The 72,089-nt window shown below is 38.1% G+C and overlaps 4 protein-coding genes and 1 long non-coding RNA gene across 6 annotated transcripts; 4 read left to right on the top strand and 1 right to left on the bottom strand.

The window, feature by feature from the left end:
* Window positions 1-212: 212 nt before the first annotated feature.
* Window positions 213-6,893, top strand: LOC108666559. The gene is made up of 3 exons (XM_018153463.2): window positions 213-1,212; window positions 3,922-4,111; window positions 4,379-6,893. The coding sequence occupies exons 1-3, from the start codon at window positions 911-913 to the stop codon at window positions 6,143-6,145; spliced, it is 2,259 nt and encodes a 752-aa protein (XP_018008952.1). The 5' UTR covers window positions 213-910; the 3' UTR covers window positions 6,146-6,893.
* A 4,716-nt stretch (window positions 6,894-11,609) lies between these two features.
* On the top strand, window positions 11,610-24,247 carry LOC108666553 (protein no-on-transient A). The gene is made up of 9 exons (XM_018153451.2): window positions 11,610-12,068; window positions 18,398-18,616; window positions 18,945-19,103; window positions 19,354-19,496; window positions 20,941-21,090; window positions 21,546-21,691; window positions 22,320-22,510; window positions 23,471-23,546; window positions 24,228-24,247. Exons 1-9 carry the CDS (start codon window positions 11,742-11,744, stop codon window positions 24,245-24,247), a joined length of 1,431 nt encoding a protein of 476 aa, XP_018008940.1. The 5' UTR covers window positions 11,610-11,741.
* A 199-nt stretch (window positions 24,248-24,446) lies between these two features.
* Window positions 24,447-49,320, top strand: LOC108666556. 2 transcript variants are annotated; one of them, XR_001930500.2, is made up of 4 exons: window positions 24,447-24,491; window positions 28,175-36,667; window positions 40,046-40,172; window positions 41,658-49,320. It is a non-coding gene; the product is annotated as an uncharacterized LOC108666556 (long non-coding RNA). The 2 variants fall into 2 exon arrangements; XR_007156993.1 differs by lacking the exon at window positions 40,046-40,172.
* A 1,658-nt stretch (window positions 49,321-50,978) lies between these two features.
* LOC108666557 lies at window positions 50,979-67,587 on the top strand. Its single transcript, XM_047883123.1, has 15 exons — window positions 50,979-51,000; window positions 55,794-55,942; window positions 56,978-57,036; window positions 57,582-57,693; window positions 58,905-59,043; window positions 60,632-60,827; window positions 61,020-61,154; window positions 61,575-61,680; window positions 62,021-62,104; window positions 62,390-62,478; window positions 62,819-62,995; window positions 63,184-63,377; window positions 63,933-64,099; window positions 64,637-64,761; window positions 66,124-67,587. Coding segments are annotated over exons 1-15 (1,932 nt in total). The 5' UTR covers window positions 50,979-50,998; the 3' UTR covers window positions 66,322-67,587.
* Window positions 66,536-71,592, bottom strand: LOC108666558 (nascent polypeptide-associated complex subunit alpha). Its single transcript, XM_018153462.2, has 4 exons — window positions 71,421-71,592; window positions 67,857-68,065; window positions 67,243-67,428; window positions 66,536-67,003 (listed from the first exon to the last, which is right to left on the bottom strand). Exons 2-4 carry the CDS (start codon window positions 68,037-68,039, stop codon window positions 66,701-66,703), a joined length of 672 nt encoding a protein of 223 aa, XP_018008951.1. The 5' UTR covers window positions 68,040-68,065; window positions 71,421-71,592; the 3' UTR covers window positions 66,536-66,700.
* Between the last annotated feature and the right edge of the window lie 497 nt (window positions 71,593-72,089).

Below are 72,089 nucleotides of genomic sequence, written 5' to 3'. Positions count from 1 at the left end.
GATTCTTCGGCTATAATCCTCACCGAGGTAAAGAATTTCCCCCGTAACGAACAACTAAAAACGCATAATTGTGAATTTCTGTGGACAAAAAAAGGACGAAGTTGTGTTATCGCCCAAAGGAAGCCAGCCGAAGAGGAGCAGACAGGCAAATATTATGATAAGCCAGGGTTTGGGCTGTGGCCAACCTCAGGACTCCGCTGAGTAGAAGCGTCCATAATCAGCCAGTTGGATAACAGCACTCGCGTTGAGTGGTCGTTGTTCAATAATATCGAACAAAAGAGAGATTAATTATGGTGAGAATGTTACTGTGTTTAGTAAATGAACGGTTGTCAATAACCTGAGTGTTTGATGAGACGAAATATATTTGAGTTGCTCGATTTTGGACAGTTCGTCTTGGCGGAGTGGTTAAAGTTCAGAGTACTACTAGTGAGCTGTGGGTTCGGTACCACGTACCAGCTTCCTGTGACAGTTCTGGTAGAAATCGGTCAAGTGTCCGGGCGGTTGATGATAAGAAGATTGGATCAGTGAGTTTCGGATACAAAACCCCGGCAAGCGGCGAGGATTGTGCGATGTCGAAGAACGGCGACAGGACATATTTGGCTAAATGAATCATGAATGCTGACACCGCTATGACTATCGCTACCTACATATCACTATCAGCGATAAGAGTTTATCTCGTTCTTCCTGCCTTAGGCTTAGTGAACTTGAATGCTCAAGAACATGCACCATTGTAGGTGTGCAGCTTGCACAGTTATAACCAATTCTGGAGTGAAGAGAGAGACACCTAACCTAACCCACCGACAGTTGTTTGTGACATTTATCTAGATGACTTACTTCAGTTTCTTTTATATTTTAAATTAATACTTGGAATTCTGCACTCTGATTGACGTGAAACTTTGAATTATTCAAGATGACCGTACGTATTACAAATCGTAGTAGTATGCAGCATCCAATTATATATTTTAGTGTCATCATAACGCTACTTAACTCCTGTGAATTATCCGCAACGGCCCCCAAAATTGTCAATGATATTGTGTCACAATTCCACAAAGACTTCAACGCTTCACGATGCGCGTTTTCCCTCCAATGCCTCGATCGGGCGTCTGACATGAAATACATGCCAAGGCTACCAACCCTGCGGGATTTCTTGGGCACGACGCAAAATCACAACATCTCTGAGGATGACTCTTCCTCCCCAGCTTTCGAACAGAGGTGAGTTATTACTAATGATTCTACTTTATTAATAACTATGTTGATTAATGAGTTTTCTCAGCTTTTATATAGTTTTCTTGCATCGGATTTTTTTTATTAATATTGAACCTCGGCTCATAGTACTATGATACTAGTGCCAATAAATTTGTATAATAGATTTGAAAATTAAATTGTTTCGACTTGAGCTACTTTCGTTACTTTTAGTCTTTTTATGAAAGTTATTTTGACAACGTTCCTTGAATGCAATCAATGCAGAAAATTACGGAAATTTGATCAAAACTTCCATTAGTGGTCGAGTATCCTGAACAATGCAATAAAGTATCTTGAATTTTTCCAAAATTCATAACCCAGCAACCCATTTTACTTCAGTAAATACACGCGATCGGGCCACTGCAGAATTCATGATCGTACACTGCAGCAAAAAGTGTCTGCTGTTAAGGCTTGTCAGCGACTTGATTTTATTTGATCTTTGTTAAGTTTTAATAAAAAACTATTTTTTATTAAATTTTTACTTTGATTGGTGCGATGAAGATTTTTTACGGATCAATATATCTTTTATTCCCTGTTGCTGAAATCCAATTTTCATCTACACCATGATATTCATCACCTAGGCCAGTGGTTCCCAAACTTTTTCAGGCTGGCGCCCCCTTTGGCTCCCTAGTGAATTTCTAGCGCCCCCCACAGACACATATAAAATCATGCGCCTCTTTCTATAAAATTTAGTACGCTGCAATTATAAAAGATAAAGGTTAAACACAAATGTGTATTCACAAATAGAACCCCTTTTAGTGAACCAATATGTTTTTCAGCCGTTTTAAATGTTTCAGCACTAGAAACCTAGGACGTCTCGGGCAAATTTACGGCCGAACTCGTGGCCGGTCTCACGACAAATCTCCAAATTCAATTATCAAGTAATATCTCCCAAACTAATGAACGCAGCTCAATAAAACTTGTAACATGTATTCATCAGAACTTGACGGTGATGTTTAGCTTGAGAACATTTTTTAAATATCACCTTCATTCGTGAGTTATTTTGCTATATAGGCCGAAATTCGCAGTGATCAAAGAATTTCTTCCAAACTACCAAACAGATTTGAACGAAACTTTGAATATACAATTATACATTCATAACTACCAAATTGTGTTTTCTAGATTAAAAAAAAATTTGATTATACCGTCGTTTGCGAGATATTTTTCATTTCACCGTCATTCTTGATTTCGCACTTCCATATTCGCTTTCGTTCGAAAGTTATACAGATATAGGAGGAACGACCGGCTTTTCTACCGGCTGGTTTAACCAAGAGCCGTTTACGTATAGCCGTATAACTCGCAAACGAAGGCAAAACGAAAAAATCGTAACGAGCTAAACATCACCGTTGCTGAGGGTATAAGTATTACGATACTAAATTTCGTTCAAATCTGTTAATTAGTTTGGAAGAAATTTCTTGATTACTGCGAAGTTAAGCACGTATTGCTATTTAATTCACGAATGAAACTCGCGAACGAGGGCACAAGCGAAAATAATTTTCACGAGCTAAACATAACCGTTCGGTACTTAGGACTGTAAATTCAAAATTTCGTTCGATTCTGTTCATTAGTTTGGAAGAAATTCCTTGATCACTGTGAATTTCGGCCCGTATTGCCATATAAGTATGGTAAAAACAATTGAAGGCAAAATTCAAAAATTTTCACGAGCTTTACATTACCGCACCGTTAGGTCCGCATGAATACGTGTACCACGTTTCATCGAGTTAAAACCATTAGTTTGAGAGATATTCCTTGATCATTGAATTTGGAAATTGGTCGTGAGAACGGCCGCGAGTCCAGCCGTTAATTTGTCGGAGACGTAAACCCAGGAGAGGTTAAAAAATATAACTCAGTACTCACTGCAGTGAGTGACAGAGAGCGCATTTTCTCGTCGACGAAAACGTGAAGTCACGGACAGACAAACAGACGGACGGACATGGCGAGCACAATAATGTATTTTTTCCATAAATGAGAAAATGCGCTAATAACAGATTTGGGTGAAAAAACCATCGCTGGGAGTCTAGTGCTNGCACAATAATGTATTTTTTCCATAAATGAGAAAATGCGCTAATAACAGATTTGGGTGAAAAAACCATCGCTGGGAGTCATGTGCTGCACGTGTTGTGTACAAATCTTCAAACACACGTTCGAACATCTGACTGCGACTTCGGACTGTCGCCCCCCTATCGCCCCCCTATAACCCTCTTCTTCTTTACCGCCCCCCCAAATCTTTCCATCGCCCCTAGGGGGGCGATATCGCCCACTTTGGGAACCACTGACCTAGGCAAATAATCCGTGTTGTTATTATATCGTTATCGTCGTATTCAAGGACACTTTGACTATTTTTGCGGAATACAGTATTCAGGTAAAAAAAAAACGTGGGTCTTGAATTAAATAGCCAAGAGGTCTTGAATGTGAATTTTATTTCCATTGTCAAGTAAAGGGAACATGTTCCTATTTATCAGCCTCACTATTCATATTACGATCCTAATGTCAAAGTCATGTTAATTAATGCATGTGGCAGCATTCATGTGTGCGGAAGCGATAACAGGCCTTGCATTGTGACCGAAAGTTCCAGTACAACTAGCCAGGCAATTGCGCACCGTTGACGGTAATTTCGTATACGAGACAAAGCAAGTTCTGGTGCAGCAGCTGCTACACTAATTTGGCTACCATCAACAGGCGCTTGCCGTGCCGATGTGATCAAGACTGTTCCCTCTACGGCGATTGTTGTGTGGATGGCCATCAATCCTCACAAGTCACGCCGGCAAACGAAGACCGGCGTTCCAAGACCGTGTTTCCTGCGACGGTCTCAATGGAGAATCTTTCTTGTCGGAGTCTCTTCCCAGACGATGCTTATTTCCCGATGAAGGTAAGTCATCCCGACCATCATTCACAATAATGTTGACATATAAAAGTTTCAATTAGCCACAGCTTCTCTATTAAAGTATCTATTCTGCTGAGAGATTCTATTTGAAATATTGGGAAGACATTGCGGAAGACATTGCGCGAATTGGTCCATTACGATTTTATATCATTTTAAAAACTCGACCCAACATTTATTAGAAGGAGCTTGTTGAAATTTTGCTTTCGTCCATTTTCTTGCGCCGTCCGTGCCATAATTTATTTCGAATTTCAGATGATTTACATGGTGGACAAATGTCCGTCGATGGACACTAGCAGAATCGCTAGGCATTGCGAGAAAGACGTGTCTGCATCAGAGTACCGATACCTCTCCGACGTTCCGGTGGTGTCTGCCAGAACTAGGGTTGTTTACGCTAATTGGTTCTGCGCTCAGTGCCACGGCGAAATGGAAGTGAACAAATACAACAGAAGTCTCCTGTGCAACTGCAATCTTGAATCGAAGCGTGAACTGCGGAGCATGACGTACCTTCCCGGAGAATTGGCTTGGACCTCCAACAGGACGGCGAGCGACAAGTGCCTTCCTGGAGCGAAATCCAAGGCTTGTGTTCTCGCAATCTCATATCCAGTCGGGGTTGGTCGATCGTGTGAGAAGCAAGTAGTAGATTCTTGTAAAGACGGCTGGCCCGTTGCGGCAGATCGCGAATTCTGTGCTTCATATAGATACTTTGTTCAAGATGCTCTCTTCACCAAAGTGTACAAGAATCCTACGTGTGCCAAGTGCAATGGCGTTGCCAAAGAAGCAATTCAGTGCCTGCAGCCAAGTGTCTACTCGCGCTTTGGGGATACACGTGGACTGGATGTTTTCCTCCTGTCAGATTTGTTCTCTATAAACGAACCTTGTAAGTCGGAGGACGTTTATGACTTTATTTTCGAAGAATGTTTGGAAGAAAAATCCACAAACATGGCTCTAGCATACTCAGCCAACATTATATTCTTGGTATTGTTATCTATATCGCTCATTGCTCTTGTATTACACATGGTCATTTTCTTCATTTTGTGGAAGCAAAGGAATCTACATACCAAAAATCTTTTCTCTATGGCCTGCTCGTTGTTTTGGGCTGAATTGTTACTTGTGATTTGTCCGGCCGCCTGCCACGACAAGATTGGATGTTACGTCAGCACTATCATTGTCTACCTTTGTTTTTTATCGGCATTTTTCTGGATGAACGTGATGAGTTTCGACGTTTGCAAGACATTCAGAACGACCCAGATCCGCAGCAACTCGCACCGCCTCTACATTAAGTACGCCACGTATGCGTTCGGGGCACCTGTGGTTTTGGCCTCCATTGCCATCTTGGTAAACGAGATCGCTCCTGAGTCCGCAATGGCACCGGGATTCGGCGTCAACGGTTTTTGGTTCTCAAACCAGGGAGGTTTAAGGTTATTCTTTTGTGGGCCTGCGCTTCTCATTTTCGTTGCTAATATTGTTATGCTTAGTGTCTCAATCTACGATATTTTCAATCATCATAAAGCTTCTCGCTTTGCTGCTATGAAAAAGGACAAAAAAGATAAGCTGAAAAAGACTGGAACCGACGCAAATGTAGATGAAAATACCATGTTGAATCAAAGCAAATCTATGAACGATGCGTCAACACTGAATCAAATTCAAGTCAAAATAAAAGACGGATTAGACAAGATAAAAATAGAAAAGGATCGATTGATTCTGTATTTGAAATTAGCTCTGATCATGGGAGCTCCTTGGATTTTTGCCTTTTTCCAGGAAGTTTCACTCTTTTGTAAATACGCGTTCAATATCCTCAACAGTCTTCAGGGACTCTTCATTTTCATAGCTTTCGATTGCAAGCCGAAGCTTATCAAAGAAGTGTGTGAGAAACTCGGTTGGCACGCCATTTCCGACAGTCTCTTCACAACATCGTCTGCGACCAACGAAACATCATTGAGTGACAAAAAGGAAACTTCTGCTTTAATGAAAAGTGGTAGAATTGATCCCAACACTCCGGAAAAATCATCAGAATATTAAAAAATATAGCAATCTCAAGAATCATCTGTAAATGTGGCTTGCGCTTTGATGGTAAGCGAGAGAATTCTCCTAGATCCCAAATTGGCCGACGCTATGGAATAATTCCTACCGCGTATGTCCGCCTCACTATATCACATAATTTTTTACACTGTACCGACCAAACGTGCGTGGAAAAGACATGCACAATGGCACATTGCACAGACCTCAGCGTATCACTGTACCCAGGAACTCTTTACTCGAGAAGGATTACAGTCCCAAAGAACCCGATACTCGAGAAGGATTACAGTCCCAAAGAACCCGATACTCGAGAAGGATTACAGTCCCATGGAACTCGAAACTCGAGAAGGATTTCAGTACCATTAACCTGATACTCGAGAAGGATTTCAAGATCAGAAGTGTTATCATTTGTTGTTCAGGGTTTCGTTGTAAAAGTGCTGTTGTCGATCAATCACCGAAAACTTTATGTTATTAAAAGCGTAGAATTAAATGAAATATATTGAGTACAATATATTAAATGAAATATATTAAATAGTAGCATTTATGATCATATTAAATTGTAAAAGATATTGCTGCAGATCTGGGAGACAAAGTGAGCAAGACGGGCGCATTGGTGAGCTACGATCAACTCCTATACAACAATAAAGGCTAAGCCTGAATCTATCTTCTAATATAATAACTAATGTACTTTTTTCTGTGTATTGATTAAATGCTGGAAATAAATATGAACTTGTAAAAATCAATAAATGACATAAATTATAAAAGGATATTTTGCGATTTCCTTTAATATCTATATAATTTACCAAAAAATATTGTCAATATCTCTATGAATCTATTGAAAGCAAAGGCTCTGGAATCGTGCAAGCATCGTGCTCTGGATCACGATTAGCATCAAGATGAGTGGATATGAAGCAATGTTTATAATGAACATAATAGCAGTTTCAGTTTTTATTAGGCCGGAGGCCTGTCGGTCGCCGATTGTTAACATCGCAGAACATTCACAGCTTGTTGCGGTCTCGAACTCGCAACTCACTGCTACAATTCTGCTGTGCTTAACCGCCCGGCTTCCTCGCCGATTCCGGCCAGAAACTGGCGCACAGAGCTGGGATCGAACCCGCACTTCTCTGCTCCAATCCTGGTACTATGAACTTCAACCACTGAGCAAACTTGAACATGTGTATAATAAAAATGAAAGGGGATAATGAAAATGATCAGCATGATCATGCGAATCATTTGCTATATGTACTACATTATTGATGATGACGACTCGGGACCAGCGGACTCCTGTTGTACTGTAGATCGCACGGATGCTTCTGTATAAAATGCAGCTCGGGAAAAACTTTTCTCCGCTTTCAGCTAACGGAAGTGTAAGCGTCATGACAATTGTGAGCGTAATGATAAGGGGAAGTACTATAGCGCGTCTTTCATTTGTCGAAACCAAAAAGTTATGAATGCTATGTTTGCCTCTAATAATAGGCCAAGACAGGGGGAAAACAGAGGATTCCTCTGTCGAAAACAAAAAAGTTGCATCTTACAATAGGTCAGGGAAGTGATATTAGATCTTTTTGTGTGTCACCGACAAGTTATTACAAATTTAATTCCAGAAGAAGTTGCTCCAGCCAGCGTGTCAGCCCACAGCAATGGCAAAATGCCATTGGTATAGGCCTGAGAATTACACCAGTTGGTCTGAGAATTACACCAGTTGGCCTGAGAATTACACCAGTTGGCCTGAGAATTACACCAGTTGGTCTGAGAATTACTCCAGTTGGTCTGAGGACCGCATCAGACCGCTGCTGCACTAGGACCGCACTGCTGCACTAGGACCACACTACTGCATGAGGACCACACTACTGCATGAGGACCACACTGCTGCATGAGGACCACACTACTGCATGAGGACCACACTGCTGCATGAGGACCACACTACTGCATGAGGACCACACTACTGCATGAGGACCACACTGCTGCATGGGGACCGCACTGCTGCACTAGGACCACACTACTGCATGAGGACCACACTGCTGCATGAGGACCACACTGCTGCATGAGGACCACACTCCGATTCTTAACATCGCAGAACATTAACAGCATTTTGCGGTCTTGAACTCGCAACTCACTGCTACAATTCTGCTGGTCTTAACCGCCCGGCCTCCTCGCTGATTCTGACCAGAAACTGGCGCAGAGAGCTGGGATCGAACCCGCGCCTCTCTGCGCCAATCTTGGTGCTCTGAACTGTAACCATAGTTCACTTGATGACTCATTGGCCTTTAGATCTGGTATTTTATGGGAACTCTGCCGCTTTCTCATTGAAAGAATCGACCTGACGAATCAAATAAAGGAACCCAGAAGGCTGAGTCGTTAATTACATTCTCCTCGTGTTCTGCTTAATAGGATGATGACATGGAATTGATAATATATTTATTATTGTATTTTCTGTTGTATACCAGCAGTTTAGCAAGGTGTTGCTCAGGCTTGATAATTATAATTCCAGAAATTTTGATATCCTGTTATCAAAAATCCAATCTTTCCCGTCATCCCTAATCCCGTTAATAATAATTCAAACTTATTTATTCTTATGATATAGAGTCAACCTCAAAACCAAATTTTACAGAGGAAAGAAGACTCAAATTTAAATTCTTCATCCGATATTTCATGCAATCCTATACTATTCTCCCACTAGGCGTAATATAAGTATAAGTCCTGGCGTAATATCTATATCTTGTTATAGGTATAGTGATTACGCGCTCCATGTTGTGGTCTCAGGCTTAAAACAATCACTAACTCTGGCAAAAATATATAAGATGGAGGTGCTAATAAAAGTTAAGTACAATTTTTTAGAAACAGTTTGTATGAAGATGGAACGCTGATCAGTTTTGAGTCTCGTCTCAAAGTGATATAAACAACTTTAAACATTGGAGCAAGTTTCTCAATAGAATAATTCATGGTTGACATTTAACCTTAATTCAACTATAATGGAATATAATTGCACGTAGATTACTATGATAATAGTATATAGAAAATAATAAGTAAGAACAATTATTAATAAGCAGCTTCTCGTGGGATGAAAAACTCTCTCCACTGCCATCTAAGTGAACAGTTGAATACATACATCGCATGTCCCGGATAGTTCCTATTCATACATCGCTTGTCCTGAACATTTCATATTCATACATCGCATGTCCCGAACAATTCATATACGACGAACAACTTTAGTCCTTCAGTCCAAACAAACCCTTCCTATTCCAACGAAAACGCTCGAGGCTGTCGACGCCGTATAGTTCATCGTCAATCGCCATCACCGCTCACACTCGTACTTGGCAAACGTCCTTATCTCACTTCAGCTTAATATTTTTACTTATGCAACTAAACATGACACAATTATAGTGCATGTAAAAATTCCCATTTGGCAGCAGCCAAAAAGGATGGATTAGTTCGTATCAATAAGTACCTATTATGTGTGCTTAAAAACTAGTATCTAAAAAATTTAGCCTCGTTTGCTTATCGCACTTAGTCCTATAAATGAAGCGTGCAAGTGCTTGTATGGACTTATGTTGCTCCCTTGGACTGCTATGTTGCAAAGGACTGCTCCCTTGATGTAATGGTGCCACTGCTGTTGTGCACATGTAACTGCACAAACAGCAACACGTTTAACATGCACCTGCCATGTCTGAGCAGGCGACAATGCAGGTTCTGGGAGCTAACCGTACGGACTTGAACATGATCACGAAAATGTACACGCTGCTATATACCCATGATCTCAATATACAGTTTGCCCGGACAGTGGAGTTTTCTTATTCATTCCACGATAGATCACTAATTTTACTTCATTTACATATAAATTGGTAAAATTTAAATTTAAGTATGAAGTTGAAAGAAGTTTCACTCTAAAACATGTTAGTTTTGAGTATTTCTTACAGAGGTAAGAAAATTGTTAATGTGAATTCTCTTATCTTCAGAAGCACATTTGTCAAATAAATTAAAAAAAACTCCAGAAGACCAAAACCATAAATAAAATCCACACAAAATGTGGACTTTCTTTTATTTTATATTTTATATATAAAATCAACAATAAATGTAATAAAAATCCAAAAGAACAGAAGCACATCCAATTGAAACGGTGTTACATTTCCGCAAGTAGCATTATTTCATTCTGTTGGTTAACAGCTAATGTGGAATGCAGCACAGAGCGCGCTGCTGCAGCGTGTGCCACGAATTATCTCTAGAGGATATATTTGCACTGAACTTTAAAGTCCTAAATATACAGAGGCGATGCGATGCCCCAGCGTAGCCTAGGAGTGCCACATCCGAAACATATTATAAGGATACCAAGGATTGTATCATGGCGAAATAAACGAATGGTACTGCAGTTGACGTTGGTCAGCATTGTTTATCAATTGCTGATTTTTCCTGCAATTGTCAGTAAAAATTGGGTTGCTTATTCGCATTCAGTTGGCTAATGTTCAACTATTCATCATTAAGAATTCTAGAAGACAGAGTGCAAGAATAATATCTGCGTCTCCAATCTTACAAATTCTTTTTTCTATCTAATCTCTATTCGTTGGACAACAGGCGGTTGCCAGGCTTTAATTGGCTATTGGCAAGCCTTCTATTTGTTTGTATCTGTCATTAGATAGGCCCTTCAGGCGCTGCTAAGCTGGAGGTCTTAATTTATTGTAAACTTTAACAATTTTTGAATGATTGAACCAGCCATTTAATTATCGGTTGGCGCGAACATGCTGTACAGTTTTTGGACTCAATTGCTAAATTGTACTGTACGGTCACACAATTATTTTCATTTATATTTTATAGAGGAATTTTTATTTTCCTTTTCCAAGTAAAGTTTGTTGTCTCTGTGAACAAGATGAAACAAAAATAAAATGTTTTCGTACACAAGATGAATATTATTTAACGAATATGTATATGGGCGTCAGATAAAGATCCGTATACTCGTACAAATAGGCAATGGAATACAATAATACATTTTCATGTCACTGAAGAAGATTTTAGCTAAATTTGCACAATTACCTCATAACTGTAACATTTACCACATAATTTATGTTGCGAGTCATTCAAGACAGCGAACGATGTTAATCTGTTTATTGATATGGAAGCATACAAATTTGAGGTCAAATTATCAGAGATTAGGACTTCTATTTCTTGATTTTAACTTCTGAACAGTCACTAATACACTAATATATTCTTTAATCTACTGCCAACTTTACGGAGATGATAGATTAGTTAACGAAAATCCGCCAAATGACTCAAAGTCCTATTATAAGTAATGAGAGCGGCATAATCCTAATAGCCCCCTCATTCTTCAAAATTTCGTATGACTGAAGGCTGCTTTTAAAATATAAATATGCTGTTTAATCATAACCTGCTCATTGAATTCTAGATATTAGGTTGCAGGAACGGAATGCATTCCCATAGCATATTTACGTAGCTTGATCATTCGGCAACACTCGTGACCGCCATTTTTTTCAGATCGATCGTTGAACTGAGCCGGGTTGGTGATGCGACGCACCGCCGCCATTTTGTATTTCTTATTAAGTGACTTTTCTTCTTAGTGTTTCAATTATTAATCGTGAGATTTCATAAAATGGAGCCTCCTAAACAGCAAAAGCAAACAGACATGTTGAAAAAAGATGTTACTAGTCCTGGCAAACCTAGCGAAAATGGCGAGGCTATGGGTGGCTTCCGTGGACGCGGTGGTGGACGAGGTTTTGGTGGAGCCTTCCGTGGTGGCAGAGGAGGACCTCGAGGTGGTGGAGGTAGAGGTGCTGTCAATAATGTGGACGACAGACCACCATTTGAGGGAGGGCGAGGTGGAAGAGGAGGAAGCAGAGGTCGTGGCCGCGGCGGTGGAGGTGGTGGCGGCGGTGGTGGTGGAGGTGCCTTCTTTGATGGCAAAGGCTTCCAACAAATGGTGAGCAAACTCGGGGATGATCCTCTATAGTCTATATTATCAAATTTATCATAGCTATATATGACCTAGGCTAATATCATTTATGAATTGTATACCCCTCAGAAAGTAGAAATTTCAATATCAAATAGGCTAATCAAGGGAAAGGGATTAGGTAGGTACTAGTCTGGAAAAGTCATATTTTTGTCTGAAATATCGCGGCTCTAATATCATATAATTTCAGTAGGTATGAAATCTCGCGGTTTGCACTTCGCAAACATGTCATTTCATAAAATTTTCAACTTCCGCAATCCTGCTCGCCAAGTAGATATATTCCATACTAGGGTAGGTAGGTACCTATGTCATTAAATAATCTTACTCGAATTTCATTCTAAGTTCTAACAAATTTCATTATTTGAATCAGAAATTGATGACTGCCAATGACAATAATGATGTTGCACAGTTGCAGCAGTTGAGTTGCTAGCCTTCAATAGGAATGCAAAATGCAAATTTGTTAAAACTAAACTGAGGTTAAGGCTAGGGGTAAACCATAAACGTGGTACCTATATTCCGCCATCGTGTAATTCCAACACTTCTCAACTTTTTTGAGGCGAGTTTTTTTCCTTTATATTAAGCTTTGTCTTAGTTTCATGCATTCATTGATGGTTGAAATAGTGATGTCATACTATTGCGCGCCATAGAGGCCATACTATTGCCAAAACACTAGGTTTGGGCTAGTGTTTTGTTTGTGTAGAAAGAAAATTATGGTTTGAGACTTTTAAATACGTCTGTGAATATATTAGGAATCATTTAACTTAATTATACTTGTATTTGCTGATTTCAAGTGGTAAAAAAATTAATAGATGATTGTTAAGAGATGGTTTTAGACACATAAAAACTAATTCTGACACAGCTTGGAATTAGGCACACACAGCTTGTTCCAAGCTGTGTGCAAAAATTGAAATTTTCCTAATTAAAAGCTTAATAGCTCTTACTTAAAAGCCTAATTAAGTAGTGTTCAATATTCAATAGTGTTATAATTCTGAGCTGTGTTGTATTCCAATACAGCTCACACAGCAATCGGAATTTGAACACAAGAGGGTCGGAATTACGAATTAGTAGAGTTTAAAGTGCGGCTGGAATTAGGCTCACAAAATGCCAAATTTAGTCACACACAGTATTGGAATACATGGATTTGGTAGGTTTGCATTCTAAAGGCTTTTTAAATAAATATGGCCACAGTTTGTGATGTTTCATTGTTGCTGGTACATAGGGTAAACGCAGTATTTTCCGACATCGTAGGTAATTCTGTCACCTCTCCAGCTTTTCCTTTATATTAAGCTTTGTTTTAGTTCCATGTAAAGGCTTTTTAATAAATATGGCAACATTTTGTGACGTTTCATCGTTGCTGACGCGTAGTGAAGTGTTTTGAGAGTCATGTGAAGGCAACAGAACTTACGTAATGCATACGTTTTTTTTTATAGTTTTTCATTTCTCGATGCGTCCTTAATGTGTCGGAATATACCGCTTTTACCCTAGTGTGGTGTTTTGAGAGACATAAAGCAAACAGAACTTGAGTTGCGCCTACCATACGGTGATTTTTTTATAGCGATTCATTTTTTGCTACGTCCTTAATGTGTTGGAATATACCGCGTTTACCCTAGCTACTGAGCTTAGTGAGCTAGCTACAAGATGATGTCCACAGGACACAGTAGCAAATTTTTAAAATTCATTCATCTAGTGGCAGGGGAAATCTTGCAGCTACAAAAATGGAAAAAAAGGTGGAGCCAATTCTAGCCAACAGCTGGTCATCCTTTGGCCACCTGAAGGCTGAAAGCATATTTTAAAAGGAGGGAGTTCTTAGACTTCCTGAAGTTCATTTTTGAGTCCTAGAAAGCAGACCAGTAAAGTATCATGGATACCATACAGCATTATTATGTTATTCATGTAGTATAAGAAATTTTTTTGTATTGAGATTAGGAAATTAGAAACAAACTGATTCTAAAAATCTCTGGTTTGTCATTATGCCTAAAACTGCGTGTTTCCTCAAGAAAGGGGCAGGCTAAGCTACCATATTACAAAGACTACAAGCTCATGGGAAGCAACTAGCCCGTCTTAGTACCAATTAAATATTTCACACAAATGACACAATGGTTGTGAATACTTTGCTGTCAAACTTTTCCACACTTCAACTACCAGCTTATGCATGGGCAGGAGTAGGAAAGGTCCTGATAATGTTATCCACAATACATGAATGGTCTCCTTGGCTACTCATGAGATTTGGAGAGAGGGCAACTAAAAAGCTGTTCATTTGCACTGTTGGTCTGGGATTAAAATTGCTGGTTTGCCATTTTGAATTTTTGTAATCTACATGCAGTTTTTGCACAAGCCTACATAGAAAGTAGATATTTTTGACCTGTTTGAGTCCCTGACAGGATTAATGAGCAGCATCATGCATAGTGGAATTCTTGGAATGGTTCATTGCCATTCATATGTCACATCTATTCTAACCATTTACTTGGTCTAAATTCTCAGCTGAGTTATAAAGGCAAAGTCAAGTTTTAGGATTTTTCTGTCTAATGTGCCATATGTGTTATTTATTCATGGATAAAGTACTGTTCTAAATCCCACCCTGATAATTTTCTCTATGGGTTTGAGTTGAAAAATTTGAGTTTTTATTATTTCTATTTTTTGACCACAGGGTTGTAGCTAAATATGTTGCCTGTGATTCTTAATTGGAACAAAATTTCTAGACTTTTCCATTGTTCCACAGGAGCTTCTCAAATTTGAGGACTTATGAAGCTCTGTAAAAAACATTTTTACCATTACCAAAATGATTTTTTTTGCATGCTGAGACTACAGGCAATGATTTCACTTGATATACTAAGCCAGAGGCCTCCAAACATTTTTTACCAAGGGTCAAGAGCAAGCTTTCTGAAACCTTTGTGGGCCAGTCATGCCCATTTACTGTTATCACTTCATGCATAACCAGAAATAAGTGCCGCACTCGATTTTTATACATATTACGTTGAACTACGAGATGTCCTATGGGTCAGATAGAACCTAGCCGCAGACCGGACCCAGCTCGTGGACCATAGTTTGGGGAGACATCTGAACTAAGACATAAATTTTTCCAAGTATTTAAAATTGATTGAACTTTATATAGTCAGTTTTTTAATACTTTCTAAATATGGATCTTATCAAAATTATTTGTGACAAAAATGTGAGCCCAGGTCCAATTAGATTAAAAACATGAATTTGAAGCACTAGGCCATGTGCTTGGTGAATTAAATGCATAAAACAGTAAAAGGTCAAAATATTTATCAACTTGTCAGTTGTCACTCAGTATGACTGATTCACAAATTTAAGATAGTTATAAGTGTCCATTTAGTGTGTGCAAAATTTAACATTGATGGGAGCAGTCATTTTGGATGTAGCAAGTTTTTGAAAAAAAAGCACCCTGTTTCAGAGTTGAAGTTGCTGTTGTAATTTGTGATCCAGTATTTATGCAAAATTGGAGATGCCAACCCAAAAACATCTCCTTAGAATTCAAGCAAGTAAGACTCTAATCTAAAGCATACCATCTGACTTGTAAACTGGTCAAAGCAGCTCACCAATCTACATACTTGTGATGTTGGTTATGGCATGACTTGCATAATACTTCACACAACCTAAAAGAACCATGCTTTGGGAGCCTGATATACCAACCAAACTCTTGGTACCTTCAGCAGTTTTCAATTCTGTCCAATTGCTAAATTATTGTTAGTGATTTTGGTCATGCTCGTGCCTCAATTTGACAGAATGTTCATTAAAAATAACTCAATTGGGCTATGCTTAGCTGAAATGCTTTAATAAGTTAGCACTTCTAAAGAGAGAAACAATATTCTTATAGTTGAATATCATGTTATTGTTGCAATCCAAAACATTTCTTTGATCTTTCAAATATTTTATTTCTGATATATTGTTAATGCCAATGAAAATCCTGCATAAGCAAAAAGGCAGAGAGGAAATGCCTATAGGTTTTAAATGATTGTGTGTAAGACACGCAGCATTTCTCCTCAATTACAACAAATGTTTTATTACGTTATTGATAGAATTTGATTATATCCTGAAAATGAGTTGCAATTTTTTTGCTCAAACAACTGGTGACCTGCCAGGCAAGAAAATTTAATTTACCAACTATATTTATTACATATATTGAAGTATAATCATGGGGGAGGGACTATGTTAAATAGCAGACACTCACAACAGATCCATTGATGATAAGCTTCATCAGCTGTTCACCATATAGCATTAAATATACCTATGTAAATTATGTCAGCTTTCAAAAAGAATTTTTGACCAAATTTGATCATTTTGCCATATCAAAATAAAGATGAAACTTTAAAATAAACATTTCAATGCCCAATTTATGCAGTTCAGCTCCAAGGCTGATTGGTAGTTTTTAGGACAGTTTGATGTTTACAGAAGAGGTTAGAGGTAGAAAAATATATCAGTACTCACTGCAGTGAGTGACAGAGAGCATATTTTCTTGTTGCCGAGTATCATGGATACTCAGCAACGTGAAGTCACAGACAGATGGATGGATGGACATGATGAGCACAATAGCGCCTTTTTTTCATAAATGAGAAAATGCGCTAAAAAGAGGTTAACATTATATATTTTGCGGGAAAACATAGAAACGTGCATTGTGCAGAATTCCTAATTTTTAAATTTAGCACAAGAAAATGTGATAAATTCCTAGATGTTTTTTCTTTATAGCATTTTTTTAATTTTGCATTTTGAAAGAGTAAATTGCAGAACTTTGGATAATTTGTTTAATATGGCCTGATAGCATGAAGTACTATAATAAAAATTTCATTAGACAAATTCAAAGAAAATCTATCCAACTTTAATTTTATTTAATTCTGTAAACTTGCTGTTGATTATTGAACAGATATTGCTACTTCCCTCATTAAGAAATGTAGAAAGAGCATCATTCATGCTTTCAAGAGTCAAAACTTTCATTGAAATGCTCATGTGTCAATTTTCTGAGATTGTTGTGGGTGATGGAATGGTTGATGTCATTTATGGAATGGTAGGCAGATGATTGTTGTTTAAGGGGACCGGCTACCCTAAAATTTTCAATTTTGTCGTTTTCCGGTTTTTATACTCATCTTAAAGCTGGAATTCTCCTCTTTCCAATGGTACCACTGCCATCTCTCTACGTGAATATTTACGTTCATGACGGCTCTTTAAACGGAGGCGGGTGGGAGAGTTCTTTAACTAATTACATATAAATTAATTAACTGCTGAAATCTTTGAATATAGTTTCTTCAGCTGCGCTTTGAATGGGGGGCGGGGGGGGGAATTCCTTAACAAATAGAACCTACGTAATTCAACAGTGAAGACTACATATGTTGCTGTATCTGGCAACTGACTTCAGTTACCCTCCTAACTTCGTACGGAGAGTTGCGCTACGAGTTGCTGCTGGCATCCTTGAGTGGACTAAGCAACAAGAAGCCTTTACTTTGGTATCCATGCTACATTGAGTGCCTATTTCGAGGCATGCGTGACTTTGTCGAGCTGTCCTGGAAAGTTCAACTTATTGAACTTACTGTCACGGAAAACCTATCTCCTCCTACAGTTTTCAAGCTACAGCAATGAGAGTTATATCATTCGATTTGTAAAGACTTTATCTATCGACGTGGCTATCGCTTTTTTTGAATTTGTGCATGGTTCGTCTTATATATGGGGGAGAAGGGGGGAGGGGGTGAAAATATGGGGAAAATGAAAAATGCGTTGGCCACGTCGATAGATATGGTCTTTACGAATCGAATGATATGTGTCTGGATGTTGTAGGACGATATTTGTAGGAGGAGATCGATTTTCTGTAGTACCCCTTTTTAGCCGTTTTCTATGAATTTCATGTTTTCTATCAATTTTTCGAAAATTCATACGAACAAAATGTTATTTTTTTTACATTTTACGTATGTATGTGAAGTTTCATGATGATCGGATGATAACTGTAGGAGTTTTCTGGGGGGGTAGCCGGTCCCCTTAACAGAGGTGTTATATAAAGCTTAGCCTTGCACACAAAACTAGAAGCAGGGTGGGCTTTTCAGATTGAGCTTCCAAGTGACGATATGTGGTAACTTGTCCACATATTGTCTCCTGTAATACTATTTACCACTAGAGAAATATGCATCTGTATTAAGCAGTTCTATGTGTCTTTTATTATATATAAGTAATGCCAATATACTAACCGCTTCAATTAGCTCCAAAATTATTTTTTTTAAATTAATCTACAACAAAAAATTGCTACTGTCCTGGGAATTGTGCTCCAGAGTTTAAAGTTTTGTTTTGTTTTTCAGGACCGCATCAGTGAGAGGCTGAAGCAGATGGCTGGTCCCCAGGTAGACTTGCCCCCTCGGGAAGACACAATCAGGAAGTTCTCTAATCACTGCCGGCTCTGGATCGGCAACCTCCCTCTTGATATCACTGAAGATGATGTCCGGGAACTCTTCAAACCTTACGGAGAATTTGACGAAGTTTATTTTGATAAAAACAAAGGCTTTGCTTTTGTGCGCATGGTTGGTACTTTTTTTCTACTTTTATCAATTAATTTGTGTTCACTGTGAAATTTAAATGCACAGTTCCTACTTTTTTCACGTTTTTATGTGTTGAGTAAACAAGAAAGTGATGGTACATGGAAACTGCAGCAGTGGCTGGCACTATTTTGAAATGCCATCCTACAGTCTCCATGTATAAGTGCAAGTGCCTCCATTGTTTGTGTATGGTGTACAAAGCAAAAGACTAATGCCCATAAAAATTGCTTCCAAAAAGCATGCTTCTTGATTGAAAGCTCTTTCTATTGTCCTGGTGTGAGATGAAACATTGATAACTGTGTTTACTGTGCAGGATTTCAAAAGTAATGCTGAGAAGGCCCGTCAAGAATTGCATCTCAAAGAGTATAAGAATCGACAGCTCAAAATTCGGTTCTCGTCCCCAGGAACTGCCCTCAAAGTTCGAAATCTTTCCACTTGGGTCACCAATGAGCTTTTTGAAAAGTCATTTTCTGTGAGTTTATTTTCATTTGTAATTTTTTTGTCCCGGTTGCATCATTTCATCTATTTTTGTCACTGAAATTTTGTGTAATGAATATTATGGACAAATTTGCCTGGAGGATTCTATAAATTCTTTAACACTCGCTTGCATTCCTCTCGAGTTTTGCTTTCCACATGTCACTAGGATTGGGCCAATTAGTTAATTAGTTATCTTACTGCACAGTAATTACTGACTGTCATAATACCTGCTTGCTGGCGTGCAGGTGTTTGGTGAGCTGGAGAAGGCGATCGTGATCACAGACGAGCGTGGCAGGTCTACTGGTGAAGGCATCCTGGAGTTCTGCAAGAAGCCTTGTGCTCAGCTCGCCCTCAAGCGATGCACAGAAGGCTGCTTCTTCCTAACCAGGTCTCTACCTCTCTGCTTAAATTGTTTATTAGCGCGCAGGGAGCATTATTTGCAATTATAATAATTATCTCGTTATATTTTAACCTTTGGTAAAGGAAACTTATACATTCCCAGGTGATGATTCATGCCAGTCATTTCCAATGTAGAATCCACTAATATCACAGTGCTCTAAGTACATATTTGGTTCAACTTAAGATGCATTAATTTTCAACTCCTCCTTGTAAGGAAAGAAATCATTTTAAGCTCCATTTAAATTTTTTACTCTTTTAAATCAACACTTGTCAACATGTACGGATCAAAATTAACTGTACAATTCATGTAACAATTGTGTCAGTAGTACATTTCACATTCATTTGATGCAATCAAGGTTTTTATTTATAATGAAGATAGAGCAACCACAATCTAGTTTCTAGTCATTCAGTGAGCTATTTTTCTTGACTGATCAATGTTGCTCAAAGGTGTTTTTATGCTGTTGAAATGTTATTGTACACTGTTAGAAAAATTACCGTTAACGGTATTACCGGCGTTTCAGTGGCCGGTCGGCACGTGCAAAGAAAAACCGTGTCGCCGTTTTTATTCCAATTTAACACCAGAAATCGTAAAAATCTGATAAAAACGGCGAAACAGTTTATTTTCACGGGGCGACCGGCCACTAGGATGCCGGTGGGACCGTTTTTTCTAAGTGTATTGGGAGTGCTGATTGCCTTTAGGTATTGAAGTTGTAATGTACAGTTACAGGTATCTGTCTCTACCTTCACTAATCAATCCTAACTAATGGTTGGCTTTATTTACTCGTAATTATCATTGATGCTTGTCTTAAACATTGTTTTTTATCAATTCAACGTCTAGCTAGTGACTGTAGCAACCGATTTCCTTTCCAGTTACTGACTAGCAACTGATTTCCTTTCCAGTTACTGACTGTAGCAACTGATTTCGTTTGCAGTTACTGACTGTAGCAACTGATTTCCTTTCCAGTTACTGACTAGCAACTGGTTTCCTTCACAGTTACTGACTGTAGCAACTGATTTCCTTTCCAGGTACTGACTGTAGCAACTGATTTATTTTCCAGTTACTGACTGTAGCAACTGATTTCCTTTCCAGTTACTGACTATAGCAACTGATTTACTTTCCTGTTACTGACTGTAGTAACTGATATCCTTTCCAGTTACTGACTAGCAACTGATTTCCTTCCTGTTACTGACTGTAGCAACTGATTTCCTTCCCAGTTACTGACTGTAGCAGCTGATTTCCTTCCCAGTTACTGACTGTAGCAACGTATTTGCTTTCCAGTTACTGATTGTAACAACTGATTTTCTCCCCAGTTACTAACTGTAGCAACTGATTTCTTTCCCAGTTACTGATGGTAGTCAATAATTTCCTCTGCAGTTACTGCCGACAGTGCCTATCCCTGCATCACATTAAACTGTTGCCGTGTTTTTCACAGCTCTCCACGCCCCGTGATCGTGGAGGCGATGTCCGCCGTGGACGACAACGAAGGCATGGCTGAGATCAACGTCAACAAGCGCAACCCTGAGTACATGAAGGAGAGGCAGAGCGGGCCCAGATTTGCTGCACATGGCTCCTTTGAATTCGAGTGAGTTGATTGTTCACAATCTAAGTGCCGTGGCTTATTCATAACCCTTATTTATTGAATGCTAAGATTTTTACATAAGTTCAAGCAAATTTGAATAAATTACATTCCTTATCTAGTCCCTTTTTTAAGAAGACATTTTGCTTCCCAGGGGTAGTTTCTACATTATTTAATTCCGGCAACTCAACAGTGCGAAGTTCCTGCACGATCTATTTGTGATTTTATCGCTTATTAGCCTTGGAGACAGAATGTCCTTGGAGGCATTTTTTGCACCAATTGTGTTAATTGCTTGTGCGATGTATTGATGTGCGTCCTACCTTTCATTGCGTCCGCTATTTGAAGTAAATTCTCATAAACTCTTGTGTTGGAGCACAGGACGTGCATGGCATGCTATTTCTCTTCAAAATTGACGGTTATATACATGCTTTGTTGCTCACAAGTGACCAATTATTGCGCAGGTACGGACTGAAATGGAAGCAGCTCTACGAGTTATTCGACAAGAAGAAGGAGATGCTTGAGAAGGAACTTAACGACGAGAAACAGAAACTCGAAGAACAAATTGAGTACGCCAAATACCAGCACGAAACTGAACTGCTCAGAGAAAGTGAGTAATTTCTTCCTATTATTGAGTACTACGTTAAATAGCACGAAACTGAACTGCTCAGAGAAAGTGAGTAATTTCTTCCTATTATTGCTCAGAGCCAAGCACGTTTCTCGGCTCCGCTCATGAACATTTACGAATTAATTCCACTTTTTAGCGCTTTTATATTGCAAGCTGTAAAAATTTTAACAGGAGCTGAAACAAGCAGGCATTAAATAGATATTGCAATTGAATTTATATAATTTTTTAATGTTGATATTGAAATTACCTTCCTTCCTTAGTTTATGCTTGTTCTTCAATATAAATTATTTGAATTTCATCAAACTAAAAACTTCATTCAAATATTCATGTTCGCATCAATATGTTCAAAGCATAATGTTAATGGCTGAATGTAGCTGTGGAGGCGTTATAACCATCAGCTCTGCAGTAGGGTACAGAGTAGTATATAATGTGATGCTTTATAAACATCAGCTCTGCAGTACAATACTCACTCATGTAGGCACTGTAAATATCAGCTCTAGAATGTAAGGTGGTCAAAACAACGGCTGGTTATGTTATGCATCAGCAGATATGTCATGATACTCATGTTATGCATCAGCAGATATGTTCTAATAATACTGATGGTGCGCAGAGCTGCGGCAGCGAGAAGAGAACAACCAGGCGCACCAGCAGGAGTACGAGCAGCGGCAGCAGCAGTGGGAGGAGCACCGCCGTATTGAGGAGGAGCGGCAGGCTCGTATAGAGGAAGAGCTCGCAGTCAAATACCGCCAGCAGGAGGAGGAACTACGCCGTCGTCAGGAGGAGAACAGGCAGTTCATGCAGGTCAGATGAGGTCTTGACCTTAACCCTAACCCTCTTCCGCCTGACACGAGTAACCGGAGCAATATTGTCACAAGCCTACTTCCCAAAAAGGATACGTTCTAGTGAACGCAAAATGACTTGCACTGATGGTTGCCGCCACGTACGACAACTTTAAAATGTTTTCTGTTTTGCAGTTTGAATTTAGTTTACGTATAACTTAAATTTAAATTTACAGTTATGTTCCCGGAGAGTGACATACGGTGGTAGAGGATTAAAGCTTTTCTTGCTTAGAGTTCATTGACAAATTTTGGATTAATGGTATGAACGATTGAGTTCATTTGTTGTTGTTGTTGATGGTGAAAATTTGCTTGAACTGGCAAAAAAAGATGGTCAGTATAATCAAATTGTGCCCATTAAATGCTGGTCATTATTGCTGGCTATTTCAGATTATGTACCAAAATAGTATGTTGTGGTTAATATAAAATCTATATGAATGCGAAAACACAAATTATTTAATATATATTGAGTTATTTTAAATAAACTAACAAAAGCTCGGTCATAATGCTTTATAACTACAAATGATACAATGAACTCAACTGTGTTGTTTTGTTCTAAATAGAATAATAAGGATAATAATGAGCTTGTTGGCAGAAATGAGGCATAATAGATATGTGCTATTTTAAATGATATAATAATAAACAATAATAGCAATAGCGCGGTTACAATTCTTTATTACAAATGATACAATGTAGTCAACTGTTGTTTTGTTCTAAATAAGATAAGGATAATAATGAGCTTGTGTTGACAGGATAATAATGAGCTTGTGTTGACAGGAGCGAGGCATAATAAATATAGAGTTGTTTTAAAAAAATATAATAATAGCGCAGTTACGATGCTTTATTACAAATGATACAATGAAGTTAACTGTGTTGTTCTGTTCTAAATAAAATAATTCGGATAATTATGAGGTTGTGTTGACAGGAGCGAGGCAACACGCTGCTGAAGGAGGAGGGCGGAGAGGAGCTGTACGGCGACCACATGGCGGGGTGGCGTTGGGGTGAGTTATCTCATTTGCTGTATTTTTTTCATATAAACACAGCATATATTTTTTTTCATATAAATATATTTTTTTATATATATTTACTGTAGTTTTTCATATAAACACAGCATATAATATTTTTTCATATAAATATTTTTTTTCATATATATTTACTGTTTTTTATAAAGATAAACTTACATGTTCTTTGCTTGATACGCTTCTTTGATTATGCTGGTAATATATAATTTCGTTATTTTGTCTAGTTATTATACAAATTCTTCTGCTGCTATGTTTAAATTATATTATTAGCCATTTGCTTCAAAATAGTCCTATGCAATATCTTTTTGTTCGCTAAATTAGTGTCATCATTTGCTATGAGTGAGTTAGTCGTGTGATGAGTCCCTTCCTGTCTGTGTCAAGACTGCTATGTTGGGTCATTCTTTAAGCTGCTTCACTTTCCAATGCAGAAAAAAACTTTTAAGAATTACCAGCCATACAAATATAAGTAACAATACATACAGAGCGATGCCTTGCACAGTTAATTGGCTTGACATGAAACGAAACTCGAAATTTTCCTGCAAGCGGCTCTGACATTTCGGTGATGTCACTCCCCTATTAAATCACCATTCTATGTCACTCCTCTATTAAATCACCATTCTATGTCACTCCTCTGTTTAATCACCATTTGTATAATTCTAGTTTCGGTGATTGCCATGTAAATTAAAGTATTTTGGGGAAAACTGGCAGAGTGACCGAGTCTAGCGCACTCGACTGTTAGGAGTAGGCAGCCTTTGGAAATAATTCAATACTAAAACTTTTAGCGGGAGCAGAATCTGTGAATGAGTATGATGCCATGAATAACTGAATAAAATTAGTTCTGCGTGGCATCAGGAATGACATGATTTTCTTGATGCCACAGACCGCAGTGGCTTCCAGCGTGGAGACGACATGGCACCAGCAGCGGTGAGTACACGAACCCCTCACTACATTTCCCCCCACCCTGCTACACCANCATCTCTTTCTCCAACATCATGTTTCTATTACCGTAACTTACCACTTCTAACATTTATTTAGGGCCACATTTATTTCTCCTAACAAAACAGCTCAATGCAAAGTAATAGCCCCCTTTATAATTATTTTGTTCATTTACTCCATTGAGATTGCCTTATATATCCTATACGTTCATTCTATTGACTTCATGCACTGTGATCATCTCGTATCTCGCTTGATAAGAGAACGAACCAACGCCTCTGTTGTTGCCAACAATATTACGTGTCTCCGTCAATGATGATACTCTTATCAATACGTTGACTCGTGGCCATATGTGTAACTTGTGGCGAATGCTTCACAAAAATCGTCCGTTTCAAATTTCGTTGCATCACTCAAATGATTGCTCAAAACTAGCTCATTATCAGCTTTTAACACATCGAAAACTGCAAGTGATGCTTAAACTTTTCAATTGTTCCTTTATAATATAGGCAAATTTATTTATTTTTTGACAAAACAACGACTGAGAATGATGGTTATAAGTTTAATTTCGTCCTCCAGTGCAGAACCAACGAGACATTGGTGATGGTTGGTGCACACAGAGCGATGGTTCGGTCGCAACTTTGACTCTCTTGATCTGTTACAAGTTAAAGACGTGCCGCATAACAAACCTTGTCATGATTGCAATAAGTTCATTAGCGTTGAATGTTAATGGAAGACTAGATTGGCCGAACTCAGCTCCGAGTTTTTTTTTTATCTTGGAAGCTACGGCTTGTTTAACCCACGTTGGTCCATTTAACCTCGAGATGAGCTTGCTAAGTACGAGGTACTGGCAACGTGTATGGTGAAGATGAAACTGCGCGTTCTCGTTTCATGGCTGTTGAAAACATTGTTCTCGATACAAGTATATTGCATTTAACATCCTGGATGTTTTTGCTCTTCGTCACCAACGCTTCTGATTTTAATGAAGATTATTAGCTAGAGCTCGAAAGCTGCAGTGGTAGATTCTTTACACTCCCTGTGCGGTTGCCCGAGAGTGAACTAGGCGAAATAATTTAAATTGTTAATTTCTTTTGGTATGTGAAAAGTCACTTATACCAAATAATTCGTCCGTTGGCAAGAATGTCAGTTCACCGTAGGAAACTGATGTGTACCAGACATTATTTAAAATATTTTTTTGGGGAAATTACCTAGAGCCTGGTGGTCAGTAGTCTTCGGACATTCTAGATTACTTGTGCAAAGTTAACACGTTTGCTTCTGTATTCTGCAACCTTTTTGTTTGCCACATAAGGGCATATTAATTCTGTTTTTCCTCTAGTATGATTTTCGAAGTTAGTAAATATAACTTGGTCTCCAAGTCAGGAAAATACTTTGCCTTCCGTGTTGAGCTTCGGTCATTCGGCCCTCGTGCGTTGTGGACCAAAAGCTCACACCAAAAACTTGACCTTCTCACTGTTGCTCTCTTCCAAAAAAAAAAAAAAAAAAACTTCCTCGGCAATTTGTCGTAATCGCAGGCGTAAACATGACCGTGGCTGTGCCAGTCCTGCACTTACAAAGAATAAGAAACTTGAACTAAACGGAAATTATCGGGTGACGATCGAGCAACAACATCCGTGAACTCAAGCCATGAGACGGGAACGCTCAAGAGGGAGAGCTTTAAAAATTATTGTGGGTCCCTCAACCTGGTGAAAAACTTGCATACACAACGAGAAATAAAACCGCAAATTAATGCATTACCACCGTAATACTTTCCCGGAGTGTCGGATGAAAGTTCTCTTAGTCGTGCATCTATCCCAACTCGGTCCGGATTTCCAATTAAATTGTAGAAGTAAGCATATTAAGTCGAAAATACATGCAAGGAAAAAACTGGTTGGGAGGGTATGTGCAAGCAATTACTCGTACCACGAAATCATTTTGACGATAATTTGATTGTTGGGCGGACCCACGGAAAATGTTAGTTGCTCTCTCTCTTGGTCTAGGTTGGTGATTTAGATCTGTATTATACGTTTGGGTTTTAACGCTTGTATGCATGTTGACGAAGTGACCGGAACTTGGCACACAAATGCCGCTTGTCTTGGCCAAATCAAGTTCATTAAGACACGCAAAAATTCTGAATATTGAGCGTCGTGCTCACTAAGCAAGACAGACAAAGTGTATGTGGGGATGTACTCAGCGCTGAGTCGTTTGACTCACTACCATTATTTATATTGATAATATGACTTGCAGTTTCCATTAGCTGGAAATATTGTGATGTCATCTCAACTTTCTCTTTATATTCTACCCCCTCAGGGGGGACTTCTGACGGGTGTCTGTGCTCGTCAGAAGTCCTATGGGATTTCGCGCTCCTAGTGCCAGCTTCAGCGGGCTGGACATCTGAGACCTTCCGCCCCTTGTGGGTGATGAATAATTGAGACCTTCCACCTTTATGGTGATGTTCATCTTGACTTTCGGTGCGAGATAGCTTAATAGCTGAAGCGCTAGTAAACATTTGGACACTAAACTAAACTAACTTTATATTCTACTGTTGAACTTACAGCCACGGTAAGCAATGAAATGACCTCCACAGTGCCATGAAATGAGGTTTGAAGTCGCGTAGATTTTGATAACCTTGTCTTACGATCAGTATTGTTTGCCTGCTAGATCTCACATGCCTAAAACAATTGTTAAGAGTATCAATTAGCAGTACCTGGGCTCTAGGCATGTTACGCTACTGGTACAAAGCCATCAACTGCTTTGAGAATAACATCAATCGTGGCATTTTCAGTCGTTTTCAAAGGCTTCTGGAATAAAGTAGCGATGTACCTGTATCATGTTAGCTGATCTATGTCGTGTTGGGAAGATGTGCTGTGTGCCGTAGTTAGAACTGAATTCGGTTGAAGGCGCACTATTCGAAGAAAATAACTGATTTAATATTGATACCGAATGAATTTTCTTTTCTTGATTACTAAGAACTTTAAGAAATCAAACAACAATACTTTCAGAAGGCGAAACAGGTCCATTTTTTTGCTCTGGCTTCATTACTAACATTCATGTCGTCAGATATCGCCAATAATATAATCAGTGATGGCCTTCCGGGGCTGATAAATAACATGACTAACGTTATTCTCGAGTATGAAGGTGAACTTTTTTGCCACCAGCGTATTCGCTACAGATCCCTGGTACTATTAAGATACTCGCTCTGAATCTTTTCTTTTTGACACCTAATTTCTAACGCTGACTGAACAAATCCAAAGTTATTCAATGTCGCTCAGTCGAATTTTTTCAGTACGGCTTAAACTTGATTATAGTTTTGAATAAAAAAAAAAAACACTGGCGACGGCCATTAAAACTCACAAAAAACTAGATGGAAGGAAAGACGAGCGTTATGGCTGACATAAAAGCCATCGCTACTTATATGATTCTGTATCTTTAGGTATTATTTCTTGCCATACTCCACGAAATGGAGCACTAACTTGGAATTTTTTCCTCGTAGAAGCCTTCTTGAGATATGTTTCGTAAACGAGAAGCTTCATACTTTTATGCAAACTGGCCCATTAAAATAACGACTGAGAGACAGACCTTGACTTGACTGGTTAAGCACTTAAAATGAGACCATACTTATGGCCGTGCGGGTGCCCGATACCTGTGAGTACATAGCGCTTGTGGTGCTGCCTCAACAGCAGCCGCCCTACGGAGGACGCGGCCGTGGTGGTGGAGCAGCTGCTGCTGCAGGTCTTCCTTCTGGAGGCTTCGGTGCTGATGAGGAAGAGACGGCAAGAAGAGTTGGTGTTCCTCCAGCTGGAGACCTCTTCACTGGCAGGCTGGGAGGACGTTCTAGATGGGGATCTCGCCCTCTGCAGCCAGACATGGAAGAATATCTGCCGAACAAACGAGCCCGCTTCTAACGAGGATAACATACATACAAAACTCGTGGATCTTGTTCCTGACTGACCAGAAAATTCCCGTGACATGCAGGACTTTGTATATTCATTTTTGCGAAGTTCATGGAAACTTAATGAAAATATGAGTTTATGTTCACGGCGTTGTGTGTTCGTACCGATGGTTGCGTTGCTGCAGCTGCTTCTCGTGAAGCTTTAAAATAATGAGTAGCTGCTTCCATCCGTAATTGATACTTACGCCTGCCGATTTACTGCTAAATTCAATACAGTGCAAATGTGGGAAGTCACAAGTCTCTATCTTGCATCAAGTAGCTATTAGTTTCAACTTATGGTGAAGTGTTGAACGTCGTCGTATTAATGGCAAGCAGCTTGCTTTTATTGCAAATAAATATATTTTCGCGTTCGTATATTTGGCAACAAATGGCTACTACCTCCTAGCATGCACTCAAAACTTTCAGTATAATACTTGATTGAGAAACGTTTGTCGAAACACTAGAATTGTATCATCACTCTTTTGACCTAAACAATAATATGCTATTTTTGGATCCAAGTTGAATGCGGTAAAACAATAAAATATTATTAGATTCTTCATGAAATAATGTAATTTTCGACTCGCCTACGCCTAGCAAAATGTAGCTTCATCTTAATTTTGACTGGCGGTAGTTTCAGCTAAATATTGTACATTGTTTTCTTTGACAGCCATACCTGAGCCATCGGCTTCCCTTCGTTGAGTGACAACTGTTTCTTGTGGTTATTTGGTTACGTATTTTGTCGCTAAGGATATGCACACAAAATTGTTTATGATTTCAACACATAGAAGAAAGATGAGGCTCCCTAAGGTATTAAGTGTAACCGCTCTAAGAAACCTATTGATGTATTTTCTTATGATAGCTCTAGTAAAGACTAATAAAGTCACGTATCTCTTGTCATTACATCTCTAAGCTGTGCTTATGAAGGCACATTGAGCCAGAATGAGTTGTACTTTCCCATTACTGTATTAGCAGGCCGGGCCATTGCGATCACAACTTGCTCAACTGCGGTGAATTTCTGACAGTTGACTTCAATTACAGTTCTGCCTATTCTGAATTAGCGTCGTGACATTCATATGTTCTAAACTGAGTTATCACTTTCGAATACTAGCATGAAAGTAGTTTGAGTAGTGTGAGATTGCTAAGTATGAACTTTATATTGCTCAGTTGGGGCAATTCAAAAGCAAACCGCATTATCGAATATTTATAACAAATTCGTACAGTTTCTAATGAGAGCAAACGAGAAATCATGGTCCATGCATGCTAGCATCTGCAACTGGAAGCCTCAAGTACTTGGATGATTCTTTTGCATTTCTACTTGAAGACGTTCTTGAATAGTTGAATATTCATCATTTATTCATGTCCTAGAATTAAGCTACTTGATTCTAATGAAGAAAATCCTTGATATTAAATTTTAAAACCGAAAAGTTCATGAATTTTTCTGCCATTTGACATAAGTGTACTTAGATTTGTCTGTTTCCCTCTAGCTTCTCCAGGAACTGCCCAGCTTATTACCAGCAACACAGCGCATATTGAACTTACGTACTACTGCCACTTGCTTCATAATTCATTAATGTAACTCAGTCTGAGCTACTTGAATTATATGGAATCAAAAGCTCTTGTAACGAACATACAGACTAAAGGAAAGAAAACATTGCTTTCTACTCATATGTGCCTGTAACTTTAACACTGCGCGATAAATTCACAATGCGGTCAATGATATTAAATTTGTAATTAAGACCTTAATGTGTCTCTGGACTGCTACAGCACCTTTGTTTAGTGGAAGTCGTAAAAAATAATCCTACCGAAAAGTTGAGATTGTCGGTGTGAATTACTTATGACGTTGACGGTAATCTTTCTCGCGTGTCACGCAAGACTACATTCGTATTTGAAAGCATATCATTCTTCTATATGATATGAAAGCATATCCTTCTATCCTTATATGATGCTTCTTAGAGCTGCTTTTAGAATTCAAGTTGTCCGTTTCCTATCGTGGCATAGGAACTAATGAACTGAAAATGATTTGGTATAAACTTGGTTCATTCTTGGATAATAGTTTATCAATATGCATCAGCTGTTTGAATATTGATACGCACTTGTGAATGGCACGGCGTTCTTAGTGCTGTTCTACGCTTCCTGTGTTTGGTTGCTGTGACCTCAGACCATCATGAAACCTGCACGCTAGAAGCGTGCGTGTATAAAGTATTCAGCTAATCAACTTATCACGGAGCAAGGGAACCAAGTTGAAGGCAGTGAAACAGAAGGTCTAACTTTCCTTCCTGTACATCGAAAATATCATGGGAACGATCCACTCTACTGCTGCTGTCTTATTTCTTTCTCTTCGCCGGAAACAAGTCTACTTTTCTGTGAAATAATGCAAATTATATGCGTACAATAATTGAAATTATCTTACGATTACTTACAAAATAATATTGATTTTTATCGATACAGTTTCATATGCAGTTATTCCTAGAAGTCTTTTATTTTCTGATGGTTTTTCACGTCTGAGTATAAGTTTGGTAATTTCGATGCTAGCTCGCTCAAAAAGTTCAAAATATACTTTAATATCTTTGTTTTGCTTTACGTCGTGATTTGAAATACACTGAAACTTTTGCTTTGGCCCGAAAGCCTGAATGACATTCCTGAAGCATCTAGTTTTTATGTAGACATGAAAAGTTGATGACGAATAATGCTAATTACGTTTCATAGATTACACGATGCATATTTGAGATCATTACACGTTAAAGCCATTGCATGAATAAGTATTGTAGGCTGGATAAGTCATATTCCGAGCCCAAGTATTATCGAGTACTTAGCTTTCCAACTGTATGGCGACAAAGTTAGTCATTCTGTCGACTCCCTAGGCAGCATTACCGTTTTGTACATCTGCTTAACAATGGTGAGAGAATATACGTCTTGTTCAATGAAATTTGTACAGTCAATATTGGATCCAAGACACTATACTGAATAACGACTCTATGGAAGTCCAATATATACGTAACTATAAATCACTCCTCACATGAACTTACGATCATCGCAAGTCTTAAGATGATCGCATGTCCATGTTCTATGTTTGACATTAGACTATCAGTTCAAACACCTGATCAGCTGACTTAACTTTGAAAACAAGCAATTATTGCAAAGTCTCCTGTCCGGTTACATTGGAATTGAATGGTAGCTTTGGCATGCTTGCAGTGTTGGATCAAACATCACAGTTGTTTAAATAAACAATAATCTTTATTTCGGATTTCGTATTAAATTCACTTCATAGTACTCGTAAAAAATAGGTTAACTATTTTGACCTGGTTTTTAATTTTGAATGGTGTTGGTTAGTGTAGTTCCATCATGAATGAATCCTTTACTGTTGTTGATGTAGCTTATTAACGCGAGAAATTTCCTCCCGAACTCCTCATTTATCGCAGGCAGTAACCATAATTGTTTGGGCCAGTCTAGTCGAATTTCAGGTCAGTTGACCAGGGCATTCAGGTAAGCTTTCTTGTTCATTTGCTTTTGCTGAAAATACGCTTCGTCTTTGACACAGAACCTTGCATTTTTCTTTGACAATCTAAAAACACGTTTTTATATTTGACTTTAATGTTCGGGACTTTAAACTTGGCGGTGCACATTCGACCTTAATTATATAGCATGGATTCTGCAATTCGTTCCGAAAGCTTATGTTCTTTAATGAATCACGCATTGAGAGGACATCCAATATGAAAGGCACGGAATTGAACTTTTTAAAGTGAAAGCGATTCTCAAATTCTTATGAAACTCGTATCTAAAAATGACTACCAAATCTTCTATTATTAATTGTGCATCTTGTGATCGAATTTCATAGGGACATTCAAATTCTATCTCTCTTGACTAATATTAAAGCCTGGGTTCTAATTTGGTGACTTGGTACTGTAAACCCTTTCTAATCGTCACTTCTACCCTTTATTCAAATAATTTCTCTTGTGATTAGTGGTAATCAAATGTGTTTAAGTGGTTGCGGTAGTGACGACAGAACAGTTCGTATTAATAACAACAATTTTGAGTAGATTTTCTCGAACACTTATAAAAATTTTATGTGCCAGTCGTAAATTCATGAATTAAGCCTCGAACTCCCACAACACCGTGAAAGTTCTTTAACCCGAGACCCGGCTCAGGTTAGTAAATATATTGTCTTCAGATTTGACGAGACCTCGAGTCGCCTTGTACAATGGGAAACATTGAGGTGAGTAATGTTCATGCCACCAAAGTTTTATTCTTGAGTAGAAACTTCAGCGAATTTCAAAAGCCTGTGTACATTTCGTCGAAAAAAGTCTGTATACTTTTTAAGCCTCAGTTTCGACGCATAATGATGCTGTCAAGACGACTCAAAATTTGATTTGATATAAAAATTTTTCAAAATTTCAGGTCCAATTATTTTTTAGTCAATAGGAAGCTCTTCCTTGTATTTAATGCTATCAAATAGTTGCAAAAATTTGTCTATAAACCAAGTTACTCATAAATTTGTGTCTGAAGACATCTGATATAAGGGAATGATTGTTAGAGACATTAAGTTAGTTACAAAAAAAAAAATGTCTCCAAAGGCATCGCGGTGGCAGAAATTAATATGCAAAGTCATCAAAATTGTGTACAAATGCATCGCAGTTGCAGAAATTTCTGTCTGAAGGAATCAGAGATTCTCACAGTTCTTTTTTCTGAATGAACTCAGCTGGTATCATGCTTTTTTGCTAGCTGGTGCGGAAGCCCTACTGACTAAATTCTAATTTAAATTAAAAATTCAATTTCTCTGAGTTGTGAAAAAGCGTAACATTCGACGTTAGAAACGGAATTGTTAGCAGGTTTTTCTGTGGTTTCAGCCTCGAAGGTGGAAGTGGAGTTCGATTCATCAATTGAAAAAAAAACTCGATGGGGGCTCGCCAATGTCGTTCTTGATTTGTTGTCTACAATTAATCTTCCCTTGGTTTTGAAAATAACCTTCACATAGCTCAACCTGTGTTATTTTAACCGGGTTCCTTAATTGAAGTTTTCTTTAACTTAGACAAATAGCCTGGCAAGAACACCGCCAGTTTTGGAACCGCGGTTCTTAGTTCAACTCAAAAATACAATAATAAAAATGAAAAGTACTATTGCAGAAGGTTGCACTCGCAATGTTACAATCTAACAATATTTTTATGTAACAACATTTTTAATGTTTTATTTCATTTACCTAAGCTTCTAGAAGTGAGCGTTTAATGATAATAGACTCTTACGTACCAATCAAATTGATAAGTTGATGTTTTAAATGGATTGTGAATTTAGATCTAGTAATTGCTCTATGATACCACAGAAAATGAGAAATTTTGATTGGTCCTCTTTGAAGCCTGAACTTGAATTTTTCTTCAGCTAGTCTGCTTTTGCAGTGCAAATTGAGGAGCTATCCACTTGACCATTATTTTATAAACTAATTCAATAATGTACAAATGTTCTTATATGATCGAGTCAACCTTCTTAAAGACGGAAATTGTTACTTGAAATAAAAAGTTCAGAAGTCCTGCAATCTGTAAACATTGAGAGATCTGCTTGCTCTTCATAATAAGAAAGTCAATACATTTCTGTGTTCTTAGCATCGCTTATAGGCCCTGAGAAATTTCAGTGGCAGCCTGTACCGTGTTCAACGAGTGCACGCAATAATGAAATGAACATTTTCCTTGGAAGGCCGTGCGATTGCTATTCAATTTCTCCTAAGGAACCATGACACATGAAATACTTATACAAGCCAATGTTAATTCATCCGTGATAAATATAATAATAATCCCGAGTAATGAACCAGCACTCCAAAGTTATTTTCCCGTTAATAAACAGTACCAACTGAAGCGGTTGCAATATTCCCTGCACTAATAAGCCAGCTAAATTATCTTAGGATGCTTGGTATGCTTGCAGCTTACTCGTTGACTTACATTGATCATTTGATTCAACAGGAAATAAGAGGACTTGAAACAATTCATCTCACCTTCAGTGATGATGGGAACTTTAGTTGACTACCAAACGCTGGCGAGAAAAACGGTGTACAAAATAATAACTTCAAATAACATCTTGTCTCGAATACTTTTTTGTCTTCTTGTGTTTCGTTCTCATTACTTTTCACCCTATGTTAACCTTACCTTCTGGGCGTTTTTGTGTTACCTCTCCTTTGTTCGAGTGCTTAGCAGTGGTCCTATACGCGAGGATGTTCCAAATAGTTTCGAGTATAGAATGCAATAGAAACCTGACACAGCCTAAAAAATTAATACAGGTTTCGTGTTGTGGTCCTTGTTCAACTACCCTCTGGAAAAAGTAAATTTCGACTGCTTCAACAAAGATCCCTATTATAAGAGAAGAATCCTAAACATAGAAATTGTCATCTCGTAGAAACTTACTTTCTCACAGTTGAGAGTGATGACATTTCTTTGTTGATTTGTATCTATTGGCTATCGACTAACTTGAGTAAACATACCTTGAAACTAACTCTTGACTAATATCTATTACTAGAAACACACGCTCTTTAAGTATTGAAAAATGCATCTTTCTGTAGTTATTAAGATGATTGATTATACACTTGGGTAATAGATTAACGGTTCATTTCTTGAGGTTGCTTGCTGTCCCTGGGAGTAGTTGCATGCCTTATACTAACCTACTGTATATACTCGTAGTTAGGTGTTTCAGTACACAACTAATAATAACCACTCTCTGAGGCTAGCGACAGCTTCTTTGTTCTTTATCACTCGAGTTAATTTATTTTGCTTCTCTCACCTATGCTAATAAAATATATAACATATTTAGTATCGTAGCGGCTCAACTCGGCAGAAGAATATACCAGCGACTGAACATGTGCTTTGTGGGGGAGGCTATAACAAAGCATATTCAACATGATGTATGTAACGTGAAGCTATAACAAACGAGTCGGCCAATCTAGTCCTCTTGCTCACATTTATAGTACAAGAATCTGATGCTTTGATTTGTTATTTCTGTTAGCTACAGAAAAACTTTTAGAATTATTTCTAGAATCATTGTTCGATACGAAAGTTATCTAAGCTTAATTTAAATTTCAGCACTGTAAACAGCCTCCGGATGAGCGAAAAAGCAATTTATTATCAATAATCACCTGCTGATGGCTTATTCAGACTAACCTGTCTTGTCAGCCTCGAAGGTGGGCAACATGCCAGTTGTAAACATGGTTGTCATATTACAACCTGCCGGTTTTGTGCCGTCTAAAAAGTTATTGATCATCGCTAAACATAAGACTCGTATTGGGGTGGCACTGTGGCAATAAAGATCTCCTTGATCAGCAACAACAGATTTTTATTCGAACAAATCGCGGCACAACAAACACCGTTCCTACCATCTCATGCTCTCGATCTATCCAATCACGAAATTTTGTTCATTTGTAACATCATCCGCAGCATGACTTCAGATTCAATTGAGAAAATTTAAATACATTTGGAATCTTGACTGCAGTTGCGATGCCTTTCACGTTTGAAAATCGTCCTCAACTCGACCATCAAGCCTCGATTGAATTCATAATTAAATATTGTTTTGTTTGTTTCACGAGCCTAAACGCGTAGACTGTTCTCATCTTATCGTTGTCATACTCATTTGAATTAACGCTTGTCATATCTGCCTCAACTAATAACGTTATTTACTGTGCGTGAGCAAAACGCTCCAGCACCTGTGATGCTAACCCCTTCAGCAAAAGCACCACAAATCATGCTAGCCCGATCCTCAAGTTTCTGGTCAGATTCCTCTTGTTCCCTAACACTTTCGTTTTACATTCCCGCCTTACCTTACCTTACAGTACACCACTCTACGTTGACCTCACACAACCACCTGCATTGAGCAGTTAGAATTTTCCCGACATTTCCCCTCAGCATCGAAGAATATCTTACATTGAACATTGCAAATACAATCACTCGCCCGATCCAAGGACCTACTTCATCTCGCCCGTTCTAGCACACGCGCACAGTAATGCCAGTAGTAAACGTGAAGTACCGACCTGCACGTACATCACACACACTGTACTGTACTGCTGTGTACACACAACAGCACACATGTAGTACTTCACTCAACACACACACACTGTACTGCTGTGTACACACAACAGCACACACACACACACACACACACACCAGTTGCTGGTGCCGCGTCTTCTGCAAGGGAAGAATTGTACACATGCGCCCGACGCTCCGCCGTCTACCTTGCCCCTCGCACTCTCCGACCGCCGCAATCTGGCCTTACGCCGGTGAGAACCACATACTGCTCTCTATTTTATGTCCAGCTCTTTTGTGTTCACATAAAGTAGTATTTTCTCTCTGGTTCTACTAAACTTGTTATTAAAGTAGCAGTGTTTTGTCTACATGAACTGTTAGACGCTACATTTGTTGCTATGTGGTACCCTTTTAAGTAGCATTTCGCTTGCATGACCTGTGAAGCTACACTTCCTGTCCAGCTTTATTTTTAATCGCATTGACTGGCTCATTATTCTTTTGCATGCTGACTGGTTCCTAACCAGAGTTTCTTCTTCAATTAATTAATGCGGTATTTATCTTGCTGCAGGTGCAATTTGTATTGAGTTTAAATCTATAGAAGTTTTGACTGCGTTTTCATCGGCCTCTCTTAAAAAAATAATTGTTCGTCAACAGCACCTGTTGCATCACTAAAGCTAAACTTTTCATACTTGGTTTTCATTCCAACATGCGATTTACATGAAAATCAAACCCATTTTAAACATCATTAAAACTTAACTAGTTGACGTAAACTCGAACAGTGATGCCTGTTGACTTAGATGCATCATTTTCTGCACTCGTACCAAAAATCAGCGATTAGTTCGATAGAATTTTTCTGAATTGGCTTTAAATCTCGTGGGCATTCTTCAGAGCAGTTATTGACTCTGTCAGTCATTCTTTGCTGTCGTTTTGGATTTGTTATTCATAGTTTTTTAACCTAAAATAGAAATTGGTGCACTTTGTTTCTTGGATTTTTTGGTGAAAAAATAACAATCATGTTTTTGTGTACAAAATAGCCTTAGGCAAAATTTGAAGTGTTGTAGAATTGAGCCGGAACCATTACTTACGTATTGAATTCACTATTTAGTTTTTTGCAATATTACAGAGCTTTGCAATCTTTGGTTCCATTATTGGCTTAATCCTATACCGCCGTATGTCACTCTCCGGGAACATAACATTCAGCTTAAATTATACGTAAACTATTGAGTGTAGCAACCTGAGACGTTTGTACGCAGCAGAGAACATTTTAAAGTTGTACGTGGCGGCAACCATCAGTGCAAGTCATTTTGCGTTCACTAGATCGTATCCTTTTTGGGAAGTAGGCTTGTGACAATATTGCTCCGGTTACTCGTGTCACGCGGTAGACGGGTAGAGGGTTGATCTCGCTCCTGAGGCTGGGATGGAGCGAGCGTTGTGTAAGCGTCGCACCTTAATATTCCTGATTGAAGGTCGAGCAGAGAGGTTCCGAAATAGCTGAAGTTTGTTGTGTAGCCGCACATATTGTTTCCTATAATGTTAGTTGAATTTGCACGGTTCGGGCTCAGGGGTGTTATCGAATTTCAACACTGAAATTACCCCTTGCCAGTGCGGTACTAGTCAATATTTTGCGGTTTTTATAGGGAGAATTGTGAATTTCTATATCAAATGCCGTGGTTGTTGTCAGTCATTTTTTTTTGATAGCTACCATGGAGATTCTTGAAGGGTTAAAAAAACGATTAATGTCTTACCATTTTAATTTTTTTTTGCTCAATTCTTGAGTATTAAGTAACGTACCATAGAATGTGGAAGCATTGCATGAAGCGATATTTTCTAACTCATATCTACCTACATTGTACAGTCAAGTAAGCTATAAAGGGCAAATGGACCAACGTGTGAAGGACAAATAGTGTTTACTTAATAAATCAAGTTTTTTTGTTATTGTTGTAATACGCCTTCATCCTGTCTTGACTAACTTGATCTAAGTTACTGTTGCAACTTGCAACATCCCTTTATCCTGTCTTGGCTAACTTAAAATAAGTTACTGTTGCAACACCCCTTTATCCTGTCTTGGCTAACTTGATCTAAGTTACTGTTGCAACACTCCTTCGTCCTGTCTTGACTAACTTGATCTAAGTTACTGTTGCAACACGCCTTCATCCTATCTTGCCTAACTTGAAATAAGTTGCTGTTGCAACACGCATTCATCCTGTCTTGACTCTCAGGTATCTGGGTTTGCAAAACTACTGTAATCCTCTAATTGTGACCGAGAATGGACACCTTTGGGTTACTGCATCCAAAATGTTGACCTATTCAAATTTATTCATAATGTCAACATTACTTCAAAATTCCTTGAAATCCAAATTCTCATTCATAGTTTCTTGCCAGGATTGAGGGCGATTTTCTAATTTTTCAACAAGTCTGGTGGAGTTGTGACCTTATGTCTTTAGGTTTAGTGTCATTGATAGTGGGATGATTAACGAAAAGATTAACATGTCATGTAACGTCTATGCTGACAAATTCGTTCACATTTTGGTTTAGAAACGCAAAAATTTGACACAAATAACTTGCAATCAATACAATATTTTCGATACCGTAATAAGCAAGACTAACATAAGTTTATCAAGTATTACTGGAATATTACATTTCTAAAACAAGTATATACATCTGGACTTAAATTGTTGTTATAATTATGAAGCCAGAAACCTTCGTAATTTTTGTTTAATATTGATTTTGTTGACCCATATTTATGTTGTCTATTTATATTGATTTATATCCTACGGATCTTACTGGAATTGTGCCTAGTGTAGTGAGTCAGATATCAGCAATAAGCGACTGAATAAAATGCATCATGTTAGTCACTGTTTGGCTCAAAAACAATATTGCCTTTTTTGGAAATTGAAAGTTAGAGTAGGAATAGAGTTTAATGTCTGCTCAGAAGAAAGCCCTTTTAGAACGAGACTGTAGGTGTGGTATAGCTGTCATCTTAACTCATTGTAGTAGTTAGTTAGGGTGCATAGTTAGTCAATATTACAAGTTATCCATTATATAAGTACCTGATTTGTGTCGCTTTAACAGTGTTGCAGGAGAACATCAGTTATTCTGTAATAACAATGTAATCATCCATTCTACTGTGAAGTGTAACAGAATAACATCAGTTTTAGTCCAGTGTAAGACTGCAAAGCCATCCTTTTTGTTCAGTGTAAGACTGCAATAGCCATACTTTTGTCCCATGCAAGACTGCAATGGCCATACTTATTGTCCAGTGTAAGACCGTTGAGCCATCCTTTTATCCAGTTTGAGACTGTAGAACCAAGTTCTCGCTCTGTGTAAGATAGGAAAGCTATTGGGTTGTCCACTGTAGAGCCAGTCTCCTGCAGTGTAGGATTGTAGAGCCAGTCTCCTGCAGTGTAGGATTGTAGAGCCAGTTTCATGCAGTGTATGATTGTAGAGCCAGTCTCCTGCAGTGTAGGATTGTAGAACCAGTCTCCTGCAGTGCAGGATTTCATTGACAATCTTTTAAGCAAAAACCACCAAATCATGGTGAAGAAAATAGAGCGTAAGTACTTACGTTCACTTAGCGATTTTTGAAAGTATGGCCCCAGGATTATTAAGTTGAGCTTGCATGTGTTGTTCAGATGGCAGGCTATCCTCGCATGCACAAGCGCCCCCTGGAGCCGCCCCTGATGCGCCCCCTGCTGGGGGGCTACTACTAGTCCAGTCTCACCGCATCTCCCCTTCCCTTCACTCTTCCTTCCCCTCAGTGTGAGTGCTTGCCTTCCTCGCAGTTACTCAGTATCTATTTCTTGCATTTACTTTATATTCGTTGCGTTTTTGTGGCTTAGAAAGTTTTTTTTTTTTGCATTTTCAGGTTTTAATTTTCTGAACTCCAATGACTTCAGGCAATTTTTATTGATTTTTTTATGATATTAATAAACACCAGTTATAATTATATTATTTTTCTTAATAAACATCAATTGATATAAACAAGGATCCATGCTTGAAACTTTCTTACATGTGTCTTGATGATATATTCTAAATCCTTTCATTGTGAATGGTTTGCTATTAATTAGAATGAATTTCTTAATTAGTTTTATCCCGGGGACAGCGTGCATGTTTCAAAGTCTTGCTACAAATGAAGCCATCTTGCCTTGCCCTTCCTTTAATCCCATCGTCTTGCCCCCTCTATCCAAGTATCTATCTGTTGCCAGTATATTGTCTTCATTTACTGCCAGTATATTGTCTTCATTTACTGCCAGTATATTGTCTTTATTATTAGAACTTTTCGAAATAATGACTCGCTGAACGTCGCCTCGTCTCTCCTTCCAGCTCTGAGTACTATCACATTAAGTCATATTAATTTGTACCAATTTTCCCAATATTTATCTATTGACTTTGTTAAATTAGCTTATCCTCATAAATTTTTCGTTTTTGATGATTTCTCTTTCAGATTTTTGGATACAAAGAATCCTAACTTTTACTTACAAAATTGTATCTTGTCTCACATATTCATTAATCGCTATTGCTAAGTTAAGAAGGAAGTGCCACCCGTAAGAAACTTATGGATGATCTTAGTGCCTTTCCATTCAACACTTGCCTGTTCGCCATGTTTCTGTTTCTCCCATTTTCAATCCAAGATTCGTTTCAGTTAGTACTTTCTTGAGATTACATTCAGCATTATAACTATATTTCATGATTCATGACATTAAATTGACGCTCTTCTCACTTAAAGCACAAACGATACTGTCTCCTAGAATGTAGTTTTTCCTCCAATCAGCTGAAGTGTTTTCTCTTATCTAGTTATTTCACCGATCAGTCAATGCAATCCTCTATCTTGACTCTTGAGGAATCATTCTCCTTAAAATTTCAAACTAAAAAACATGTTTCACAATCGGATAATTTGAGATGTAAATTTCCTTTTATAGATTTCCCTAGCTTGCTTTCTTCAGTGACGCAATACAAGCTCAGTTTAAGCTTGTCGTCACCAATAATATTGCAAGACTTCAGCTGTATTTCCGGAATATGATCATTCAACATTGCACTATATAAGTGTTTTTCAAACTTACCTTCCATCTATGATGTTCATCACAGTTCTGTATAAATTATTGAATATGTTTGTTGTGGGTTGTTCTGTCTCTGTCATATTTTAATTAGAGTTCCTATCTGTGCCTACTTTTAATTAATTCTCCATTACGTTGTTTCAGGCAAAAGTTTTGTTACTTTATTACTGACTTACCCAACTATGTGCAGGGCAAAGGTCGCATAAACAACGGCCGGTACGTCCGCTAGCTCAGCTTTGTGAGAGGACAGAAGACTCTGGGCAACTGATCCGTCTTTCACTGCCGCTACCGTCACCTCAACATCACCCAACAACATCGTTTATTTCCCAGGCATGGGGCTGACGAAATACATGCTTAGTTTTTTCCGAGATTGCATTTCATCAAGAAAATTAGGGAGCTACTAGAAATATGTATTTATTCTGAATCGGGTGTCAAGTTGGTAATTGATAGTCTATGCAAAGGAATTAGTCAATATCTACATGTTGTCTATTCATAATTTTTCGCTGGGAAAAATCTGTTGCTATTGGGAAAATTCGAGTTCTGGATGTATGAAAAATTGTGGGTAAATTTAGCTATCGCCAATTCTGAAATTCTAGTCCGGTTGTGAGATGTCGTGGTGGTTCTTGCAGTGAAACATGAGATATTGGTGTGTGAAGTGGACCGCGACATGCGCCGTTGGGTTGTCAAGTCTTTACCGCCTGTCCAGACAGAATTGTTTTCTCGTTACAATGCTATTCGCTACCTGAAATGCAAAGGAATTAGGTGGTAAGGGGTTGAAGAAGTGCAGCGCAGCTCTGACAACACATCCTCTCACTATGTTACAATTAGTGCTGTGATAGTTTTATCGACTTACTCTGGAGCTTTTCTCCTCTGACCAACCCTGCTCTCTTTCGCGTGTAACACTCCGAGCGAGGTCGCTCGTTAATACCAAGCTTCATTAGTTCTCATCTCCCAATGTGAGATTTTTATGATTGAGATACTCAAGTGTAGATGAAACAATCCGTTAAAATTCTTCGCTTTTCGTAATCAAATGTAAGGAGATTGCGTTATTGACGCAGCCGTAGCCTAACGTCTCTTAGTACGAATAGAATTTGCCAATTTTTTCACCATAGATGGTCAAGTAGCCCCATTGCATTAACACTTTCATCCTCCTGTTTATCGTACAACGAAGCTGCCCGAAATGTTTCTGCATCAAAGACGTAATTTCGCTCGTAATTCACCACCGCTATAAGTCGAACTACTGAGATTTTTCTGCTGCCGAGGCTAGCCAGCTGAGAAAACTTTACACCACTGCTTCTTATGTCACTGACGAGCCATCGTTCGTGTAACTTTTGTCCTTGACTGTAGCTGAACACTTGATTCCCTTGCCTACACATGCCTTTACCAGCGCTTGTCCCTTGATACCCATCCTGTGCACAAGGAGATACCAAACGAATCATTTGGTCTGTATTACCTACCGTCTGCAATATTTCCCGTTTAGGCCAGATGGATGTCGGCTGCATATGCAGTTTTTCAGGGTTAATCTTTACTACGTAGTAACTCTAGTAACATCGACTCCCCCTACGCCATCAGCCTCCTCCGCCAGACTACTCCTCATTCTTTACTGGCAATTGCTGTCTGGTTTGTGTCTCCTCAGAGGTTTTAATAATCCCGTCCATCTCATACGAGTGCGCATTTTAGCTATGCTTGAGCCAAAAAGTTTGGATACGGTGGGCTATAAAGTCTTTCATATATCCAATGGCATTCACCGAAAAAAACGTGTAGTATTGAGAACGTAAATTACCGAACGATTGGTATTTAAAACCAAGTCTAGTGTGCGACCGCGAACGCACGTCCCGATCCTGAATATTCTAATATATCAAGTAAATGACATTTTTATACGGGACCGTTTGAATAATAGAATCATGCATATAATAAATAGTTCCTCGCCTTTTCTGTTGCACTCAAAAAACCAAGTCGTGTTTGATGGCTTGTATATGAATTATAATTCCACTATCTTCACAAATTGCGGGCTTCTCATTGGACTATAAGGTGAACAACGCGTGTTAAGGTTGAGAATGATGCTCGCCAATTTTAATAGGTATTCGTTCTTATAGCTTTCGTGATACAATTTGTGTATCTGGTCAGTAAAGAAGATCCATTTTGCGACACTTTCACGGCTTCAAGCAAAATTACTGTATTTTCACATCGCGTTTATGGATGAAGCCTCGCACAGTTACTAACTGTAGTGGAGCTTTCAGTTCGATCTTTTTTTAAGCACTTAACGTCCAAAGCGACGTATCGATTATAAAAAGACTGCAGCATTTAATAAATCGTTTTATATGGTGAACACAGTGAAAGTATAATGAATCATTTAAATACTCGCGCCTCTTGGTGCATAGCAGAGACAAGTTAAAGTTATACCATCATAGTTATATTGTTTAAGCCGCGGGCATATGGCCCTTTCAATGAGATATCTTGCTCTCTGCAAATAACGTTGTGTCGATATCAGCTGTGTATTAACCAAGTGTTCACCATAAAGTAAATGTCTTCAGAGCTGCAGTCTAAAACTCTAAATGCGATGAAAAGGAGGAAAGAGTTGTATTGCATTTGCTCGTGCCCCAGGTACATGGAGTTTTAAATGCAAAATGTTTCTATTATCGTGCCCTAGTGACACTCGTGTGTCGTGTCGTGCTGGCTCGAAGTTATGCTGGAGTTAAGATCCAATTTGTCCGAGACCGTTTATTTTAGTGGTCGCTTGGTTTCCTTGGGCGATTTTATTCGTACGTTAGCTTTTCATTGTCTCGTATGTTGACCAACATACTATGGCCGACATCCGCGTTTCTGGATCGTGATTGTAGCCTGTGTTACTGGGTTACCAAGAGTCCAATGGCATCTCAGCTTTACCGATGCCACCAAAAATGAGGTCTTTTCCTGAATTCTTAACAAAAAACTGCAATTAATTTGTTAAAACTTAAATTATTTTTTGTTCTTTTTTGCCTAGAAATAACTGATTAATCCTTCGCGTTTGTCGAGCAGGCTAAGGACCGTCGCGTTTAAGGTTTTGATTGCTGTCGTTAGGCACGACTAATTCTCTGTTTTACGTACACCTTATGGTTATTGTTGTACGTACACTTTATGCTCATTCGACCGAACTGTTTTTAATTCGAACTTGGATAAAAGTTCCTTAATGTTCATGGGCTGAACGTGCTCGTCTGTATATGTACTTTTGCATCAATATTTTTATTGGAGAGAAATTGAAAAAATTCTAGTTGGCAACGTGAGACCAAATTTATGTTTGTTGGAAACTTACCAAATCTATCGTAGATTTACATCTAGGAAGATAAGATGAACTTTCATGTTCAGAAAATGAGAATTAAATTTATTTTGAGAACTTCAGAAGCAGATTTATTTTCAACGCTTTATTGGAAAGAAACGAACTGAAATTATATTCAGATGGAGATATAAATGTTCTTAGATATTATTTGATTATAGTTTGAGTATCAATGACCTGGTCTTACACGAGCCACGTTTTCGGTTCTCTAAAATTATTTAGTTTTAACGTTGGCTTCAATTATTCTCAGTAAAGTTATTCCTCCGTTTTTCGCTTTGTTCTTGTGGGTGGATAACGTTGATTAGATTAAGTATTTCTCTTGTAATGATAATGGGTGTGTCTTGCCTATAAGACGCGTGCTGACAAACTAAGGGCGTTTTTCCATAAGCTTTCTACCAAAATTCTGTTTACATTGAATTTATTGTGCGCTTGTGTCTGGAACCTATTTATCGAGTTTTCATTCAAATGATCGAGCGTTAATACGCAAATTTTAACATATGGTAACCAGTTAATGGCAAAAATGACACCCTGGAAACTAGACTTGTTTTGAGTGAAGAATGAAAACGAACGTAAAAATAAGAGTAACTAGTCTCCGTGCAGTTCTGCTGTCGGTTGCAAAAAAATGAAGCAATGAAGAGTAGAAAACTTTAGGAAGAAAGTTTTTAGATTGCCAGTGCGCCCTTGATACGCACCAAGGCTGAGGTTGTTCGCTGACCAACCTGCTGAATGTTGTGCGCTAGCGTCCTGTGCTGTCAGGCCACGCATCCTGCACACTCTTATTTGTTACCTTCATATTTCATACCAGATAGAGTTAATTGACAGTGAATATCCGTGAAGAAAAGAATATCTAAATTTTGTGGTGCAGATATTACGGATAAAAATTGGTCGTATTACTTATATGCTTATATTGGTATTATTTACTAGCTTCAATTGAGAAAGATAGGCAACGAGCATCAGTTTTACCTACTTCTATTTTAGTGTTGACACATAAACTACTCCATCATATTGCCGAGCCTCCTGATTTTTATGATGATTTCCGTTGATATTACCCATATGATTTTGGTTAATTCTGCTCGTATGGTGATTTTGTTTCGTAAAATAGTGAGCTTATGCTTCTTTGTCTAAATGCGCTCGAATCGTGCAAGAGGTCAGAAAATGATCTATATATAGTACGGAAGGAGACATTTAACCACTATGACCGAGTTGTGAACTTGAGAAAATCAATTGGTTCTCTGCAATTCTCTATTTGATACGAACCGATCCTTCAGAAAGCATATCTTTATACTTGTACCAATTCCTAAACATGGCTTAGACAGTGCAAGTCGCTAGCGGTCCGTTCTAAGCATTCATGAGCTGTAAATTTACTCTCGTCGTCGTTTATTAACCGTGTACGCTAGTATACTTATAATCTTGACTAATAATCTCGTGTTGTAGCTATTGCCTCCTTAGATCATGTGGCATAGCCGTCCAGGTTTATATCTCGCATTTCAATAGGTTGAAAGCGATCACGCTCCTTAAATTTAACTCAAAATTTGCGGCACGTTAATTGCACGGATAACTTTATTCATTTCCTTGAGATTTGTATTCATCTTTATTGCTTGAAGTCTATTGTCGAACTTTCTGGGTAATTTCTTGATGAATGATGTATGCATACCGATTGCATGGTCATCGGTAAATTCTTATTATTTACTCGTATCTATTATTTAGTGGAAAATCGTTATTTAGCAACCTTTGTCCGATTCGAAATCGATGTACGACTTTTTGACTGCTCTGTACCTCGTGAGTTGTTTGCCGTTTCTATGGTGGATGTAGGGTTTAGATTTTAGGTAGCTGTTTGCATGCATTACAATGGAATAACGTCACTGATTCTCATCAGAGATATCTTCTTGAGGCCGAGCGTGGCGCTCTGGCTCTCTTGCTTCATTTCATGTCTGACGAGGCGGTGGACTTTTTTTGTCAGTCTTTGGACTGTCTTTTGAAGCTCACTCCTAAGCTCTTTGATGTTAACGGCAATGTTTCATACGTCTTGATTGCTAATGTTTTATTTGTAAGTAAATCATTAATATTTGAAAGTGTTTGGCAGAAATGTCTATAGTTCCTATGTCGATGCTCGTAGTCAGTTTATCGAAGCAGCTCTTGTCTAAAATTTATTGCGTATGTTATAGGGCTTCATTAATTCATTGTGTGATTATAAGACGACGAATAAGAAAACATTTGCGTTAGCATGAAGCTGTGCATGAGGTCGCGCTATCGACTGCGCGTGAAGTGAACCTTAGCTGCGCGTCTCTGAATTACATTAACAGCTTGTATCCTATCAAAAGGTTGGAATTTCAATTACTGATTAACTTTATAATCAATCGTTCATTCTAATTGCACTTCACTTTCACTTTTTTTGTACAAATCCTACAAATTTCGCGCGTAAAATGTGTGTCTAAGACCATCATTATTTCACTTCTGACACTGCTTTCTCAAACAATTTGGTGTTTGCTTACTTCTTTGTAACGACTGATGAAAAACAAAAACAGTGATTACTTAAGTCCCCGTTAATTCGTTTGCGTAGCCCCCTTCTGACGAAGGGTATTGGATCGTGTATGTAGTAGCTTGTATTCGCAGACCTGTTCCCAGAGTTCGTCTCACGCTGATCGTTATGCACGACCTCTCGTCAGTTGTCTGCATGAGTTTAACTCTTCGTGTTTAAGTTAATCGCTGTACTGCAACTTTGAACAGATACAGCGGTATGAAACAATTGTAAACCAAACTTGTGCACTAATCTCAAAATAATGGCAGGTGTGAGCAGTTATTTGTTTGTACTATTTACATGCTATGAGCTTATTTAGGTTTACTTTCAATTTCGAAAACAAATGATGGTATCCGAGTAACTTGACTGATGTAGCAACGACTAAAACTGGCTCCAGTTAGCCATTCGATCGTAAGTGTAAAACATTCTCGAATGTATTACATTGAATTGAATAAAGTATTTTGTGAATTTTACTGCAAATTAAGCATGTGTTGAGAGTAGGTATGCACTTCATCATGAGTTAATTGTGAAGTAGATGTGCGTGTAGTCTGCAGTAACTTTTATTGCCTCCAGCGTTGTCTTGGCAGCTACCGCGCTACATAATTCTCTTCAGACCGCCCGGTCGGCAGCAGTAATTCTTACCTTTGTTTTCAACTTAATTTTATGATTCTTATAAGTCACAACCGAAATAAGAGAAGTTGAAAAATTGTATCCTATTTTTTCAAAATGGCTATTATTGTAGCATCAGCTTTGATTTATAGATTCAAAAATTTTCGGCCGGTCTCATTACGAAATTTGTTTTTGTCAACGGGGTAGATATCTTATCATTTTTATCATGAACAGAGAGAGTAGTATTTATTGTTCTTGCTACGGCAATATTTCATGCGTTGTGTTAGTATTGTTCGAAATTTACTTAATGATTGCGTGAATGGTAATTTGCTAAGTGACGACCTTAGTTTTGTTCCTGTGTAATGTTGACAAGATTAGTGCAGGTATATTTAGGTAGGCCGACCGGGTGCGTTGGTGAACTTGTTACTGTAAGTCCTGAGAGCGCGACGCTTGGTTCTTCCCTCACCGCTCACCTGACAACATTACCATCCTCACTGAGTGCTCAGCCCGCCTTTAATGATCATATACTAGACATGCTCTCACTGCCACGTGCAGCTTTGCTATGAACCGCCCCGCGGTTCTATGAACTAAATATGAACTTTGCTATGAACTAAATATGAACTTTGCTATGAACTAAATAGAGTCGCCTTCAGAAATTATTAGTTCCTCTCAGATTTCTTCTAATTAGCAGCAAAGAATGCTAGAAACTTTGTATTCTCATATATACTTTCATCATTTTTTATATTAACACGGTTGATGTTATCAATTATTATACTAACATTCTTTGTTGTGTACTCGCGTTCGAGCTTCTTTAATTTCAATTCTGAATTACATTGGTCCAAGTGTGGTGAAACTCGCTTGTGTTTCAGAGTTAGATCATAGAATAACTTGAGCCATGCTTCTTACTTGACTACTTTAAAGCTATTTAATTCATCATCAATATAAACATCCATAATACAAATTATGCAACGTGCTAAAAGCTGTTTTACAAATTGATAGTTCCGTTAAGAATTTGACATAGGCAATACACTCCATGAGTACGAACACCTTGCGGGGGTGACTGCAACATTTGGGCGGGCTAGAGCACAAACTCCTGTGATATGTCGCGATGCGGTGAGGAGAAGACCATTACAGTGCTGAAGGACATTGCCAATCCTCCTACTCCTGATAACACACATCGCTTTCTTTGAACGGTACCTGAGTCTCCTAGAAGTACTGATGACTTTGGCCTTTAAAATGGTTATGGTCTGCCTTCTCGAGACTCCCATTAAGTCTTAGTGTCTTCGAAAAAAAACTAAATAAAGACACATGGAAGTATATTTTTTTATACCGTCTGTTACTTAATTTTTTTTTTTGTTCTCATACCACTGACTATCTCTCAAAGTACAGTTTAATAAAGTATTTGAAATACCATGTTTTTATTTTAACTCGGCCCCTTTTGTAGTTGCTACAGAGTTGAATATAGATGCATATAATGATAATATGACAATGAAATAAAATAATTGAATTAAATATAAATTATATAATAAAATTATAGCCTCGTTGCAGAACGTTGTTGGTGGTCTTGACAACGCCTGTCACGAGATGAGTGTGGATTTGTTTAACAATGAAGCCGCTCAAACCATAGAAAAGTCTAGTTAAGAATTCAATTCATATGACCTTTCTCGCCTCTTGTTTATGCGAGCACCTGTTATAAATCGAAGAAGCGCTAGATACAGAGAAGGAAAACTACTAGATATTCCATCTCCATAAATCTTGCCCACGACATAAATCAATCTGTCAATAATATTTTTAATTTGGTTGGTAGACGGTGCCATGTAGACCCAGATTCTCTTATTTAATGTTGATTGCACCCTACAATCTTTCGTGTTAGATTATCTAACAGCTTCGATCGCTGTAATTGAGTCCATCTGCTGCTCTGAAACCATTATCCTGCGCACACTGGACTAATGTGTCTCGGGGCCTACGGAGAGGCTAAGCGGTCTCTCCGCAGGGAGATCGCCTCCCGCGTTGCGGTGACTGAAGCTATAAACGCCGTCCTCGCTGCTCCGCCACCGCCGATTGCATCGGTGGAGGCCTCATTCCCTCGCCCCTACCGCTCGACGCTCTCCCAGTTCCGCTCGGGATACTGCAGGTCCCTGGCGTGCTACTCCGCTAGCATCGGACGCTCCCCTAGCTCCGTTGGCCCGAAGTGCGGGGTCCCCTCCAGTCGGTCCAGCACCTCTTGCGGGAACTGCCTGTGAGTTTATTGGCGCTCATCTCTCGGACACTTTTACGGCCGGACTCGCGGCCGGTTCATAAGTTTCGGTCAACCTAAAATAACGAACGCATCTCGGTGAAACTTGGTACACGTATTCAATAGGACCTAAAGTGATGTTTAGGTCGTGGACTTTTTTTCGACTTTGTCTTCATTCGCGAAATGTATGGTTAGACGGAGAAACGATCGGCATTCCAGTGTCAAATTTGCAGCGAGCCTAAAATTACTCCCAAATCAATGAACGCAGTTCAATGAAACTTTGCACATGCATTCATTAAGCCATAACGGTGATTTTTTAGATCGTGGTCAATTAAAAATCGAAAAAATGACCATGACCTAAACATCTTTGTTGTGGCCTAATAAATTAATCGAATTGCGTTCGTCAGTTCGAGAGACATTTTAAGCTTAGTGGAAGTTTGACAGTCGGACACAGAAGTGCCAGTCATTTCTCCGTATAACTGAGAGCGCAGCCGTGCACCAGCAAATTTGTGCATAAATCAGAACTGAATGGAATGCTTACCTAGCACACTTAGGTAAGGCCATCCGATAGGTATATACAGCTGTATAACTCGCGAACGAATGGGAAACATTTTCACGACCTAAACATCACTGTTATGTGGTAAATAAGACATATGTAAATATCGATAGTTTCGTTCCAAATTCCAATCTAAACAGTGGTATAAGGCTCACTGCGAATTTTGGACCATATAACCCAAAAACGAAAGCAAATCGAGAAAATGATCACGACCTAAACATCTCCGTAAAGTCCTATTGAACAAATGTGCATAATGCGCGAATGACCATAAAGTTGGAAGATTAAGCTTCACCTTTAACATGTAAGTTATAATGTTTACTAAAAAGTTCGTACTCGTGCTAAGGCTCCGGGGCAACAAATGCCGGAATATTTTTAGGACACCGCTAAATGACAAAAGATAAGAGTTAGACTTTTAGGCAGGGATTTTCCTCGTCAGAAATGAATCATTAGAATGTAAGTATCTATATTTTTTGTGAAGGATTCACAATTTTTCTATCGAAGGTACTTATTAGCTTTTTCAATGGTCTGGGAATATTTTTGATTTATGGGAGTGTAATAATTCCCACTTTCGTTCAAACATGACTGTAGAAGTGTTGTGACCTCACTGACCTGTACTGACTGCTGAGTGTGCTCTGTGTCTGTGGGAATTGGGTTTTATCAGGTATCTGAAAGCTGACTGAAGCTGTTGCTGTTTTTCTATCCTTTGAAGAAATATTAAGCGCGTAATGACAAATAATACTGCTACTCTGGTTAGTCTGGTAGTTGGTACAGACCCTACTCATCCATATTCTATTATAGTGATTAAAAATAAAACATAATGGTAAAATAGGTAGCCTAAGGTAAAGATTTTCACAACATTTTTGTAACACCTTAAACGGTGACCTTATAATTATTAGGTCTTAAGATAAGTCATAATTGCAGTTATTGCACTGTGTATTAAGTTGCAAAATGCAAATGAAATATTTTTTAGAAACCAGCTCATTTAGTCATTTCTATTATCTAGCCTAGTAAATTAGTAGTAATCTAGATGTACTTTAAAATTTGTATGCAATATCTTGGTTTTGTTAAATTGTTGATGACTTGATGTTGGATTGTTGTTAACTTGTTATACTTATAGGTACCTAGCCTATTCATTATCGTTGGTAGGCGTAGGCCTAATCCATTATCCAGGTCGTGACATGCCAGACACGGTGACCGGAGTCCAGAGGTCACCAGTCGGCAGTCACCACTCACCACGCATCCCAATTCAATTCAATCAACCATCAATCCATCATGAACGATGAAACTTACTGCAACTGAACATGGTGTATTTCCAGGATTGGCAGTAGCCAGTAGGTACTTATTCAGTTAGGGTAAACGCAGTATATTCCGACATCGTAGGTAATTCCGTCACTTCTCTAGTTTTTCCTTTATATTAAGCTTTGTTTTAGTTCCATGCGTTCATTGATTCGTTCCAAGCTTTGTACAAAAATTGAAATTTGCTTAATTAAAAGCCTAATAGCTGTTAATTAAAACGTAATTAAGTAGTGTTCAATATTCATTAGTGTTCTAATTCAAAGCTGTGTTGTATCCCAATACAGCTCACACAGCGACATAGTGACAAACCAGAGATTTTTTAGAATCAATTCATTTTTAATTTCCTCATTTACTCAAGACTTAAACCAATTTCTTATGTAAGATAATGCTGGTATCCATGATACTTTACTGGTCTACTTATAGGACTCAACTTGAGGGAGAGTCTAAAAAAACTCTCTGCTTTGCCACTATGCACAGCGAACGGAATTCGAATACGTTGATGTCGGCATTACGTATCAGTTAAATTTGAAGCGCTGACGCAATACGACTCACCACATGTCGAATATTGCCATACACAGTGACGGAATATAGGGATTTGGTAGGTTTCCATTCTAAAGGCTTTTTAATAAATATGGCAACATTTTGTGACGTTTCATTGTTGCTGACACGTAGTGAAGTGTTTTGAGAGTCACGTGAAGGCAACAGAACTTACGTAACGCATACGGTTTTTTTTTTATAGTTTTTCATTTCTCGTGCGTCCTTAATGTGTCGGAATATACCACGTTTACCCTATTGGTCCTTGCAGAGAGTGCCCGGTCTTGGTCTGCACCTCTTATTGATTTATAGAATCAGTTTAAATTTAATTTCCTCATTTACTCAAGATATAGGGTAAACGCCGCAAACGCGGTATATTCCGACATTGTGGGTAATTCCGTCACCTCTCTAGTTTTTCCTTTATATTAAGCTTTGTTTTAGTTCCATGCATTTGTTGATGGTTGAAATGGTGACGTCATACATTTGCACGTCAAACTACTGCCAAAACACTAGGTCTTGGCCATCTAGCGGGAAAATATTGAGATCCGAAGAGAGACAATGCACGGCTTTGCACGCTACCCAGTGAGATCATCGAAAAATGTGTCAAATTTGACAGTTGACCTTGCTCTACCAAATAGTGAATAACTGTTTGTATAGGAAGAATATTATGGTTTGAGACTTTTAAATACGTCTGTGAATATATTAGGAATCCTTTTAAGTATACCTACTTGTATTTGCTGATTTCAAGTGGGAAATAAATTAATAGATGATTAAGTTGAGAAATGGATTTAGACACATGAAAACTAATTCCGTCACAACTTGAATTGGACACACACAGATCGTTCCAAGCTGTGTACAAAAATTAAAATTTGCTTAATTAAAAGCTTAATAGTTATTAATTAAAAGCGTAATTAAGTAGTGTTCAATATTCATTAGTGTTCTAAACTTCTAATTCAAAGCTGTGTTGTATTCCAATACAGCGAATGGAATTCGAACACGTGGATGACGGCATTACGTATCAGTAGAATTTGAAGCACGGACGGAATACGCCTCACCATGTGCTGAATATTGCCACACAGTGTCGGAATATAGGGATTTGGTAGGTTTGCATTCTAAAGGCTTTTAAATAAATATGGCAACATTTTGGGACGTTTCATCGTTGCTGGCGGGTAGTACGGTGTTTTGCGAGTCACGTAAAGCCAACAGAACTCGAGTAACACATAGGTACGGTTATTTTTTATAGTTTTTCATTTCTCGATGCGTCCTTAATGTGTCGGAATATACCGCGTTTACCCTATAAAAAATTTTATGTAGCATCAAACTGGGTGGTATTACTTTAGATCATAGTGGCAAAGCAGAGAGTTTTTTTAGACTCTCCTTCAAGTTCAATTTCAAGTCCTATAAGTAGACCAGAAAAGTATCATGGATACCCATACCAGTATCATCATACATAAGATATTGGCTTTAATGGCTTAAATCTTAGGTAAATGAGAAAATAAAAATGAACTGATTCTAAAAAATCACTAAAAAAATTTGCCACTATGCTTTAGATAAAGTGCATTAAAAAATGGTGTTTTTTTTGTTTAATTATATGTTTTTTGGGGTGTAGATAAAGAATCTGAAATCTGTTTTTGGCAGTCGGCATTGGAAAACCGATTTTTATGTATGCCGATTTTTATATATTTTCTAAAGTAAAATGCAAGTTAAATCTTGGCCCCAATATCCGTGGATTTATAGCATTTTTAACTTAGCCTCGGTGACCCATATACCCTTGCAACCACAACATTGCAGGCAACCATAACATTGCAACCACAGTTAGGTTAGGTTTTTTGCCTATTTTTGCCCGATTTTTTTTGACAAATTAGAGCCTTGGGGAAAAAATCAGTTTTCCGATGCCCACCGCCAAAAACGGATTTCAGATTCTTTATCTACACCCCAAAAAAACATATAATTAAAACAAAAAACACCCTTTTTTGGATACACTTAATCTAAAGTATTACCAACTGGGTAATAAGGGACAAATTCTGAAATAGCATATAGATTTTTTTTCAGAGATGCCATATGGTACAGGCATGGAATATATCTACTTGGCGAGCCGCAACTGAATTTTTTGAGCTATGGATTTATAGATATGCTAGCCGTGATTCCATTTCTTTGAGCCTTGATTTGATTTTTTTGAGCAGTGATTTGATTTTTTTGAGCAGTGATTTGATTTTTTTAACCATGAATTCCATATCTGGGCCATCCCTGCCATGAAAAGCCATTTACAAGCCCCGAACTTATTTACAAAGTCCCTGCATGTGTTACCCCAAGTCTCTAATCTAATCTTAACCTAAAACAGTCAAATGGCACCAATAACATTTGTCTTTACTGTAAGCTGAACACATGTTAATGCAGTCTGACCACTCTGACATGGCCGCAACTATGCAAGATCTTCAACAAAGTGTTTAGGTTGACCTGTTGTCATTACAATGATTATATATATGTTCTGCAGGATATTTTGGCAGTATTGTTAAAGTAAAGTGGGTTGCAGAAGTTGAAAATTTTATGAAATGACATGTTTGCAAAATGCAAACCATGAATATTTTAATCAAACAAAAATACATGACTTTAGAGCTGCAAGATTTCATACCTACTGTAATTATATAATGAGCCTAAACTTGTTTATGAACTGAACCCCGCTCTTTTCCTACAATATCTCGCTGCTTGGCGCAAAATACAAAACAGGAAGTTTCTGTAAATCACCCTGTTTTATTTCTTATGTGGTGCCTCATTACCCCTTGTAATCAAAATACCAAACTTGTCCTCAGGTTGTATACCAATTAGGTTAGGGTTGCAACAGACATGCCTATCCCTACAGAATTGCAAATGCCTATGCTACTTGGGTACACTAGTTTATGATAAAAGATTAACTTTCTTGTTATTTTCCTGATGTGAAAAAATCTGCTAGGTTAATTATGTTGTGTTTAATTGATTTTTAAATATATAAATTTAAACTGCGCTGCAACCAGAGCACTTTCCTAGCTGCAACTAGAGCCTATCTGATTATTTTGGAACCATAAGATTCCTGCTTCATGAATTATCTCCTATAAAATTGTTATCAAAAGTAAATTTTTCAGCTATGAGATTCCAAAATTTTTGAAAATGTCACTTTCAAGTCAAAAGATTTTAGAATCAAGTCAGTAATTTCCAATCTTATGACTTGCCAAGTATGTTTTACAATACCTTTGCAAGACTTGACTAACAAATATTTTTATTTTCGAGGTCCAGCAACACTGATAAGTCCAAGTTGAGTCTTGATGAGTGCAATCGTCAGGTGATTGAAATCCTTGTTGACCCTCCAGAGACTCGCCCTCCTCACCCACTGCAGACAAATGATGTGGCTGCTAGAGGCTCACCAGAACAGGATTATGGTAATTTATAGGCCTATTGTTTACTGTTAATATTGTTTACTTTTTAGTTGGCATTAGTAAAACAGAACAAAAAATACCTACTTTAAGACCTATTAGTACACAAGTTAATAGTCTTTTGTACACTTTTGATTATAGACTATGGGATGCTATTTATTAATAGAAGGCTTCATTACGTACGTCTTGAGTTAAGAATCATTGATTCAAAAATTATCACTGATAAGATGATGAATGGAATCTTGTAGCAAGCCAGGGACTTCTTGTACTAATGCAATAAAATGCATTTCTGACCATTACTTCATTTGTATAGTAGTTTGGCATGATAATTGTTTCAGTAACTTGAGTTTTGTTTGCGGTAGGAAGTTCTTATTTGATTCTCTAATATATGAGTATATAGTTTTAATTGGAATTGTCGTTATATTATCTCTAGTGATCATTATGGATGTTTCCAAGTTTATCCCACAAAATTTGTTTTGTTCAGCATATGTTATTGTGAGCTTGGGCTTGGAAATTTTTATTTGCCTGTACATCATTTAACAGTAGAATTAAATGCTGCAAGGTATGACAGGAAAAATAAGGACTAAGAATTGAGATTATAAATATAATACTTTTTTATTAAAGTTTATAAAGAATTGAGATTATAAATATAATACTTTTTTATTAAAGTTTTTTTTTATAATAGCAATGACATCCTCTTTTAAAATTGAGGATTTGGTCAGCTTCACATGAATGGAATTGTTCCCACTTTTGATAGTTTCCTTAGTATTTGTTTCTGATGTAGCCTGGATAGCCGCCAATGCAAGAAGTTCTCATCATATTCATTCCATTCTTCTGAATGTTTTCTGCTGTCCAGAACTGACATTTTGAAGTGATTTTCCATTGAAGAAAAATTAAGATGTCACAGGAGATGAGAAACAACTGGAATGCCTTCAAGGTCATGAAGCCTGGGACTGGCACAGCTGTGTGATGTGTGTTGTTTCTACTTTAAATTCATTTCCACTATGTGTAACATCTCATGTCCAATGATTTACTTGACAGAAACAATCAAGTCGATCAAAATTGATGACAACTGTTCCATTGAAAGTCACCCTGGTGATGTGAGTAATTTTATCATTTTACAGTTGATGTTTATTTTTAATCCTATTCATACAGTAATTCTCCAACAGTTGCATATATGAAAAAAGAATGCTTTTTAGAATGTAAATCTGGTTTCAATTGTCAAAAGAAATTAAGTAACATGTTTGTATTCTAAAGTTTTCATTTTTGTAAAGCATTCTTCATTTTCTTAGTATAAATAAGCTAAGCATCGGGTCTCAAATCAAAATAGGTATTAATTAATCACTGACAAAGTAACTAATTTTAGAATCTTGCTCCTTATATTGAATGTCTTGCTCCATATATATAAATGAAACTAAATTTTTCTCACTTTTTTTTTATATTAGATTAAATTCTGATCATCCAATAATAAGGTATAGTAAACTGGTAGTTATGTATTTAAGGTATTATATGGTAATACATATATAAGGTATATATGTATTTAATACCTTAAATAAATAAATAAGGTACCTATATGGTATATATGTATTTAATGTATTTACTCAAGCACTGAGGAATATTTGTATAAACGAACTTTCTTTGCCAGGATTTGGGCCCTTGCAATACCATTGAGTTCACCTCTACTGACTGCAATACATTTGAACCTGATGGCGACGTGGATGCTGGACAAGGATACCTCATACATCACCACGCAAGTGGTAATGTATCCTTAACCAGTGTTCTCCTTAACCTGTATTGTGCTTAACCAGTATTATCCTCAACCAGTATTACCTTATCCTTAACCAGTATTATCCCTAACCAGTATTATGCTTAACCAGTATTATGCCTAACCAGTATTATGCTTAACCAGCATTATCCTCAACCAGTATTACCTTATCCTTAACCAGTATTATCCTCAACCAGTATTACCTTATCCTTAACCAGTATTATNTTATCCTCAACCAGTATTATCCTTCCAGTATTATCCTTAACCAGTTCTAATTTGACTTCGATTATTATGCAAATTTTAAGCATTTTGACTAGATGTTTGCAGTTGTACTCTGTTTTACTAAGTGTAATGTTGATGTTGCCTCTTTTATGCTAATTTTTCTATTATCACATGCGGTTATTGTTTTTTTACGGTTTTTTCTATGGTTTTGATTATTTTAGAAATTTGTTATTTGTTTGCTTTCATTGTCATCTTGTTATCATTGGAATTGAGTTTTGTATCTATTTTTTTTGCCCGTGAAGCTTTTTTAGCTTATATGGGCATTCACCTGGAAGCCTTGCTATTTTATTTCACGTCTCTTTTATATTTCATTGTAGCGTGTCCTCCTGTGTGAATAAATAAATGAAATCAAGTATGGGTTGCTGTGCATTTAAATTTACTGCCGGTTTTCCTATTATAAACTACTTGTACTTGATGGAATGAGTGAGTTTAATTGGAAAAAATCAGATGCAAGAAAGAAAAGCAAAAAAAAATATCAGAACCTTGCCTACCAGTCTTGAAACAGGTTAAGTTCCATGTTCAAAAATAGCTTGGCTTATTGACATAGCTTTATGATGACTTTCATGTGCTTGTGCAGATGGAGGCTCTAATGAATATAAAAGTTGTTCTTCATTCATATTAATTCAGAATCCGTATTCAGATTTAGTTTACACCTCGCGTGTTATGTTAATAAAAATTAGATGTTCCCATCTTTCCAGTATATGGATCTAGCTTTTGTACTAAGAACATTTGCATCATTGAAAATATTGCATACGGTATAGAATATCACAAGAATTGTCAAACATTCTGAATTTTAAATATTCATAACTAATAACAAAATATTGCAAATAGAATATCATAGGAATTGTGAAACATTCTGAATTTCAAATATTCATAACTGAAAACATCTTATTTATTCTTAAGATATTATTGTGTTTGCAGGTTCTGAAGAGCACAGTGGCACAGCTCGCCTGAGGAAAGTTATCCAGACGGTGTACCTGAAGAAAGTTCCCAAGCCTCATAAAGGCAATCAAGTCAATGGAATTAAACATAAGAAAGCTTCTGGCAGCTCCAAGAAACGGTAACTAGCGTCTCATTGTTAAGATTTGCTACCTATTTAACTTAATGTTAGGTAATGAAGCAATTTGTATGCCAATGTAAGTAATTTAGTGAGTTTTAGGCCAATGAAAGTAATATATATACTAATTTGTAGGCCAATGAAGGTAATTTACTTTCATAGCAGATCCCTCAAAATTTAATAATTTGATAGTCCCTTGTATTTTTTTGTTCATAAAATGACTTCAAGACTATGATGGAAATTAAAATTCCCTCTCAACGTGTTACTGTCCATCATTGTATCTATGAACTCTTTGGTATCTAAATTCATTTGTAATAATTATTTAATAATTAATTAAATAATTTTAATCAATTACTTTGAATTTAAATTAAACCTTGAATTAAATAAAATTAAGTTTAGTTAAATTAAATTTAATTACAGCTAATTAAAAATTGAAATCTTTGAGTATAGTAGCTTAATCACAAGCATTTTTGTGCATTTATCCTCCTTATATGAAGTTATAACTTAAGATATATTATTTCTCTGAGACCTCTTACATTTTAGTGCTGTAGCAAGTTACATGTTAGTGCTGTAGCAAGTTATATGTTAGTGCTGTAGCAAGTTACATGTTGGTGCTGTAGCAAGTTACATGTTAGTGCTGTAGCAAGTGACATGTTAGTGCTGTAGCAAGTTACATGTTAGTGCTGTAGCAAGTTACATGTTAGTGCTGTAGCAAGTTACATGTTGGTGCTGTAGCAAGGGACATGTTAGTGCTGTAGCAAGTTACATGTTGGTGCTGTAGCAAGTTAAAATGTAAGAATCCAAGTATTCCTTCCCATCAGTATCGCCAAAAAATTATGATTTCTTTAAGCTAACATTGTTAAACGAGAGATCATGAATAAGTTATTCTAGGTTTTAATTTTACATTAATAATTATAAAGCTTCAAAAAATTACACAATTATATTATTAAATTAAGTAAGTCGAATCTATAATGAAAAAAATGGGAGCTCAGCAAAGTTTGCTGCCTCATAACAGCCTGCAAAATAATAAGACCCTTTGAAACCCAATTCTGGCCTGAAAAAAAACAGGTCACATTCATAACAGAAATTTTGTTTTCCTAGAATTTAATTGACTTTTAATTAAGCCTTCTCGACATATTTATATCAGTGACAGTCCCGTAGTGATGGAATGGTAGTTATGGTAGTAACTGTGTTACTGTTTTTGATTAGGCTTAATTTTAAATCGGCTCTATTTCAAATGATATTTCGTTTTATGATTTCCTGTAATTTGGTAAACTAGCTCTATATAATATAGCTACGTATCGTGAATGGTATTGAGATATACTATCTGTCTCACCAATGGATAAGATTGTGACATCCAATAAAGATCATTATTTGCGAGCTTACTTCAGTCTAACTGATTGTCGGTGCTATTAAAATGTTTTTTATGAGCTAGCCAGGAAAAAGTCTAATTTCTTAACCAACCAGGCCTTCTTGAGTTTGATTCAATCGTGTCTACTTACAAGTTTTTTCCTGCTATTCAACTTATTAAAGATCCTATCCCTCCGCCATGAAGATTAAATTTATTTTGAATAATGATCTAAGTATCCAGGTTCTGTCCATCTTGGTTCAACATCCCTGAAATAGCGCCATGGCTCGAAGAAAGTACTTTACCAAACCACGCCTACTGCAAATTCTGCCAGAAAGATTTAACTGCTGGCAAGAGTGAACTTTACAAGCACATGAACACTAGCAAGCACCAAAGAAAGGCTGAACATTATGGCTTTGCACCTCCAATCAAACGTGAGGTGAGAGCTGAAACACATAATATCTGGTAAATTGGTATGACATTACATGGGTGTTGAAATTTTATTTCTAGAGTTTGTGGATGAATGAACAGAGCTTTTGTGACTGCATGAATTATATGTGTACGAGGGTCTATATAAAATGTATGAGGACTCGTTAAGATATTACCGACACTTGACACAATTCTGTTCCAGCCTCACGATGGCATGAATGATGTACTTGAAGTTGATTTTGACCTGTCACGAGACGACGACTCGAAGCTCTCGCCAGTGCAGGGCAACGCAGAGCGACCGCCCCCAGTCCCATCGAGATTGCCTGCTCTCCGTAAAGTAAGATCATCGGAATGAGAAAATTCTAGCCTTCCTGAAAATACTGGAATAAGTTCTAGCCTTCCAGAAAATACTGGAATAAGTTCTAGCCTTCCAGAAAATACTGGAATAAGTTCTAGCCTTCCAGAAAATACTGGAATAAGTTCGACCCTTCCAGAAGATACTGGAGCTTGTGTTTACCTAATCATCCTTATTATTTTAAGTGTTTTTCAATTAGTTTCTTTTCATACATTTTCATAGGCAGTGTCCTTGAAAGTTGGTCTTTAATACCCTTGTCCGTTGTATCGCCGTAGCCTTTGTGGAGAAAGTAATGGTACAATTATAATCTAAATATTTATTGGAATGCAATGATGGCGTTAAACTGAAGGGCATTGTCTTCAATTACGATTGGTAATTGAGGGGAAAATATTTTTGTTACAGTATGAAGTGTACCTAGCGGATGACATGCATGTCGCTAGCACGCCAGCGATGCTAGAGGTTGCCCACAACGTCAACAAAGACCCGTGCACTACAGGCAGAGTTCGAGGTGATCTGCCAGCTCATTAGGCAAGCAATGATGTTTCTGAATTGCAGAAGTTTATTGTACGTACATACTTTGATAAATATCATATTTATAGTAGAAACCAAAGAAAAAATCGCGATGTGCTGTTTATTTTTGCACTTTAATTTTGATATTGAGCAGTCTTCTGAAATTCTTGTAACAACTATGGCTGTGTGTGAAAATTGAGCGGGGGATTTCAAGAACAAGAATTCCTAAACTTCTTATAAACTCGACCAAAATAAAGTTTCGAAGTTTTGTTTTAGTATGGAGATGATAGAGTTTAAAGTTCTATTGTTGACTTTGGGGACTTACTTTTCACTGACAGAACTTGAGAAGAGAGTCGCCCAACTGCTGGACAAAGAAGACGCCATGTTTGTTCTAACGGGCAGCATGGCTAACTGTCTTGCAGGTGAGTCAAGGCTCTTTTTAGCGCAGTTTCTCCCTTATGAAAAAAAGGCGCTATTGTGCTCGCCATGTCCGTCCGTCCTTCTGTCTGTTTTCTGTCTGTCCGCCCGTGACTTCACGTTTTTGTCGATGAGAAAATGCGCTCTCTGTCATTTGCTGCATTGAGTACTGAGTTATATTTTTTTATACTAATTATGATTGGAAATACTTTATTTCCGGGAATATGAAATTATTTAGGGATAAATCCTTCCAAACTCAGACTTAGTTCTCTATCTGCCCACATCCTCAGTGCTAGCACACTGCCCCATCAGCGGCAGTCTGGTGATGGCTGGTGACCGTAGCCATCTCTACCGCCGCTGCCAGACCTCTCTCACGCGTGTACGTTCTGCATTAGCTGCATTACCCTTAAAAAAATAATTGTGTACGGTATATGATGCAAATTAATGTATGCATACAATTTCGTCTGATATTAGTGACAATTATTATCTATCAATGCTTTCTCTCAATGGGCTCATGGCTTTCTGAACAAGCCCATTGAAGTATTTCATTTGTTTACAGTTGGGCACATAAACTTTGGAACAAATAATTGTATATATGATGCCAATAAACGTATGCATGCAATATTATCTGATATTAGGGACAATAATTATGTTCCAAGGCTTTCTCATTGTTACGTGTTCACTGAACAAGCCTCTGGAAGTATTTCATTCGTTTACAGTTGGGCCAAGTCAACCTCCGTGTGCTGAGAAACACCGACGACGGGCGTGTTAATTTAGACGAAGTATGCAGTTTGATGTTGGATGAGGGAGACGCTGTGCAACCGTCGCTACTTTGTCTGGAGAACACCCACACCTTCTGTGGAGGGCAGGTCCTGCCTGAGCTATTCATGCAGCAGGTATTCTACGTACTTGTGCTTTCTATAATATTGTTAGTCAAGTTGTAAATTTGTATTCTATGTTTACTTGTGCTTTCTATTATATTGATAGTCAGGCTATAAATTTCTTTCTAATTGACTTTCTCGTTTAAATTATCATCATTGTTTGCTATTTTTATCGCTTCTAAGTTGATTTTTCGTTGTTGCAGGCTGGCAAAGTTTGCCGAGATTTTGGACTGAAGCTTCATGTTGACGGCGCACGACTGCTGCACGCTGCGTTTGCCTGCGACCTGAGTCCCTCGCTGCTGGCTGCTCAAGCTCACTCGGTTACTCTTTGCTTCAACAAGGGACTTGCGGCTCACAATGGCTCTGTTGTTGCTGGATCAAAGGATTTTATTGACAGGTAGTTTCTCAACCTCTTGTCATTGCATTTCCTGTACGAAGCTTCTCAGTGTTTATGGTTTCTCCAAACCTGCTTGTCTTTCACAGTTCCTTAGGTATTGAAGGTGTTCAATAGTGTTCAATATATGGCTATTTAAGACTATTGAACACTTTCAATAGAGTTCAATAGTGTTTATTATTGTTCAATATTTGCTAATGAAGACTATTGAACATGTACTCTATTGAAAGTGTTCAATGGTCTTCAATAGCCAATATTGAACACTTTCAATAGAGTTCAATAGTGTTCCATTCTTCGCATCTGGATACTGTCACCCGATATGGTGGTAAATTTTTATTTTATTTGGAAACATTCTGGATTATGGGTTCTGTATGTAAGGTTATTTCTTGTGGTATTTATTTTGGGATTTCAAAAAACGGAATATTTAGCCCTGGACATAGGCTCCAGTTTAGAATGTTAAACTCTAGTAGTAACATAGCTCATATTGTGCCCAGTTTCTACTAGTGTGTTCATCATCGCACAACTGAAAAGAACTTACTTCACCTCTTTGATGTGCAGATGCAGGCAAATATCTGACGTGTTCTGCACCTCCTCAGTGAAGCTGGAAGCCCTGGCAGCGACATGCTTGCGGGCGCTTGCAAACTACGTCCATCACATCGCCAAGACGCAGCTGCATGCCAGGAATATTTACAGAAGTCGGTACTGTGCCAGGAATATTTACAGAAGTCAGTACTGTGCCAGGGATATTTACAGAAGTCAGTACTGTGCCAGGGATATTTACAGAAGTCGGTACTGTGCCAGGGATATTTACAGAAGTCGGTACTGTGCCAGGGATATTTACAGAAGTCGGTACTGTGCCAGGGATATTTACAGAAGTCGGTACTGTGCCAGGAATATTTACAGCTTGCGATCTTGTCCGTGTCATCTGCTCATATTATGGTGGCTGTTTCAGACCCCTCCTATTTAGCGCATTTTCTCATTTATGGAAAAGGCGCTATTGTGCTCGCCATGTCCGTCTGTCTGTCCGTCCGTGACTTCACGTTTTCGTCGACGAGAAAAAGCGCTCTCTGTCACTCACTGCAGTGAGTACTGAGTTATATATATTATTATCATTCACTTACTATGTTACTATGATGGTTACTATGATGCGTCTGATGTAGATGACATGCTTCCATCTAGCGGTGGAAGGTCATAAATTCTAGTAATTCGTTCCTCTGATTGCTCGCAGTACGTTTTTCGAGTAAAAAAAATGTATTGTGCAGGTTTATCTCGGCTTAACACGACAGCCATCACCTTGGTTCCGTCCAATCTTCACACCAACGTCATCATATTGGAATGCGACGGCGTGCGAGTGACTCCCCAACATCTCACCGAGCGTCTTAGACTGGTCTGTCTTTGTTAAGAGTGTTGCTTGCATGCGACAACTGATGATTATAAGAACGTATTCGTGAACTCGTGCCTATGTCGTGTGTGGATCAATCACAAGCGTCTCAAGCTGGTCTGTCTTCATTCAGAGCGTGGCAAGCATGTAACAACTAATGATTTTTGGGCAGGGGCCCAGTGGTTACAGTTCAGCAGAGTACAGTTCAGAGAGCGGAGAGGCGCGGGTTCGATCCCAGCTCTGTGCGCCAGTTTCTGGTCAGAATCGGCGAGGAGGCCGGGCGGTTAAGCACAGCAGAATTGTAGCAGTGAGTTGCGAGTTCGAGACCGCAAAATGCTGTGAATGTTCTGCGATGTTAAGAATCGGCGGCAGGCCTACGGCCTAATAAACGCTGAAACCGCTATTATTATTATTATATTATTATTATAAGACCGTATTCGTGAACACGTGCCTAAGTCATGTGTGGATCAATCACCTAGCGTCTCAAGCTGGTCTGCCTTTGTTAAGAGTGTTGCTTTCATGCGACAACTGATGATTAGAAGAAAGTATTCGTGAGCACGTGTCATTACGGATCAAAATAAGTTGAGCGTTGCTAGCATGCAACAACTGATGATTAGAAGAACATATTCGTGAGCACGTATCAAAACCGTGTACACATCAAAATAGCACGGTGAAATCGCCCGGATGATATCGTTTTGAACGCGCAATTTGCCTTTTCTGCAGGTCCCATGGCTCGTTACCACTCGAATTGGTGTCTCTCTCGTTTGAGAACGAAGAAAAGAATAACAAATTATGTAGACGCATTCTTGCTCAATGAGGAGTTTACTTCGTTGCTTTGCCCAGTTATAACGCGTTGTGCTGACGCCGAGTGCGTAGAAATAGTTCATGTCCTCTTTGCTCGTAACTAATACCTAAAGGGGATCTCATTTCATGAACTTTTATGGATGCTCTCAAATTTTCGGCGTTCTGCGAGGTGCTTTTCGAGAGTTATTATTTTTTTTTTAACCGAAATCACAAGACGGAACGGCACGCTGCTTCAGTAAGAATACCACGCGTTTGCTGTGTATTGCATTAATTTCTTTCCCTTAATTTATCGAGCTGCTTGTTTTTAAACGTGATGATAATTTTCCGAAAGCAAAAACTAGATGACGATGTGCCACTGAATTGGCGATAAGTTGGCCTACCTACTAGACAAAATTTTACGGAGATGAATTATTGCAGACTTTAGTCGTGTTCTATTGATGTTGGTAATTTTCTTTACTGCTCCCGAAGAGTAGAAGTAATAAGATGTCGAGCATAATATTTTGATATATATCAGCACCGCCAAATACTTAAATTCTTGCTATGTTTGACTATTCGCACGTGCAGATACCGGCACACGAAGTAAAGGAACTGGCGGAGCGTACGACTGTCGTGGCGAAGGTGAGGTCGTACAACACTGTACGACTGATGACTCATCCTGGTCTGGGGCAAGCTCAAGTTGCTGCGGCTATCAAGAAGCTCAAGTTTGTCATGGAAGAGTATGACAATTACCTTGTTTTAGAATGTGATATGCCCGAAGAATAAATGTTGACTTCCTAATCAGAATTGTGTACAAAATTAAGTACATATAAATATGAGTTAAACCGTGTCATTAAATTACCGTAAGCAATCAAGAAATTGAACCCAAAGCAACCGTCTGGGGATTATAAATTACAATCTATAGAAAATACGCGATGATAATTTCAAGCCCAACCATAGTAGTATTGAAATTTCACTGGGATAGAAAAAATTCACTGCGAATTATCGGTATGACTGTATTTAATTTCAGTTCATCTAATCACGTTATTTCTGTGGAGCGAATTTGTTCGGATCCCGTACGCGACATAACGTTTATTAGTTGGAAAAAATCTTTATTATGGCGTACTGAAGAGTCTATATGGCTTCATCAAAATAAGAAAGTCACCTACATGGTGAGGTCCATAATAGCATTAACGATATCATTATTGTTGGCCCGAAGCGCCTTACAAGCCTTGGCTCTGGAAACATTAGCTTGAGACACAACAAGTTCTATATCTTTTTCTTCGAGGCCACTGTAGTCAACCTCGCCATCTTCCTCTTCGTCGTCTTCGGGGATGGCAGGAGCTGCAGGCACGCCTGGCAGGCCGGTGCTGATACTCAGGTCGCCACCGCCACCTGCCACCGAGCTGCTGCTTTCCTTCAGTTTCTCAGCCGCTGCCATCTGGGCTTGCTGGCTCATATCCTCAATCTGTAAGGAGGCATATGTTCTTCCTTATATTGAATAACCACATTGATACCTTTCATTCTGAAGTTCAATAAATCCGTTACAGAAAATTAAAATACAAGAGTTTGTTAAACTAAATATATAGTCACGACAAACATCCTGACATGTAGCACTAGATTTGATTTCATTATTTCAAGATAAGGAACATGCTTTGTTACTCGGCACTCACTTCGATAGACTATCAGACTAAACCTAGTTGTTACCTTTGCTTCTCCAAAAACGATGTATGTGTCAGAGACGGGATTCTTGTACACGTCCGGCTTATTGATGACAAAAAGGATGTTCTTACTCTTGCGGATCGTAACTCTATTAACACCAGCGACGTGCTTTAGGCCAAGCTTGCTCATCATCTTGCGGGCCTTCTTTTCAGCACGGCTCTGTTTGCCTCCCTGTAAAAAAACATTAGGTTTTAAAGAACAATAAGAGTATAAAATATTGCTATCATATCGAGATAAAGCAGATAGTATGGCACAGCAATAATGAAGCTTGTGGCAATTAGTCCTTTTAACTTTAGTAGCAAATGTACACTACAACCTTCAGGAAGATATGGCACAGCAATAACGAAGCTGTGGCAATTACTCCTTGTATTTTTAGGGGCAAATGTACACTACAACTTTCAGGAAGATATTATGGCACAGCAATAACGAAGCTGTGGCAATTACTCCTTGTATTTTTAGGGGCAAATGTACACTACAACCTTCAGGAAGATATTATGGCACAGCAATAATGAAGCTGTGGCAATTACTCCTTGTATCTTTAGAAGCAAATGCACACTACACCCTTCAGCTGTTACTGAGTGCTGGTCTCCATCACAGACCTTGCTCTCCATGGTTGGTGATCGATGAGCAGGATCAGTTGAATCTTTGCTCCCAGCAGCTGGCGCACCAGCCTCCAGCTCAGGCAGACTCTCGTCTGTGTCTGAGTCTGATCCTAAGTTCTGAACAGTGGGTTCGTCAGCTGGCCCATTGGCACTGCTGTCCAATTCTGTAAGCTGAGGCATTTTTCTAGGTTTGCAGTGAAAACCGTCTGAAAGTAATTGAAAAAATTCATTAGGGCATTACTATATGGGAAAAACAGTAGGTATGTGTTAACATGAAATGAATTAAATAGTATCTAAGTTAAATGTATTAAAAGGGAAGCCCATTAGGTCAGGAAGTGGCTGAGGAATAATTAGGCAATATCAAGTACCGGTAGCTATGAAAATAGTACTTATCTAGAGGGTTTGATTATTTTCAAACACCAGTCATTGTTGAGCATGTTAGAAGAGTATGTTAAGATCTTAGTCTTTCACAGTCAAAAAATCACCAGCATGTTTAGGGGTGTCCCATAATAGCCCATCTTGCGGAAATGGCTGCCATTTTGTTTTGGATTAAGGTACACAAATTCCGTCAATAAAGTTTGAAGCCAACACCTGTCTGCAAGTTTTTTTTTTATTATTTTGAGAAAAAAATTTTTAATGTGGCATTGGCATATACATTTTTTTTACTTAGACTTTAGCAGAAGTACTTTACCAAAATATAATTTTTCCATATTCAGGTATTTTTTAGAACTAGTAAATGTACAATTTAGCCCACTGTGCAGAGAGTGGATGAATATTGCAAGATCTTTGGCAACGCTTCAGTAGCCAAATTTTCGCCTTCAGAAGATCTTGCCGACACATTTAGATTGAAATTCTTGCATTTAATATATTTCTCAGTCTTCGGCCAACTATTTAGAAAAAAAGTAAGGTTTCCGGTGCGTTGGATGGAATACGATGCAGCAAAGCTTGTCCGAAAATCAGTTGCGATGAGTTCCCGCAAAAATTGTAAACAACGTTTTTTTCGATTGCGTAGTTTCGGTCACATTAGAGCGGTCAGACTGCTTTATTACATGTTCAGTTGACACTTGCTGTACAATCAGACTGTTTTTAGGGTAAAATTAGTTATTTGGGGTAACACGTGCATGCAACCTTGTAACTACGTTTGTGGCTTGTAAATAGTTCGTCATTACTCAGCATAAATGGCTTTTCATTAAAAATTACCCAGCGACGTTTTGGGCTTAAAAATCCATATATTGGCGACGCTGCATCCACCCTCTGCACAGTGGAATTTAGCCAATCAACTTCCTTTATGCTAGGTACATTGATAGGAAAAATGTCAAGTTTATGGCACCATTTTTAGTTTTTCAAAATTTCAATTAGTTTTGCTGCTATAACATTTTTACGCCATGACAGAGGACTGTCATGATTTACCTCACCAGTCTCTTATGACCCTGTTTGATGGTATATTTTCTAAAGTAGTTGTCTCTTACATATTTTTTTATCAATCTGTGATATGGAGCAGAATTTTTTTTATCTAAAAATCAAGCTTAAGAACAATCATTACATTGGTGATTCTTTACAATAGCAGGCAAAAAAAGCAACTTTCCTTATTTCAAAATAAGGAAATTAAGAAAGAGCCATTGGCAGGCTGAAATTGACTTAAAGTCAAGATGTTTTTGTTTTGGTCACTTGGTGACTTCTCCACAATGATTGCTATCAGATGTTGAATGAATTACTTCTAAAATCACTTTTTTGGCACAATAACATAGTTCTAGAATCTAGATCAGGATGGCATTCTAATTTCGAAGGTTCATATATTATTTTGATCCACCAAGACCACTTTTTTGATCCAACATCATTATTTGAGGCAAAAAATGAACTTCTTAAAGGCTTAAAACATGTATGCTAACTTGCTCAGTTTCTATAAAGTACCTAATCACTTGGAAGTTGCAAGTCTGCACCTTTCACTCAACAATTAAAATTAGACTTATAAAAAGTATTAGTTANCATGTGAATGTAAGCAGTGAAGGAGTCGAAGTTTATCTCATAATTTTATGTGAAATCGAAAACTTTGTGGGTGTTGTCCAATCGTGAGAATTTTTTATGAAGCTGGATGTGTTTTTTTTATTTTAGAACGTATTCATTGCAAAAATGTGTCCGCTAGCCTACAGATAAATGACTAGTTAACTTGATTAGTCGTTGGCAACATGGGATTGGATTTCAAACCACGCGCAATTTCGGAAGCACAGCTGTTCCAAATGTGCTCAGTTCATTAATTTTCATTGCAGTGGAAGCACTGGAAGGTGGTGTAACGCGGTGGTAGGGTTGGTATTTTGATACGTTTTCTTATATTGACATGAGAATATATTACCTGTACAGAATTCCACATTCTAGATAGATATAAATAAAATTTATTAAGAAACAGAAGGTTTTTGGCAGTCTGCAATGATGGTCAGGTCACACCATCACATGGTTAATAGTAACTAGGAATCAGGATGGAATTCTAATTTTGAAGGTTCATATATTATTTCGATCCACCAAGACCACTTTTTCTATCCAACATTGTTATTTGAGGCAAAAAATGAACTTCTTAAAGGCATAAAATACATAGGCTAACTTGCTCAGTTTCTATAGAGTACCTGCTGTCTCTTATACACATCTAGATGTGTATAAGAGACAGGGATTGGATTTCAAACCACGCGCGATTTCGGAAGAGCGGCAGGCAGTTTCAATGAGCTCAGTTTATATGATTTCACTGCAGTGGAAGGTGAGGTGGTGTAACGCGGTGGTAGGGTTGATTTTTCGATACGTTTTCATATATTAACATGAGAATATATTAACTATACAGAATTCCACACTGCTAGGAATACCTAAGTTAGATAAATCTCAAGTATTAATCATCACTTTGGCAAATGGCAATCCAGTACAGTAAGCATATGCCCATGCCCCATAGTGGCAAAGCAGAGAGTTTTTTAGACTCTCCCTCAAGTTCATTTGTGAGTCCTATAAGTAGACCAGTAAAGTATCCTGGATACCAGCAGTATCATACATAAGAAATTGATTTAAATCTTGGGTAAATGAGGAAATTAAAAATGAGCTGATTCTAAAAAAGCTGTGGTTTGCCACTATGCGGCATGCCCTATGCAGCCTATGGCTATGGTCACAGTCACACCACTGACATGACAACAGCTCTTCTCACCAGTGACTTCACAGTTCATACGTTTACAACACTACAGTAGCTTCACGATAGCTTTCTTAACAGAATTCACAAAAAAGTGTTCAAGTTATTGTTACAAAGACAGTCAACAAATAAGTTTGATCCTCTGCAGAGAGTTTTTCCGGCTGGCGGACCAGATACCTTTGTCGAGAATCCACGTATGAGCGGCACATGGTCACAAGTTGAGGAGCCTATAGGCAATAGCCATGAGTTTCCAAAAAGGATACAGCGTTTAAATACTACTTGATCCGGTATATTTTGCTTTATTTATTTCGCATCCATTCCACTCTGGAATACCCAATTATGCCGGTAAACTACAAGATAATAGGAAATTATAAATTAAAGTAGATAATCTGTAAACTTACCTGCACGTACACGCGTAGAAGGAATAAGTGTGATGCACACTATTTTTGTCCGCTTCAAATTTGGGGTAACTTATCGTTGAAGTTAATAATTACTTGATACAATAAACTCTTCACATGAATGTCAGCTTACTGAATATACCCATACTCTCATGATTAGTTCGGAAAGAGGATTGAAAAAATATCGCATTAACGTACACGCTGGAACTAAGAAACTTTGATATTACTGTCCGTCAAGAAAGCTTGAGAATACTCCATTAGTACCCATTCCTTAATTACACGTAAAAAAACATCACAGTAGTAATTTGAGTTAAATTTGATCTCAAAATGTTCATGAAGTAATTGGGAATGTCCGTAATATGGAAAATTAAAATTTTTTATATACGTCTCGAACAATTTCACGGCAGGACTGGCGACCATTCTCCATTTCAATGATCAAGGGATCTCTCACTGAATCGACACTTTTGAACGCCCCAAACTAATGAACGCCCCAAATTAAAAAAAAAAGCCTGAACCTTTGTCGTAAGAAACGTCTCGGACATATTCACGGCCGGACTTGCGGCAGGTCTCGCAGCCGGTGTCCAAATTCAGTGAGCATGGAATATCTAGCGAAGTGATGAACGTAGCTCGATGAAACTTGGTACACGTACTCATTAGGACCTAACGGTGATG

The sequence above is a fragment of the Hyalella azteca genome, unplaced genomic scaffold (genome assembly GCF_000764305.2).
Source record: "Hyalella azteca isolate HAZT.00-mixed unplaced genomic scaffold, Hazt_2.0.2 contig12050, whole genome shotgun sequence".
In the NCBI taxonomy this organism is placed as follows: Eukaryota; Metazoa; Arthropoda; class Malacostraca; order Amphipoda; family Hyalellidae; genus Hyalella; species Hyalella azteca.
The sequence above is the reverse complement of the archived record's forward strand: the minus strand, read 5'-3'. Positions and strand labels throughout refer to the sequence as shown.

Excerpts from the sequence above, each read along its gene's own strand:
- LOC108666559 (XM_018153463.2), top strand. The coding sequence starts at position 911 with ATGACCGTACGTATTACAAATCGTAGTAGTATGCAGCATCCAATTATA. Across the intron at positions 1,213-3,921 it reads TCCCCAGCTTTCGAACAGAG|GCGCTTGCCGTGCCGATGTG; the intron begins GTGAGTTATTAC and ends TACCATCAACAG. Across the intron at positions 4,112-4,378 it reads ATGCTTATTTCCCGATGAAG|ATGATTTACATGGTGGACAA; the intron begins GTAAGTCATCCC and ends TTCGAATTTCAG.
- LOC108666553 (XM_018153451.2), top strand. The coding sequence starts at position 11,742 with ATGGAGCCTCCTAAACAGCAAAAGCAAACAGACATGTTGAAAAAAGAT. Across the intron at positions 18,617-18,944 it reads GCTTTGCTTTTGTGCGCATG|GATTTCAAAAGTAATGCTGA; the intron begins GTTGGTACTTTT and ends TTTACTGTGCAG. Across the intron at positions 19,497-20,940 it reads GGCTGCTTCTTCCTAACCAG|CTCTCCACGCCCCGTGATCG; the intron begins GTCTCTACCTCT and ends TGTTTTTCACAG.
- LOC108666557 (XM_047883123.1), top strand. Across the intron at positions 62,479-62,818 it reads GCCAGACCTCTCTCACGCGT|TTGGGCCAAGTCAACCTCCG; the intron begins GTACGTTCTGCA and ends ATTCGTTTACAG. Across the intron at positions 62,996-63,183 it reads CTGAGCTATTCATGCAGCAG|GCTGGCAAAGTTTGCCGAGA; the intron begins GTATTCTACGTA and ends TCGTTGTTGCAG.
- LOC108666558 (XM_018153462.2), bottom strand. The coding sequence starts at position 68,039 with ATGCCTCAGCTTACAGAATTGGACAGCAGTGCCAATGGGCCAGCTGAC. Across the intron at positions 67,429-67,856 it reads CACCAACCATGGAGAGCAAG|GGAGGCAAACAGAGCCGTGC; the intron begins GTCTGTGATGGA and ends GTTTTTTTACAG. Across the intron at positions 67,004-67,242 it reads TCGTTTTTGGAGAAGCAAAG|ATTGAGGATATGAGCCAGCA; the intron begins GTAACAACTAGG and ends GCCTCCTTACAG.